The sequence below is a fragment of the Barbus barbus genome, assembly GCF_936440315.1.
Source record: "Barbus barbus genome assembly, chromosome: 28".
Lineage (NCBI taxonomy): Eukaryota > Metazoa > Chordata > Actinopteri > Cypriniformes > Cyprinidae > Barbus > Barbus barbus.
In genome coordinates, this window is record NC_136756.1 from 22,990,082 (window position 1) to 23,062,170 (window position 72,089).

General features: G+C 37.2%; 3 protein-coding genes across 8 annotated transcripts in view; all 3 read right to left on the bottom strand.

Moving 5' to 3' along the window:
• Nucleotides 1-15,006, bottom strand: part of LOC306847857 (formin-binding protein 1-like) — a 40,794-nt gene extending 25,788 nt beyond the window's left edge. For 2 of the 3 annotated variants that reach the window (XM_079382052.1, XM_079382050.1), the window contains exon 1: nucleotides 14,794-14,959. In XM_079382052.1, the coding sequence (XP_079238178.1) occupies nucleotides 14,794-14,817 (24 nt within the window). In that variant the 5' untranslated portion in view covers nucleotides 14,818-14,959. Of the gene's footprint in view, nucleotides 1-14,793 lie in introns of all 3 variants that reach the window. The other variant, XM_079382051.1, reaches the window with a different exon arrangement.
• Nucleotides 15,007-18,542: 3,536 nt separating this feature from the next.
• On the bottom strand, nucleotides 18,543-47,093 carry LOC306847789 (tyrosine-protein kinase ABL2-like; the record flags this gene model as incomplete). Of its 3 annotated transcripts, none has more annotated exons than XM_079381941.1 (11): nucleotides 46,421-47,093; nucleotides 26,636-26,800; nucleotides 24,302-24,597; nucleotides 23,936-24,208; nucleotides 23,633-23,717; nucleotides 23,170-23,347; nucleotides 22,873-23,057; nucleotides 22,568-22,720; nucleotides 21,948-22,037; nucleotides 21,501-21,662; nucleotides 18,543-20,245 (listed from the first exon to the last, which is right to left on the bottom strand). In XM_079381941.1, exons 1-11 carry the CDS (start codon nucleotides 46,653-46,655, stop codon nucleotides 18,543-18,545), a joined length of 3,525 nt encoding a protein of 1,174 aa, XP_079238067.1. In that variant the 5' UTR covers nucleotides 46,656-47,093. The 3 variants fall into 3 exon arrangements, with proteins under 3 accessions (XP_079238067.1, XP_079238066.1, XP_079238068.1); XM_079381940.1 differs by having other exon boundaries at nucleotides 18,543-20,254; XM_079381942.1 differs by lacking the exon at nucleotides 46,421-47,093 and adding an exon at nucleotides 27,728-27,911 and having other exon boundaries at nucleotides 18,543-20,254.
• Nucleotides 47,094-47,955: 862 nt separating this feature from the next.
• LOC306848152 (sterol O-acyltransferase 1-like) lies at nucleotides 47,956-59,301 on the bottom strand. Of its 2 annotated transcripts, XM_079382523.1 has the most exons (16): nucleotides 59,130-59,301; nucleotides 58,189-58,319; nucleotides 56,290-56,348; nucleotides 55,518-55,660; nucleotides 55,207-55,266; nucleotides 54,865-54,972; nucleotides 53,759-54,041; nucleotides 53,511-53,589; nucleotides 53,348-53,429; nucleotides 52,334-52,379; nucleotides 52,088-52,217; nucleotides 51,836-51,933; nucleotides 51,553-51,651; nucleotides 49,971-50,106; nucleotides 49,540-49,685; nucleotides 47,956-49,457 (listed from the first exon to the last, which is right to left on the bottom strand). In XM_079382523.1, the coding sequence occupies exons 2-16, from the start codon at nucleotides 58,310-58,312 to the stop codon at nucleotides 49,380-49,382; spliced, it is 1,671 nt and encodes a 556-aa protein (XP_079238649.1). In that variant the 5' UTR covers nucleotides 58,313-58,319; nucleotides 59,130-59,301; the 3' UTR covers nucleotides 47,956-49,379. The 2 variants fall into 2 exon arrangements, with proteins under 2 accessions (XP_079238649.1, XP_079238650.1); XM_079382524.1 differs by lacking the exons at nucleotides 56,290-56,348; nucleotides 58,189-58,319; nucleotides 59,130-59,301 and adding an exon at nucleotides 55,843-55,891 and having other exon boundaries at nucleotides 48,089-49,457.
• Between the last annotated feature and the right edge of the window lie 12,788 nt (nucleotides 59,302-72,089).

Here is a 72,089-nt window from a genome sequence, read left to right on the forward strand (position 1 = left end):
TTTTATGCATTTCCTTTTGTAACAGGAAGTTTGAGAGAGAGAACTACCAAAGGGCTTGTCTTTTGAAAAAGGGAGTACGAATTAGTTTTTTTTTGCAATTTTTTAATTTAGCCGAAAACTGAAACCGAATATAAAGTTTAGTTAATCAACTAACCGATCACATTTATTTAATAAACACTGAATTCATTTTCAGTTGAATATTTTTGGTGCCTCACAGCCACAAACTATGACTTCCTCAATTCTCATTCTAGAGAGCATTTAATCGGACAAATCTGACTGCCAACATTTAGAAGTATAGTAACATACACACATTCTGCAATATAGCTTCAAAATTAACACATGGAACAAAGCCGCAAAACTCATTTTGATTTCCCTTTCTAAAGTCAGGTCTGTAAAGATCATATTAGAGCTAATAAACATATTTATTAAATTAGCAAAAGTCTGCTTTAAAGAGACAGTGAGCACAGGATTATTCGTTTTAAAAAGATACAAGATATCTCCTATAAGCCCATAAATCAGATTTACTCACAGGAACCTAATTATATCACTAATCAAATGACATAGCTGACCCGGAGGCCATTAAATGCCCTACCCTGCTTAGCGAGGAACAAGTATGGTAATACAGATTACAGAAATAGAACATTCTGCTCCTTCATTACTGCAGTGACATGAGTAATTGTTGGCGTACAACTGCAGCAACAGAAGGAAATTTGGTGCGGTTATATTTTCAGACATAAAAACATTTCATTGGCAATGAAAAAGTAGCCAATAGCAGAGCGTGGATGACCTGTACACCATCTGGGCCCGAGTCGGTGAGGTCATCGCTGAGGCCAAGCCAGAGAGTGACATTTCCTGTCTCCCTAAGGAGAACTACAGAGAAGATGCGCAGACAGATGTTACATATGCACACGTTCAAATTCATAGCAGAATGCAACAACAAATAATCATATAAATGCAAAACAAACTACTTTTAAAAAGTTGCACACACAAACACAAAAGGAGTGCAACCCACAGTTGTCGCTGTCCTCAGTAGTGCTCACTAAGAAACCAGACCGGATGGACATGAGTTTCATAAACGTCTGAGTGAGTCTACGTTAAACCAGCCCAGAGGTGCCCAGCGCATGCTCACAGGGAGTGTCGTCACTAAATACTAAATGAACAATAGCGAAACATAATTGTATAAGACTTTGGTGGTTGTATCATTCTTCCACTCATAATTAAATAGTACACATTTATGCATGAGTAAACTATGATTAAATAAACAATTGAACGGTGCCTTATTATAGTAACTTCCTGAATAATTCATCAATGAACGTAATAAAATGCATTATACATGAGATCAATAGTTCTTGTATATTCCAATAAAAACATGACCAATACACTTTTATAATATATGTATATAGTTCTTTGGCATGTGATAGCATCACATTTTCCAGATATTTGATGAAACATTTTACAGAATACGGTACTAAATTACATTTCAAAAACAGGTTAAAAAAAATTAAACCCCACTGTGGTCCTCTGAATATTTTTTAAATAACAAAAAGACATTAAACATACAACTAAACAATTAAGTAAACAAATGCTTTAAACAGATTAAAGTGCAAAAGAACAACTATTGCAGCCAATAACTGACTGATGGAAAAGAAGCTAATGTGTATTCTAAAAAGTAAAACAATTTACATATGTTATCCAGAATTATTAATGTTTTCTTAAGTACCCCTGATAACAACACTGTGCAAAGTACAGTGCTTGTATTATCAGAAATACAGGCACATGTCTGGTTCCTGTAAACGGTGCCCTGAGAAATCTGAAATCTTAAAAATGTAAACAAACTCTTAGTTAAATACAGTCTAAGACAAATCTAGGGTCAGAGATTTGCAAGTAGACTGATCTGTGATTAGGTCCTCAGCACTGGGCAGTTTTTGTTACATAACAAACAAAAGCCTTAATAACACATGCAGGGTACAGGAGGGGGCTCTGGGTAATAACAACAGGAGATCTGTGTACCAATTATGACTTTGTATTCAGTACCGACCCCCTATGAAAAAAAAAAAAAGAGGCCGACAAGAACACCAAAACAAACAAGGCTCAAGTTTCTAAAGAAGAACCTGTCTGAGAAGAACCTGTGTCCTTCACATATGTAAAGCAATAGTTCACCCAAAAATACAAATGTAATTCAGCTTTGTGTGGTATTCACGAAATCAAAATTTAAGTAATCCATCTTTTCTGGTCTTCATGATATAAAAAGAACTTGAATACGAATAAGACCATGATACGAGAAAAAAAAATGAGGACAAGAAAAAGTGCACAAAATACAATTTAAAACATGATTTTTGAGTTGGTGGAAGGCAAGATTGCCATGCTGTGGGTTTCAGTGATATAAGGATTTAGAAGCTCTCTTTAAACGTAGATTAAATCTGCAGTTCATTCAAAAACCCTTTCAAGAATTAGAAACTTGCCTGGTGCTATACTCAGCTACTCGCAGGAGCACACTAAACACGGAGACTATGGTCTTGCACTTGACAGTGAATTAGCATTGTAACCACAGCTTTTGAAGTAATAGTTCACCCAAAAATGAAAATTTATTTTAACCATCTTTATAGGTGCCAAGATGTAGCCTAATTGAGTTTGTTTGTTCATCAGAACAGAAGTTAAGCATTAGATTGATCAATAAATTGATCAATCTAAAAATCACATTTGAGAATGACTACATCATTTGTATATGTTGTAACCTTTTTTAATCTTACATCTTAAATTTAATCTTATCACAACCACCAAGCAGTAGATAAAACAACTATAGTTTATTAAAAGGCGCACTCATATTTTTCACCAATGAGTCAAAGGGACTCGACAGAACGCAGTATAATTTCCACTCTGTGTCAGAAGTGTTTCAGAGCCACATGGTTTTTCTGGTCCGTTTCCCAAAGGAAATTGCCATGAATCAGTCCCAATAAAACTTCATGTAGTGCACATTTGTCCGAGCCATAATTTCAGCCAGACGTGTCTGTAAGCACCTGACATGGAATGCAGAACATTAGGACATCATTATGCTGTGGTGATGGAAATGTAGAGAGACGAAAATCCTGGAGGGGAAACAGTCTACAACTCATATGCCTGTCATATCTCATATTTCTCTACACTTCAGATTCACACTCTTCCCCTAGCTGTCAGCACCTCACATCACAGACAGTCTCTTTCATCTTGCTGCTTCTGAAGACTTGCTAAAATGTACCCACAACCACCTACATCCCTTCTAACATGGTCACATCCCTCTGTACCCCGAGGAGAAACTTCGTTAAGGTCTGGTGTTCAAGATTAAAGGACTTTAAAGGCATGCCAGTCTGTGTGTGTGTGTGTGTGTTAAGAGGGAGTTGGTTCACTGCCTTTTGACTTAAGGCTGACACACACTTTTAAGACCATTACAGCATGCTCTGACACTCATTATCCTTTGCACTGAGGGACACTTCATTTTCTGTCTCGCTACAAAACTGCCCACTGAGCAGTGAACAACTGCACAATCAATTCTCTACAACTAAATAGCACGAGAGAAAAAATGTTTCTCTGCTACAAGTTACAAGCTGCTGAGATAACATGATCTATTGTGCAACAACAGATCAACACTGACATTAAGGATGAAATTTAAACAGTTTTGATAACAGTTATATTATGAAATACTATTTAATATAATAATTTGTTATTTTAACATTTTAAAATATTTTAATATATTTTAAAACATTTAATTTATTTCTGTGAGAGGTGAGAGCAAAGCTGAATTTTTAGGAGCCTTTCAGATCATTCAGAAATCATTCTACTGTAATATGTTGTTTGGTGCACAAGCAACCAAGCTTTTCTTGTTATTATCAAAAGCTGCATACTTTAATGCATCTTTGCTAAGCAAAAAATAATTTCTTTCAAAAAAGTAAGCCACTGTAGGCTCATCTTGCTGAGAAGTTTGAAAACGTTTTTGAGCATCCCAAATAGCAACGTGGACTCAACCAATGGCATGAGATTGGGGTGAGACAACTTGTTTTTCTGACTAGTGACCAGGAGTATTTGGGAGTAGTACAAATAGCAATCAAATACATGTTCATTAATGTTTTGATGGCTTATAAAATATGGAATTCCTCAGACAAGTTTCCAACACATTCTGTATAATGACCACAAAACTTCATGCTTTTTTTATAGTACCAAGGTTTACATGTGGTTTGGAACAGAATGCACGTCACTGGATGTGCTAAAGAAGTGTGTTTGGAGAAGGCACTTCACACTCTCCATCCCACAGAGATGTGTCAGCCAAGGCATGTTATAACTGCCACACACAGCAGTCAACTCATAAGAGCTTAACTTAATTCTAAAAGTGACTGTTACAGATCCTCTTCCGTGAGCACCAAGAAATAAAAAAAAAGAGCTCCAAACATCCGCGATCAATTAAACCTTAAAAGCAAGGAATGGCTTGCTTCCGTCATTGGAGACAAGCAAGATATAAGGACACATAATGGACAACATAGAACACCACCACCATCACTTTATCTCGATTTAAAGGCGAAGTGTGTCATTTCTGTGATGCTAGATGCACCATCACCCACATGTCCTGTTCACCCCCACCGTCCATTGCTCAAATAAAAAGTCCAATACACATGCCACTGGTTATGACAGAAGCTCAAAAACCAGAGCATGGCGCTACCAACACCCAAGGTCATGGTTTTGATTATGGGAATGCATGAACTTTTCAAATACAATGCAAGTCACTTTGGATACAAGAGTTTGCCAAATGCATAAATGTTTCAACCAAATAGAACAATGTTTTAAAAGCATCACAGTGTTTACATCCCTCTGGGAAGTGAACGTATGAATAGTTTACTTATAGCTGTCCCTGGATATTAAACTTAACGTAACTATTTAGGCTAAATGCTGAAGATTACTTGCATCATCTTTAACAATACTTTAGCAGCCAATCCAAACCAACTGACTCGCACCACCAGCACTAATTTTATCTTCAACTATAAGTAAACTCATAAGCCAACAGTATTTGAATAGGTTGGTTCCCCTGAATATGTAAATTCTTCTGTAGAGGAACAGGATATAGCAGGCCACATAACACCACAGTCTGACCGCAATCACTAGGTTGAAGCAAGCAGAATGGATGCACCAGACTATGAGGGGCTTCACATGGAGGTTCGGGTTTGTCATGAAAAAGTGTTAAACCACCGAGGCCCCAATGATGTCTGAAACAGGACTTGGTTTTGCCCTTTGTTAGCTCTTTATACTGGATTTAAAGGACAAAAGAGAGGACAACATTTACCTATTCACTTGTTAGCACCTGCCAAATGAACTGTACTTGCATTGCAGAGAAGTTTTCAAAAGGATATGTTTTTCTGTAGTCATGTTTCAGCAAATCATGGATTCCTGTGCCCCACACAATTCTGTGTTGGACAGTTATAGCTGCAGGCTGCTTTAGCACTAGCGTGCTGCTAGCAAAGCAAGAGCACTCCAGGATATTCAGGCCTCCTGCCCAACTCATTTTAGCCTGTCCAAACATAATATGCAAAACTGTGAGGTGAATAAAGAAAGACTGGAAAAGGAATCCTTTTTTACCTCCAAATTACAAAATGATTAACAATACAACCAGCTTGACTCTAAGACAGTTGAAACATCAAACAACAATTCATAAACTGCAAAACTGAGCATACAAAGGGCTTAAATTTTGGTTAAATTCTTCAAATCAAGGGATTCAATAATATAGACTTTTAGCTGAAACTAAAAGCTGATAATTATTTGTACTATAGCTGGAATTATAAATATTTATTCCACAGCTCTCTGAAAAAACTTTGGAAGCCCATTTCCACCACTGAATAAAAAAATTATTGCATTTTCTCTCACAATTCTGACATTTTTTCTCAGAAGTGCATGACATAAACTCACAATTCTGAGAAATGAAGTCAAAACTGCAAGATATAAACTGGCAGTTCTGACTTTTTCTCTCAGTATTGTGTGATATAAACTCCCAAATGCAAGAGAAAATAACTCAGAATTGAGAGATATAAATGCAATTCCCAATAAATAAATGCAAGATATAAAATGTCTTCCATAAAAACCTGTTTCCGATATATGCGATTGAATAAATAAACAAATAAAAAATGACTAACAAATAAGTAAAATAAATAAATAGATGGTTCACAAAACGTGCAACATAGAAATGCTTTTCTTTTTTCCCCTCAAGTAAAATCTGACATCAAAAATTTGAATCTACACTTCCATCACATTCACATAAATATCAAACTGAACTTCTGATTGTTATTGTAGTTTACAACTGTTGAAACCGTCCTTAAAACAGGAACCTGTTAAATCAGATAAAAAATATCTGATAACATTTATCCATGTTGTTTTTGTTTTTTTGTGAATGTGAATATGAATACTGGCCAATACTGGTACAGTATCGCCATGTCTATTTATTTTATTTCTATTTCTCTTCAACCCCAATGCAAAAAGGAAAACATGAAAATGCCTCGTACAAAAAGATACCATCGTTAGTTTACGGTTATCGAAAAACATTTTCATTCCAGAAGTAAAAGTCAATTAGGCAACATACGAACAGCTATTTCAATAGAACTTGATGCGAATCAATTAAAAAATAGTGGGGTTCATTTTTTTTCAGTTACAGTGCAGGGCTGTCGCAGGGGGAGATCATTTGGAAATCATTAGAAGCCATGTTTGAGTGCATCATTATGATTTAGAAACTTCTGGAGGGTCTTCACAAAGTGCATGAATGCTATCATGTGCAAGCCTAAGAATTAAGACCCCATCCCCCAAACGTCTGTCTGTCTTCCTGTATGAAAATGACCCCGATTACACAGATAAAAGCACACCTACCACAGCTAAAACGCAAACATACACCCCTCCAGCTTAATAGAATGGCTTTATTCCAACACCCAGGAGATGTCTTGCTCTCTCGTCACTCTTCGAGGGATTCTGACTGAAATAAGTAGATTTGCATAACCCCGCATCTTTCTGCATCTTCCCACAGAACTGAAATGTCACTCTCAATGGGCACTGATAAAGTTCTACAAACTTCAAGCCGCATACATTTGTTTATCAAATATTTTAGCATCACAAATATCATGCTGTTCATGTGAAATCCACCGTAAACTGGCTAACACCACTATACTATAGGCATTAAATAAATACCACAAACATTTTGGATTATACTCCATTTTGACTTCCCATACCTTTCAATTTTAAATTATATATTTAATCAACATTCCTCTGGGATTGGCTTTTCTACAAACAATATATGAGCCAAAAGAATGCATCTTAATAGTAAACCTTTGCAACTGTGCTACGATGCTTTAAAATGCTGCCTACATGGGCAGCTCTGGAACAAAGTCTCCAAAATGATACAGGATGTGCTTTAATTGCGCTGTCAGTCATGCGAAACGCATTTGGCTTCATTTAGGTCTTTTCATATATCATGAATGACAGGATGACAGAATGCTATTTCATCATGAATAGCATGTAGCTAAAATCTATTATGCATATACGATGTCATATTTGATATTTAACATACATGTTCTCCTAAAGCTCCCAGCAAGCCCTAATGTTCACCTTGTATAATCTATAAGGGCAGGCCTTTAACTATTTGCTCATAGATCTCGTTTTAATGATTAACTTCAAGACAGCAGGCACTTCCATCATGCCACGTTTGTCCAGACTGTTTAACAGTGTGTGAGTTTAATCCAAGCTTCACACATGGAGCCAAGATGTTCAGTCAGGTTAAGACTCACGGATTAATGAGTTGCTACCTGACTTGCATAACTAGATTAAAAACAAAAGATGCTTGAGCTGTGCATTTCAGCACAGAGCCAACTTAGCGTACTGTGCTGGGAGACGCATAAATTGTATTGGATTACCCTGGAAACCGCTTCTCTCCTATGCAAATCCACAATTCACTAGTTAGAAACGAGAAACAATGTCAAGCTGTTTTGATACACCATGCCATCCCGTGTGAAAAAACCTGTTAAATTGTCCCTATTGTACAAATCTAAGTAAAAAAAATGCACATTTCCAGTGCATTCTGACAATTCCAAGCAACAGTCTCACGGCCCCAGAATCATTTCCACAGGCCATAAAAAAACGCAACGCATGTCATCCAACAAAAGGTGAGAGACGACAAAACGACCAGTCTGGTTCCCTGTGTTTTCTCTCTCTCTTTCTGTAAACAGGCCTGTGTGATTTGTCAGGGGACTGAGGGGCCCTGTAAATGTGAAAGAAGCTGTCTGTGAACAATGAACTCGGTTACCCTCAATACACAGTTTCTAGCCAATTCTCATCAAGCTTGCCTATGCAAAAGCTGAATTCATTTTCCATTCAAGAGCTGCAAACAATTAATTCCAAATGCTTAGGTCTTGAGTTTATGAATTATTAAAAAAGTATGTGCAGGGGTGGCATCTTGTTTTGAAGTGTCTCTTATGTAACAGAGCTATAATGTAATGGATTTGAGCTGAATTTATGACACCTTTTCCAAAGTAGCTCCTAGAATCATAAAAATCCTTTGAAAGTAGTGGATAAAGGCAAGAGAAGATCATTTGCTGCACGTAGCAGTACAGGATGAGGGTTTAATGCTTGTTTACTCTAATTTAACATACAGGTTTTCAAATCCAGGGTCCAGAGACCCTCAGGGGAAAAGTACAGGAAAAAAATGGCATTAAAACAAAAAAAAAATTGTCGTCAACATTTTACATTTACATAAGTGAGGATTCTTCAAGAAAGACCATTGTGTTCCATTTAAACAAGACCGCATACAGGTTTCGAATAACATAAGGGTGACTAAAATGACAGAATTTATTCCTCTAAAGGGAGTGAGTAAGAGGGTTTAAAAAGAGAATCCCCCACTTATGTAAATTTGATATTAATGGCTCAGACATCATGTGACAAGTGACTGCTGAAAACTCCTAGGACGAAATGATCCCTATAGCCATTTAGAAATGCTTCATGGTTCGGGCACAATGATTCAGGATCTGGGACCAAAAGTCGCCCTGTTTACCCAAAACAGTGGAGCCTAGTGGCACCACGTATTCAAGATTCAAGATTTTTATTCGTCACATACACAATTATTCAGAGTATAACCAGCAGTGAAATGTAAGTCAGGTCTGCTCCAAGGACAGTGAGCATAGCACGATGCTTTGTACTCGCTCATAACATGTAAGCGGCAGTGCGTGTGTTAACCGCAGCACGGATGGTAATGTCCACCCACGGTTTCTGGTTGGAGAATGTCCTTATCGTTATTGTTTCTGTAGCTTGCTCGGTTAGCGTGTTTACAAAGCTTAATGCTACATCCGTGAACTCGCTGACGTCGGAAGAACTCGCCCGGAACATGTCCCAGTCATCAAGAGCCGCCTACAACAAAGCCTCTGAGTGGCAGGACCAGCGTCAGTACTCTCTGCACCGGAGGATCCTGAACGAGCCTTTGTCTGTATTCCGGTGTGAGAAAAATGGCGGCATGGTCCGATTTGCCATGTTCAATGTAGCAAATTCAATGTAGGTTTACCGTACAACCTACATTGAGGCAAACCTACCTCAGTGTAGGTTTGACGTATTCAATGTAGGTTTACAACCTGGGCTAATTGCTTCTGATGAGGCCACCAATCTATGGCAAAGGACAAAGCAGAGCTTCAGAGTACAGTTATGTTTGGACTGCCATCATAAAGGAAGATCACAGGACGTTCTGCCGGTTTTTCAAACTCCGGTTTCCAGGCCAAGGAGCATAAAACTTGTTTGTGTGAGTCATGCTCCATAAATATTGGCTGTGTGAAAAAAAAATGGTTGTAGCCCAAAGTTTGATGTCCCAATTAGTTGACTCCTGCAGAAAAATAAGCTACGCACCCTTGGTTACGATAACATTGACCTCAAAACTAAATTAATCTTTGTTGTATGATTATGGATGGACATTTGCTCCCAGCTGTTGGTCTTTCAGAAAGCACCAGGGGCTGAAGAGAGAGCCAAGAGCGGGCTTCATTTACTACAAAGATCCGTTTGTGTGCGGATATTCACTCTGCAACCAAAAATGAACACTTGTGTTTAAGAAGGATACTGTGAAATGACTTTAAGAGATTTGATTACGGCAGGAACAACAGAAAATAAAACTGCATAAAACTCCAAAAATAATGTTGGGAAAAGGGGCCAATTACCAAACATTCAAAACATCAATGACACCGGACACAAAAACTGAATAAGGATCTTTATAAATCACACTATGAAAGGCAGTAAAACAGAAAGTTATCAATTCACGATCAGCATTCATTCTGTTAAAATTGGGTCAGTGACAACGAAAGCACAAACTGGTTCTCTCACCACAGACACATGTAATATGTAAGCAAAGCATTACTCACACATGCCAATAAACTTTGGAAAGCCCTGGCATGAAATACTAAATGTCGGGGTCAAAGGTTTAAGCAAATTGTTTCCTGACCTACTCTTTCCCACGACTATGTTCAGAGCATGTGTCTATGTCTATAGATCTCCTGGTATAATGGCAGCGACAGCAGTCTTGGCACTCGGTCATAATGACCTGGCAGAGTCTCATCTGACTGAACTCCAGGTATCCCAGCTTACCAGCTCCCAGCAATTCTGCACACCTCAACTGTGAAGCTGTGCATAGTGAAGAAAAACATCAGTAAACGACTTTGAAAAACACCTATACACCACTCTAAAAATACAATTTAAAGAACCAAGTAATAAAAGGAAATAGTTCAAGAAAGAGCTTACTGGTGGTCAAAGGATTTAATGTTAATCAAATTTATTGTCTATCCCACAGGGGTAGAAAAATCATCAGACTCTTTGTAGATGCATCTTTAATTATATAATAATGTCCATATATAATTCTGTCCACAATAAAGTGATACTTCTCAAATTCTTAAATGAATGAGTTAAAAATGAAAACCGTCAATTACTCACCCTCAAATCATTCCAAACTTGTATGATGTCATTTGTGGAATCAGTCGAACATGGTCAATAATCAGTACATAATTAAAGTTTGACCTGTACCAATAACAATTATATTGATTATACAAAAAAAAAGTAGACTACATTGCATTTTTATGGTGTCTTTTGATGCTTGACAGCCATGGTCACTTATGAACTGTCACGGAAAAAGCTGCATAAATATTAAATAAAACAGTAACAGCAGGTTTGGAACGGACATGTGGGTGAGTAAATACTGGCATTTTACTGGCTCAAATCACATAAGCTTACTTGAATGAGCCTGTTTTGAATGTACAATTGCCTGATTTCAGTGTTCAAATGCTGGAACTAACAGCGCTAATGTGGTTGTTTTGTAGCTATTTGTAAAAACACAAAGTCAGGTTGTCAAAAGCTTGACCAGTCAAAAACAGAAAGCAGCCTTCAAGTCCTACAGATAACCTTTAACTGAACCATCTTGACAGGAGCCTTTTGTCTTGGGTCACTGCAGGGGCTGAAGACAGAAGTTGCTTTTTAAGCTGATGTTTAACAAGATTCTCAGTCAAATCTTGACATGACAGTTTACAAGAAGTGTGTACGATCTTAGATCAGGGAGAAAGAACAAATTCTGTCAGCAGATTCCCTCATGATTTAAGTCCTTATATTTCAGTAAATAAATGCTTCCTTTGATAACTGTAAAAAAAATAGTGCAATTACATTCACAATCTTACATGGTTATGCTTCACAGCCAACAAAACGTTCTTTCTTACTGAAAGATTATAAATCTATCAGTTTATTCAAGACTAGAGAAAAAAATATCAAATGCATCATGCATATGCATCTTCATGAGCAAAACTTTTATAGTTATCAATATTTTATTACACATAGGCTACACTACTGTTCAAAAATTTGGGGTCAGAACTTTTTTTTATTCCGTTATCTTCAGCATGGATGCATCAAATTTATCAAAGTGACAATAAAGGCATTTATAATGTTACAAATTTTTTTTTTTTTTCAAATAAATGCTATTCTTCAGAGCTTTCTATTAATCAAATTATCATAAAAAAGGCATCACGGTCATATTAGAATAATTACTGAAGCATTGTGTAACACTGAACTGAAGACTGGCATAATGTCTGATGAAAATGTATAAATTACATTAAAATATATTAAAATGATGAGGCTACAGGCATCCTGGCGTTCAAAGAACAAGGAAGCCTTTTCATCTACTCACTTGCTGGCTGACATTGCCCAATTCAATTAATTTCCGAAACCCAAAACACTACAACACATAAAACGTGTGTTGGATTGAACAATTACTATCCAAGCCTTGCAAGCAATGTAACAGGTCTAACCAGTCTTCTCTACAAGACTGAATCACCACATCCAAGCCCTGTAAGCGAATTCATTTAACAGCACACACTAACAGTTCCATCCACACACTGACTACAAAACATTAGAACTCTGGACTGGCTCCTCTGAGACCATCATACAGACTTTAAACAAATAAATAACATTAGGAGATGCAACAATCTCAAGGAACCTTTTATAATAACAGTTTAAATGTCAGCTTTCCTTGCTCAGCTGAGCAATGTGTGATTAAGTTTCAATCAAGCTCTTTGTTCTTGATTTGATTAAAGTCCATGCAGCCCTCACAGCTCAAGTGCACTTTGCACGAATAACAGATCTGCAAAACAAAAATGTCACACTAATATCCTCTAGGACAGTACTTCCCAAACCTGTCCTGGAGGCCCCGCTGCCCTGCACCTTTTGTATGTCTCCCTTATCCAACACACCTGATTCCACTCATCAGCTCGTTAGTAGAGAGAGACTGCACATACAAAATGTGCAGGGCAGGGGGTCCTCCAGGACAGGTTTGGAAAGCACTGCTCTAGGACATTCATAACTAACAAGTTGTCTTGTGCATAAGGCGTTTTCTTGTTATGTGTTACAATTGGGTAATTCTGAAAGGTGTGAACCAATCACACCCCAGACGTTACACCACTAATTTTGAATCAAAATCAACACTTGACATAATGAGCGGCATTAAACATCTTAATTGAGTTTACATGACTCTTAATAGGGCACAAATGGATCTAACGCAGAGTGCATTTGAGGATAACCATGATGAAAAGTGCACATGCGTTTAAAGGATAGAATGGCATTTCATTCATCAGAGCCAAGGCTACGGATGGAAAATACTTCCACATTTTATGGTTAAAAAGACGTTCACCATGAGACAGGCAGACAAACATGATTATTCAGCATGTTCCATGCACAAAGGGATTTGCCACAGGATTACAGATGAATACAAGCTACAAAAGAGGATATGCCATATTTCACAGCAGGGATTTATGGTACAGGAAATTAAGACAGCCAATTCAAGCCAAACATACAGTATCGAATGTCCAACACCAAACATCCAGTCACACATAAAAGTTGGAATTTGTTCAATCTAACAAGCCACATGTTCAGTTGACAGTATAATTTTCTGGTAATTTAAAGTGCTGGAAAGTCTTTTTTTTCTTTTGTGTATTAATGTCTTAATTACAAGATTTAGGATTTATAAAATCCATAAATAATATGGATTTTCAAGCATAAGATGGTAGTTAGCCTACGTTTTGAAGAGTGTTGGGATTCTAGGTGGTCTTTAGATGGTCCAAGCAGACAGACCATCTTAGAGCAGCAACAAAACAGTTACCAGCTGGTCATAAGAGTTTAAGATGGTCAAGCCGGATCTTGAACCAGTTAGAAACCAGCTACTATGTTACCAACAGGAACCCTAACACTATTCAAATTAATAATAACAATAAAACAAACTTTACCCAATCTTAACAAAACCATTTAAAATCTGTATCATTATGAGTCAAGTTACAGTGTCATAAGAAACCAGAAACAAACTCACTCACAAAAAAGTAACTACAGTTATTAATATGCATGAGCAATCACAAAACTGGTAATTCCATGCATAGCAATTAAAGTTAAAGTAAAAATAATCATCTAGGTTTAAGATATAAACCTCAAAAAACAGAAGGATGCATGGGATATTTCAAGCAATGCCTCACACATCCTGTGCTTTTTGTCCAGTAGCCCAATCTGAAGGGCAACACCCCTGTAACAGACCCACACACACTCGACGGGCTTCATTGTCTCTCAATAGTTCATCTTATGCCGAAACGATGCATTTTTAATTATTTAAAATGCGAGTTTTTGTCAACAACATGGCAGACTCGAAGCCCAGACAATAAAAGATGTGAGATCAAACTACAGAAGCGTTGTCAATGGAACCCGTATATAAAAATAAATTAAATCTAGCCAACAAATATCCACATTAGAAGATTTGATCTCAGGTTACTCTTTTACAGCGCATCATCATCTGCATTGTCTCTGTCACCAAATAAGCAACAATAGAAACAGATTCTAGATACAGCTGGGACAAACTGTTGTTGGTCTTAAATTAATAATACATATACGATATTGTATCGGTTGTATGCTAGGAAACGAGATAATAAATGGTGATACTCTCCCCGCTTCTTAGTCATCGAAACTGGGTGTGAAACCTTTAGACTGTGTTTGATTTGGAATGTCAGTAGAATTAAACGAAACGTCTCGCGTGATACATTTAAAACTTGATACATTCTAAAAGCTAAACGTTGTAATGTATCAAACTCTGGCATTGTTTCTGGCGGTAAAGGTGTTTGTGTAAACCAGCAGGACAGACCGAGAATACACAGGCAGCCTGACTAGGACACCTTTCCTGAAGTCAAGCCAAAAACCGAGTTGTTTGTTAGTGAACAAAAGGCCACAAGGAGCAAGGAATGGGAAAAGTGCGCTTACCCAAAGATCCGTTCCCCAACTCATAGCGAAAAAACTAACGTCTCCGCTGCTTAAAATTCCAGGGTTGCTTGTTCTTCCCACTCTCTGCCGTCGTGTAACTCTCTACACTCCAGTGAAGCCAGCAGCGACAAACTCACGGCTCAGGGTTTTCCCATTTCCGACACACAATGCGCCTCTGCCGTGCCGCGGGGAAACGGAGGGATGCGTTTGTCCAATAGCGCCTCCTATTCACCAAAGCTTGTTAGTGGAGAGATTGAATAACTGCACAACCTGCTGGAGCACAGAAAAAAAATATTTTGCCATTTAGATTTTTTACATTACAATAGAGTGAAATATATGTAATCTGTATGCTAAGAAATATAATAATAATAAAATAAAATTGCTATATTAATTTAATTCTAAATATCTATTATTATATATCAAACATGAATGTTTTACCTTCACAATCAAGAATTTAGGTCACAATCTCTTAATATGTGGCCGTACGATCTGCATGTGAATATTACACTATTATTTTAGTATCAGTTATATATATTGTAGTATACTATATATTGTTTTTATATGTATACTTTTAAAATGTTTAGTTCTTGTGTTTTTAAATATATTGTCTACACAGATTTAGTTAATTTTTTATTTCAGTTTTAGTTTTAATTATTTCAATTCAAGTTAAACTAAATGAAAATGAGAAATATGGGTTTGGCAAGGTTTTACAAATATTTCAGTTAAGGTTCATTACTTGATAAAGTATAAGTTTGTCACACCACAGCAAGCTTTAGTAATAAAATAATGAAACGATTAAATAATAATAAAACTAGAAAATAAACTCTCAAACCAATGTTTCAACAGTTTCTTTATTCATTATTTACATCAAGTGTAACACTGAGGAAGGACTTCACAGTAATATAATATTAAAAGTGAGTTTTAAATTAGAATCACACAAAATATACTTTTTACAAAACAGAAAAAATACTGTTCATCTGTCAACCTCTGCCTTTTTAATCCCTGTTAAATTCACATATTCAAAATTAAGAGTGTGTTATTTTCATTGCACTTGACTAGAGAGGTGGCCTTTGGTATATAAATTCTTCAGCACTTAAAATCTGACCTTACAAAAAGACAGTCTCCAAAAAAAAAAAAGTGAGTTCCAGGATTCGACATAAGAAGATCAATAAATAAACCAAAAATAAATAAAAGAGACCAACATGTAAAAGGAAAAAAAAACTTGGATAATCGAAACTGAAAAGGACTGAAATCTATTGAGTCTGAGACAAACAGTACAACTTTGCACCTCAGAGGCCTTGTGTGGCTCATAAAGCATAAACTATAGGATTGTTCTCTCCGAATTGTTCCTCTATACATGATACAATCAAATATTATTTAATGCACAAACTTTCAGAGGAGGGTTACTAAAATGGACCGATTTTAACAAATTGCGGTGATAAGTGGCAATAAAAAATAAATAAAAAAAAACACTTTGCTGTTTACTAAAAGGTCTAAAAGGCAAAACACTCCCTGACAATCATGTAAAACTGACATACAAACCAGTCACTAACTCTTTTCCCCCTCGGTTGTTTGGTAATGAAACATTTTTAGACATAATAATAAATGGAATAGATGACCTGCATGTGTTTGAAAGAACAAACTGCTATATCACACATGAAAAATATTTTTTCTCTGTTAATGTGATTACAAGAGAGGTATTCCTGACAAAGCAAAACAAATTCATGAGCTCTTTCAGTCTTTTTCGAAGTAAAGGACAGATCATTGCACTTTTTCCTATTCAAGTTGGACACCTCACATACCCAGATGTCTGAACAGGGCAGCTTGAATGATAATAAAAGGCTTGAAAAATCCCATTTGCCACCTTAAAATTGATAATGAATATTTTAGCGCAAAACATATTTACATAAACAGATCTCTAACATGACCTTGCAGTGCACAAAACATTAAATCTCTCACAAAAGGCACCATGTAATATCAGAAAACACTGCCCATGGCAGAAAAGAATGGCAAAACAAGCTAACTTAGTGTAGGCAAATTATGCTATGATTTAGAGTACAAAAAACAGTTTTGAACAAACAACATGTATGATTTTCTGTTGCAGTGGAATTGAAATGTCATGGAGATGTATGGCAAAAACAATGTCTCCTTCCAAAATTTCCATACTACATACCCAAGAATAGTGAATTAAGGCAAGGCAATTAACATTTATGCTTTAAAAATGTGCTCCAGTGTAATCGGTACAAATCATCTTCATTACATTTTAATTATGACATTGCAGGGTACCCACAAAAATCTCATTTATGCAAATTCTAATAGAAATCTATCATTTTATGAATACAGACTCTGAAAACATTTGTAACTGTTTGTGTCCTGAAGAAAATGTTTCTTTTTAATAAAGTTTAAGCTGTGTGAGACTATGGGAAACATATACACGCACGCAAAAAAAAAACAAAAAAAAAACATTCCTGTTTTCAACAAATTAATACATTCATAATGTAGATGAACAGATGGAGACCCTCACACCACAAGGACACAAGTGAGCATGACTTTGCACGCCTGTCTGTGGGTATAAAATAATATGCAATATCTACAATATAATAAAAACGGCTGTGCTTTTAATCAAAATAATTTAAAATTCAAGTTTACAAATGGCGACATTTTAAAGTGAAATCAAAATAAAGTTACAAGTCAATGTGCTAAGGAAAATGCAGTTTGTGTTAAAAGCCTTGGCAATACTTGTATCTCTACTGTTGCTGCTTCTGTGTTGGCACCATGACGGTCATAAAATAAATTCAGACTCTCCACACATCACATAATTCTCCCATAGCAAATCAATAAAAGCTAGAAACATGTTTAGAATTCTTAAGTGTTGAGAACTTTAGAGTCAGACTGTAGATTTGTGCCATCTGGCTGATGGGGGCATTATCTAAAGGCCACGGATATAAAAGGCCAAATATGATCCATGTGGTGACAGACCCAACACCATTCCAACTATGCCACAGCAAATCACTGCTAGAAACAATAATGTCAAAATAAAGACTAATTACAGAAAGATCTACCAAATTATGAATGGTCATCAAATGCTGTATTGTTTAACAAATGTGGTCAAATAAAAAAAAAAATAAAATACGACAGTATGGGAAGTAGACAGAAATAGTTTTAGTGTGTAATATGAGACTGAACAAAGAACTATGTTTGCAATCCACAATCATTACTACTGCAGCTTCTGAACAAGCAATATTGTTTACGCTCAATTTATGCCATAAATGTTGGGCATTTTTATGCTTGCATTGACATTCTGATGCAATATGAATATGGAATATGGAAACAATGCAAATGAAATATCGAAAAAGCGAATGGAAATCTGTAACAAAAAACAAAATGCATAAGTGGACAAGTTCATTTGTAGTCGGCTCACATTAACCTGTGCAACCCCTGTCTATTTGTGAAAACTGATTCTGTCATACCAAGATAAAACTGTAAGTATTAATTTGTCAGAAACAAAACTGTGTATTTTGGTAGTGACAAAAAGCTTATATACAAAGAACTCTGTTCCCAACTGGCAATTTCAAGATGAAAGTCACCTGTAAACAATAAAAAGTTAGAGAGAGTGTTTGTAGTAATTTTCTGAGGTACTTCTTAGAGAATACTCTCTGTCCCCCAACACTTAAATTAAATAAAATTGATTCTGATGCAAAAAGTCTCAAGGGGTACAGGAGGAGGAGTTTTGGAGGTGGACACAGTGGCTACCTTTGCACAACGTCACTGATCTCTTTAATGCATGTGTGCAAGTTGTCAAGAGCCGGGCTGGTCCCAGGTCCAGCTCCCCCACCTGTAGAGGAAGCGCGCAGATCTTGTAGACTCAACTCCAGTTTCCCCACTGCCTCACGAAAGGCAAATTTATTACGTGTCTGGGGGATGCAATCGACATACCCCGAGCAGTAGTCCAAAAGTTGGTGTCCCACATCCAGGACCTGGCTGCTGGAGGAAAGCTCGGTGTTGCCTTGAAGAGCACCACTCAAGCATTCAGCACATTCCAAAAGAGCCTCCTTGCTGATCTTCTCCAGTGGGATCCGTTCTGTCTGCTGCCGAGTCCGTCTTAGGGTGGGTTTGGCGGAAGTAGGGCCAGGTCCGCCACTGGAAGCACCATTGGCCATCTTAGTTTGGGTGGTGTTGTTACTAGAGGGGGCTACAGGGGCTGGAGGCACTTGTGGTGGTGGTATTGATGGACGTGCTCCTCTGGCTTCTCTTCCTGACCTTTTGATGCCATCGCCATTGACCTCTATGTTTCCACTAACCGCTTCGTCAGCTGCATCGGCACTGTAGGCGTGTTGGAGGGAGCGGAGCATGGGCGGTGGAGGAGGTGCACATTTGGGCTTCACCAGTCGCGGTCGGTCACGATCGCCACTGTCGGACAGAAGTTTAAAGCGGTTGCCCTGAGAGTCCACACCAACTAGGTGTACATCAGCCGAGCTGTGCTTTAGGGTTGGGGAGATCAGCACTGGAACTTTGTGGTTGTGCAGATTGACCAAACCAAGGGTGGAGGTTTTCGTTGGAGACGACCAACCTTGCCTGTCATCTTGCCCATCTTTTCCTCGTGTGTTGGAGTCTGAATCTGCCTCTCCCCCTACACCTGGTGCCCTAACTCCACCTGCGACCCCTCGTGGCAAGAGTTTGGCTTTGGGACGATCTCGTATCTGAGCCGTACCTTCGTCAAGCTTCCTCAGAATTGCATCTGAAGGTCGTGCTGCCCCATTCTCTGGCTGTGAGGTGGTGGAAGCTGTACGCTCTAATGGGGGTTTGCTTCGGTTTCTTGGTAATGTCAGTGCCATGCGCTCTAAGTCCGGCAACCCGGCAGACATTGAGGAAGTTGAATTGGAACGAGGGAATGGCTTGGTTCCACTTCCTTCGTCTATTCCAGAAGCCTTACCAGTCCGCAATCCCAGGGTCTTTTTGATAAGGCGAGGGGTAAAGAAGCCTGCAAGGCTTCCCCAACTACTGCTGCTTCCAACTTGACCAGAAGTTGCTCCAGAGTTTGAACTTGAGGGTTTCTGTCCAAATGTGGCCCCACAACAGCGGGACTGCACGTGGTTCCCCTCTCCATGAGATGGAGAAAAATTCAACCCATCAGTTTGGGGCAAAGGAGGAGGAGGGCCTGCAAACCCAGCCGTGGGCTCATACTTTTTATGGGGCTGGGTCTCCATCTCCCGGAAAGAACTGCTCCTCTTGGGAGGCATAGGGAGATTCTGTTGCTGCTGAGGTGAGGTTGAAGTAGAAGAGGAAGACATGGACTTCTTCTTCATGAAAGAGCTGAAGAATCCAGCCTTGCGGTCACGGGTGAAGGTAGTGTCCTGGGAGTCCTCCAGCAGGCTAGAGGGAGACTTATCCCTCTGTTTACGTGGTAGGGCAGGAGAGCTGCTGGAGCGTCCATCACCCACAAAAAGGGATGCTGCAAGACCTGAACACAATAGGACAACAGAACCAAAAGTCAAAAAACAGCTAAATAAGTGGTAGCAGTAGACATGCAAACAAACATGTCAGTGCTCTCATATTTAAATAGCTGAAACACTTGCTTTCATCATTTATTCAGAACACAAATAGCATATTGTGTGAGAATGAATATTTAATTTATAGCATTGTTACCAATAGTGGGGTCTCAAGCAAAGGTCTTCAAAATAAGCATATAGAAGTAGACGCATGGTGAAGCCTGGTGTAAATGAAGGCTGTAGGGTGGTTTTTGATAACACTGCTGCTAACCCTGACTGTAATTTATAAGATATAGCCTAGTATACGCTTTTATACAAGAAACTGTGTAGGGTCTCTATTAACTACCGCTACTGCTTGCTGTCATAATTTAAACATGAAAGGACATGACACTAGGTCAGGGCTCTTTAATTCATGGGGCATTTTTTTTTTATGAGTGGGCCAAGATATTTTTTTTATGTTTTTTTTTCAGGTCCTGTGGTAAACATTTGTCTAGATATTTGAATTATATAGAGAGTATCACTTGATATGTGGGGAAAAGTAGGATTGTCAGGACAATCAAAGGCAGGACAATAATTAAAGATACAGGAATACAAAACAATAAATATATAAATGTTAAAAAATAAACTTTTTGCATGCTTGAAAGGTTTAATAACATGACAAATAGATGCATCTCAACCAAAAAATAAATATAAACATTTCCACCCTAAAAGTTTATTTTATATAAACTTTACGTAATTTCAATAAATACCATATAAATAGTTTAAGTAGAAAAACAATATTGCACAACACATGAAAATATGTTTATAAAAATTTTAATCAAAATATAGATACACATGCAGTTGGGTGAAGTGCTTGTGTGCACACTTGTGGATTAGTGACATGCAGCAAATGGGAGAAATAGAATTAAATCAGATGTATTTACAAAAAGCAAAAAGGTAATTAAAACATGAGAGGGAATATCTGTTATGAACATTCATGAACATGTCAGTTTTCTGATCACGATACATTTTAAACATTACACACATAAACATGAGAACAAAAGAAAGGGATTATATATATATATATATAAAATACACAGAATTTTCTTAATCATGCTTTATTTCTGTATGTATAGGTAGCATTATATACTATGTAGCTCTGTTAATCGATAATGAACACCACTCCCATTCTCTTGAGTTTCTGTCTGAGCCGACTGAGCCGGAGTTGAGCCTGTATACCTGCAGGGCCGTGGGGTCCTGCCTCCTCCATATTCTCTTTGTTCTCAGAGTGTTTCTTCTGCCCACGAGACTTTGAGGGCAAGAGTGGCATATCGTGGCCAAAGGTGTGTGCGAGCCCACCTTGCCCACCAGATGAGGTTTTACACAGCTCTTCGGCTACCTCTGGAGAGGAGTTACCAGAAAGAAGGCACATGTTAATACTATGTTTTACATCCAAGTACTGTGGGTCACAACTTCATTAAATATTAACTTATTAATATTATTAAATAATATTAAATTCAATACACATTGCAATAAAAAAAAAATAACAATATATGTTATTAATTAATTTTAAGCCTGTTTTAAGACTATTTATTGTACAAGTTTTCTCTGCTTAATCATTAAGCATAAAAAGTCAGCTTGGTTTACAGCTTCCTTTGTCACTCGAAACAGATGATGCAGTAATACCTTCAGAGATGCTTGAGTCATGGAACATGGTCTCAAAGGCCTGGTGAATCTCAGCAAATGAGGGTCTATCCAGTGGACTCCACTGCCAACCTACCAACACACAAACAAAATATGGCTTTTCTTAAATGACCAAAACCTACACTACAGTTCAAAATTTTATTGGCGTGTAAGATTTTTTTGAACAGAAGCAATGATATGCTGAATTGCTCAGAAGTGACAGTAAAAGTCACAAAATTAATGTTACAATAGATTTCTATTTCAAACTAATGCTGTTCTTTTAAAATGTCTTTTTATCAAAGACTCCTGAAAAATTTGTCCATGGTTTCCACAAAATATTAAGCGGCATATCAGAATGATTTCTGAAGGATTATATGACACTAAAGACTAAAGTAATGGCTGCTGAAAATTCAGTTTTGCCATCAGAGGAATAAATTACATTTTAAATATATTAAAATAGAAATAATAATAATAATAATTCACAACATTATACAATGCTTATAGAATATGTACGAAAATATATGAATGACGCTTGACATTATTTGAACATACACTAATGAGATTATAATTTTTGTGTTATGTAAAAGCTATAAAATATTATCAAAGTCACTGCTGATACTCACAGGCTCTCATGAGCTCGTAGACCTTAGGTGGACAGCCCTCAGGCTGCTCCATGCGGTATCCCTTCTCCAGCAGATCGTACACCTGAGACAGGTCGATTCCTGGGTATGGAGACATGCCATATGTGGCAATCTCCCAAAGCAAAACTCCAAATGCTGGAAAATTGGGAAAAATAAGTGAATCACTTATTTATATAAGTAAATAGTCTGTCAAATCGTCATCACTTCAGTCTGTAACACATAACTCTTTATGTGGTATCAGAACTTCCAAAAAAAATCCTTATGAAAAAACTGAATTACTAACTGACCCCAAACATCTGATTTGATGGAGAAGGTGTTATAGGCCAGACTCTCTGGTGCTGTCCATTTGATGGGGAATTTGGCCCCAGCATGAGCGGTGTAGGTGTCGCCTGTCATCAGCCGGCTCAGTCCGAAATCAGCCACCTTGACCACGTGATTCTCTCCAACCAGACAATTACGAGCTGCCAAGTCCCTGAGAAAGAAATTGAGAAGCTGGAGTGAGATCTCTCATTGGGATATAAAAGTAAATTATGCAACCCATGAGAACTCCTGAAGTCTACTGACGTTTAAAGAGCTATGCTCACCTGTGGATGAAATTCTTCTTCTCCAGATACTCCATGGCAGAGGAGATCTGAGTGGCCATGTAGAGCAGCACCACAGCGTTCACCTGCTCCCTTTCACACTCACGCAGGTAGTCCAGCAGGTTCCCATGTGGCATGTACTCAGTCACTATGTAGAATGGAGGCTCCAATGTACACACACCTAGAAAGTGGCAACAAAACAAATTACCAATTTGGGACAAATCTAGAAACAATTTAATCAAAACAAATAATAATAGTTTTTTTTATGTGAACAAATCCCTGGATTTCTATAGTGGAATCATGAGAGTAGTGCATACTTTCTAATGCCAGTGCAAACTCTAATGGTTGATTAATGTAGTCGACAAGTTACTTGAGACTTTTTTTTAACTGAATGGAAACCAGTTTTGGGGCGTTTTGACTAGTTGTTCAGGCAATTTGTTAACTAGCGTCAACTAGTTGAGCTCACCCAGTAATTGTACCAAATTGGGATGTTTGACCTCCTTCATGACTGCAGCTTCCTTCAGAAACTCCTCAACCTCCATGGTGTCCTCCTTTGAAATAAAGCAATACAACATAAATGTGGATGGAATATGGAATATAAATGCATAACAGATCTAGCAAAACAACTACAAAAACAGAAATCCATGGGTGCAATATAATGACCAGCCACTTGGTGGCACATAATGCCACATAAACAGTTCAATGTGACAAAAACCAATGAAATAGGAGGAAAATATTGAAATGGGGGCATATGCACGAAAACACGAACCTTTAGTGTTTTTACAGCTACAGTGAGGTTGTACTTTTTCCAAACTCCGACGTACACCTCTCCGTACTGGCCTCCGCCTAACTTGTGCTTCATGGTGATGTCGGTGCGCTCCATCTCCCACTTGTCGTGGATGGGGGAGACGCCGTAGACGGTTGGCTTGTTGCATTTTGGAGCGGGATAGTGTAATGTGGTTACCAGACCATCCGCCACTGTGGAATGATGATGAACCAGCTCAGCTAATGTGCTGAAACGACTTTCAGCTGTTACGTAGACCTGAGGCAGAAGAGGAGACCAATTTTAAAATCAAAGGAAAAGGTAGCTTTACTTTCAAAGTAAAGTGAAAGCAGCCGTTGTCTTCAGCCCAACCTTTCCGTCAGAGGCGGTGTTGATCCGATAATGATAGACCCGTCCCTCATAGCGAAGCGAGATTGAGAGCTGGCCAGGGCTGCTCTCACTCTCCCTCACTAGGAAGCTGCCGTTGATCAGGCTGCTGAGCAGGTACTCGGCGGCGCTGCGGGATACGGGCCCATGATACCAGCTGTGCTTTTCCAGACTGTTCACGGGGGTGATGTAGTTACTGGGTACCCAACCCTGGCCATTCTTCGAACGGACTTCACTCCACTCGCCATTCTGGTTGTACCCCAACACTCGCAGCTTTTCTCCTGAAATGCAAAAAAGAACGGTACATTGTACACAGCAATCACTTGATATTCATATTTTTGTGCATAATGTTTTCCTAATTATTCAGCAATGCAATCCCTTGTTATTCATCCCACTGTATCTCCCTTGAATGGAATGGAATGAGAGATTAGAAATGCAAGCCCCAACAAGTCCATCGTTCAGCCATGAAAGCACATCAGGTCTTTCACAAAGGCAAAGTGCAAGTTTATGTCAGTAACTACAGTATTAATTCATAAATAAGATAAGTTATGTTTTTGTACCATAAGCTCAGACTGAAAAGAAGCTAGTCTTATATAAAAGTTCTGAGATCTGAACAAATACTGAAGGCACCTGAGAGTGGAAAAAGAAAAGTGACAATCATGACATTCAAACATATCATTCGATGCAATGAGCTGTTCTTTCATTTCTGCAAATACATGTGTCAGACGGACATCTCTGGCAGCTGCATCACGCTCCATGAACATCACATTTTTAAGACGCCATGGAAGTTAAAAATAGTATTTTTTTTTTTACAAGATATGCCTCCAAAAAGCACTTTTGAAAACATCCCAAGAGTCCTGTGTTCTGTTCCATTAAGCAGTGCTCCATCAAACTGTTGGAAAAAAGAATGCTCCAAACCCTCAGCAGCGTGTTAAATCTGTGTGTACACTGTGGGCAGTCAAAAACAATGATGTAATCAATTACCAAATTAAAAATAAGGCCCCTTTTTGGCATGTTTGTGTATTTCATTAGCTGAATTTTGATTGAATTTATTTTTTAAATAAAATGCATGAAAATGTATTTGTATTCATATACGCTACTGTTCAAAAGTTGTGGTTTGTAAGATTTTTTAAATTTTTTTGAAAAAAGTATCTTATGCTCACCAAGGTTGCATTTACTTGATCATAAAACAAAATCTCTATTTTAATATATTTTAAAAATGTAATTCATTTCTGTGATGCAAAGCTGAATTTTTGTGGAAACTGTGATGCATTTTTCAGGATTCTTTGATAAATCACAAGTTCAAAATCATTTATTTTAAATAGAAATCTTTTGTGACATTATAAATGTCTTTCACTGTCACTTTTGATCATTTTAATGTATCCTTCCTGAAAATAATAACTGCTTTAAAAAATCTTACTGCCTAAACTTTTGAATGGTAGTTTGAATGATACATGGTTTAATTTCCTCCTCTTCCTTCGTCTTGCTTTGATCAAGCAAAGGTCCAGCAGAGGGTGCTCTACTCCTGCCATGGAAACATAATTCAGGCCTGTTAGCTTTCAGACACCAAGTGCTTTTTTACCAATCCTAAATCAACACTGGCGCGGCAACAAGGCCCTCGCGACAAGACAAAAAGAGGCTGGCGCATCAGTGCCAACCAGACGACATTACATTACCGGCCATTAGCGGTTACTTCAGAGGGAAAGAGTAGACTGCTAACTCCCTCTCTCTGAACTCTCTTCTCTTGGGCTAGTCTGTGTTTACCCACCTGCTTTTCACCCAGCTGATGGGATTACGCTTCAAAATGGGTATTAGCGTTAGCGGTAGCTGTTCAGCATGGAGCATCTGAGCACAGACTGTGCTCAAGTCCCAAAGTCTATGGAAAGAGCTGTGGGCATTAGCACATATGGCTCAGATTGGTGCCCATGTGTTTATGTTCCTCATCTGAATAAAATTCAAAGTTTAGCATCCGCTTTCATTTTTAGCTTGGTTCTTTGATCCTACAAACTGCTGCTGGGAAGAGAAACAAGTAGTTCTGAAGTATAGAAAAGAGGAAGGAGAGTGATAGAAGGAAAAGGAAAGATGCATGGTGTCCTTGTTATAAAGAAAGAGGAAGTTATCCATAACAGTTGTGAAAATATTCTCCAGCTTTGTTTTTTCCAGGTATTAAAATTGGTCTTGGGTTTCACTTGAGTTTACACTATCAATGCAATGTGGTTTGTCATCTGTGTACAGAGGTGGAGATCAAACTGTTAAAGTGTTCAGCGAAACTAAGCACCGCATGTTGCGCAACCATTCATCTCCTTTCGACGATCATACCTTTTGTGATGCTCAGTGTGTTGTCACCACTGGCAACAAAGTCGTAAAGCGCCACGAAGAGGTTGGGGTCACTCTCCGCAGCACCCAGCAGATTCTCCTTCGAGCTCCAGCGCACCGCCTCAGTCAGCGACGTTGAGTCCAGTCCAAACGGCCTGTGCAGGGCCTCTGTCAGGAAGAAAGAGAGACAAATAACATGCTATATGAGTAACAGAAGACATAAGCAGTTGTTGTTGGAGCATATGACTTCTCAAACGAGACAAGGCTTCTGGGAAGGGCAAAATGAGTCAGTTTATGAGGGGAGGGGTTTCAGGAGTTGACGAACACATTAACGTCAAGGTGGGGAGGGAGACGAGAAGTGAAGAAACTGCAACCATCTGACGGAAAATGAAAACAAGGAGGGTGATTTAAAATTAAACCACTTTGCTCCTTACACCATGCCTAACTTAATGATCTTTTTTTTTTTGCAAGTCATTTTTGCAAACAATATTACGAAGGCTACACAAAACTGCAATAAATCATTATTTAAAAAAACAAAGCTGTACTAGATGCTAGTGACATTAATGATAAACTGACAGTCAATTAATTTAATTAATAAATTAACATAATATTAATTTGATCAATAATGCAGTCAATAATTATTGAAATATTTTACAAATCCACAAAGAAATATGGGGATTTTTTTTTTTTAACATTTACATAAATAATATTAATAAATATTATTATATTAAATATTATTATTATAATTCTATGCGAACGCAATAAATGCAGCAGACTGAAATGTATTAATATTTTCTGAATACTTATATAAGTAGAACATGTATATATTTTACTATACATTACAACTACATTCATATACATTTAGTATTGTAATTTTTGTAAATAGTATCTATTTTTTTTTTTTTTTAAGAATTCCAAAGAATTTCCAAACTCTTCATCGGTGAAAAGCCGATGATGACCACTGGACACAGCACAGCTTCCACATTGACCACACAAAAAAATAACAAATACACATCCCTCGACCTGAAATCCACCGTGCAAAAAAAAAAAACACAAAATCACTGGCACTCAGGGCACCGTTACAGCACTGTCTACCTGCAAAGCAATAGCGGTCCACATCCTGTGGGTTGGACAGGTTGGTCAGCCTGACCCTTTCTTCCTCAAAACTGCTGCTGGATGGCAGAGTCCTCAATGGCATAATCTAACCGTGCTAGATTACTCTCCGATCTCACATGTAATAAAACACAGACCTGAAGTGTTAAGGTTTCTGCTTCTGTCTGAGAGGGTTTGATTCTTAAGGAACTTCTTAAGGAGAGGAGGAGCATGAAACAGCTTTGAGGTCGGAAAAATGGTGTGGGAGAGTCCCCACGCCTTGAGCATGCCTGCGTCTGCTGGCCTTCCTCTACAGCTGTCAACCAGCCACAAACACACACACCAAGCATGTCTGGGCAGCTGCCCCTTTCCTTAGGGAAAAGTGTGGCAGAACAAAACATCGGATGAGTTAGAAATGAAAAGGCATCAGAAAACTCCCTTTACTGATCATTATGAAACAAATTCTGGCTCTGAGATTAGGCTACCATAGGTTTACCTTTACAAAACTACTGTATAGTAGAGGGGCTGAATCAAATAGCAATACCATGGAATTGATGTATGATTAACACATTCACATCCCAAGATACATTAAAGAATAGCCAAATTATTCACAAAATCAACAAAAAGCCTATCATGACACAAAATATCGACAATAGATGAGTTACAATGGTTGACTAGCTGTTCAACAAAGAACTAGATGAACTAAAATTAAAAAATCAATAATTTTACACTAAGTTCTATTTCAAGTTCATGTAAATGCGTTTCTTTTAAACTTTCTATTCAAAGAAAACAGATACTTCATTATAATAATATTTCACAATATAAGTTCTCATGTATTTTGATCAAATAAATGCAGCCTTTATAAGCATAAGAGACTTCCTTTTCAAATATAAAAAAAAAACATTATAATTGAAAGCATTATATTACCAAGCAAATATTCATTTACAGATTACCATTAACAGTGTTACTGAATTATTAGTGTACAACAGTAATAAAAATATCGTCAATAACCAATAGTCTCAATTTTAAAAACACATCTGTGTTTTATACCATCTGTTGTTGAATAAAAGATTGTCTTTTGTAAACGCCAACTAAGAAACGCATTCAATCAGGTCAAGTAAACCCAAAGCTACTAGTTAAGATGGATTATTAAATTAGTTGTTTGAGCAACCCATCAACTAGTTGATTTTTAATATATATTAGTGTTGTCAAAAATATCGATATTTCGATAAATATCGATACTGAAATATCTGAACGGTACCAATATTAATTTCCCGAAGTATCGATACACCGATACTAGCCGAGCTGTCACTTTCACTTCTCTCCAAAGGCGCGTGGACAAGCACCACACGTGACCGCACTCGTCTCCTTCGCTCTGGTTAAATAGCAAAAGTGAAGTGAATAGAAAGATGACTGCTCTGGTTGTTAAAGAACACAGCAGGAGCGCTATCTGTAGGGATCTATGATCTCCGCGATGCAGAGAACGCGCACGGAATCCAGTCATAAAAACGGAATTGACAGTTTAACAGGGAATGTCACGGAATTTGTCAAAGTTTGGATGAATTAATCAAAAGTAGGTCATTACACTTAAATAAAATCGCGATATGGACTAGTATCTGTAAATATTAAGCTGCAAAAGTGGATTTAAATATGAATCCTGCATGTTCTGCGCGTCTCTGTGTGAATGTGCTGCACGTGCGGTTGTGTTTACTAATGTGGCGCTCGCGGTGATTTCAGCGTCTGCCGTCTCAATGAGGACATAAATACATCAACAATATCTCCAGAACTGATCTGAAAGACACTTTACGAGCATTTTACCATTTAATTTGAGTAAAACTAGCATCATATCATACACACACACAGAACTTTAAAGGTATTCACGGCAACCCGTCAAAATAAAAGTTCGGTTTAACAGCCTATTAAAGACTGTGTGCCAGAAATAGGCTATATTACTATTATTTAGTAGAATGCACATAATACTACTACTGTTAGTTTTTTTTAAATAAATAATCACAAAATATTTTAATTTTAATAGTAAATCCCCTTCATTTGCCAAAAATGTAAATGTTTAATTTTCATTAATTCAAATATAAATTAATTAAAATTGTTTTATGCCTTCATCTGATATCCAGTCAAATTTAAATACACAACACAGAATTTCTGAGGGGGAAACACATTTCATAAGGCTACTGTAAGAATAAATAAAAATAGTTTGTATGCATTCAAATAATAGACATGCTAAAACACAGAATTTGGTAACAATAAAACATAAGGTGAGAAAAAATAAAACATTTCATACGACCCTAAACGTGTCATTTTTGTTACACTTTTAATGAATTAAATGTTAAATTGTATAATTTTCATTATTTTAATGAATTAGACATGTTTTTAGATTAATAGCATTTAATTTGACCATTAAAGAAAAAGAGTCCAGAAAAATTAAAACGAAAAAAAAACGGAATCCAGAAAAATTAAAATGAATGTAGAAAAAAATAAAACGGAATTTGGAGAAAAATAAAGCGTATTTCATAGGGCCCTATATCTGGAAATATTTTGGTTATGAAGCAAATGAGAATATCAACAAATAGAACTTTGGATTTTAATTAGTACATGTATTAGTAAACGTTAGTTTCAATTAACATTTAACTAAGATTAATAAAAGATTAATAAATAAATCAACAAATGCAGTACCTCAAGACATTTTTTTGTTCATGTAAAATATACCGCATGTTCTCGACTTGTTATATTTATCTTTAAATAAAAAAAAAAATACCCCCTTAATATTGTGGCAGTTTTTTTCACCGTGGTATCGAAAATGGTATCGAGTATCGATATTTTTCAAGGTATCGTATCGAAGTTAGAAATTCCAGTATCGTGACAACACTAATATATATAGTTTTGAACATCCCTAAAAAAACACAAAACTCCTAGTGTTGACATGAAAATTATCCACAGAAATAACAACATAGTGGATTATTAGACTTCACTAAATAAATAGCCCTAAAAAATTATATTAGGGCAAAATGTCACAAATGGTTCAACAAGTCTAAAAATGTCCCTATAAATGAAACACGAAACAATCATTATGAATAAAAGACACAACATAGCCAAGATAAAACAAAGACTGGTCTTACTCCACTTAATAAACCTGCAAGAACACACAGCTTAAGCCTGTGTGGCAAACCTGCCTTTGCCACACACACACACACACACACACACACACACACGCATACAGACAGCCCTACCTTCATTCCTGAGCAGCATGCAGTGCTTCCCAGTCCTAGTCAGCTGATTGATCCACAGCTCCCAGTACATGATCCCAGTTCCAATACAAGGGCTAATGGGGAAACCACTCTAGCCCCTAATCCTCAGACTATGGGTTTAATACACACTAAAACACTCAATCGAAAATCTGCAACGCTCCTCTTGGTTGAATCATTTCAGAATCTCTGGTGCAGCTCAGAGCTCAGAGTTTCCAACCCCGCAGCCGGAATGGACTTGATTGTGGGCCTCCATGCCAACTGCCCTGAGTAAGAAATGTCCACATGTGCTTGTGTGAGATATGGGAAGAGTGGCGTTCTGAGGGTGATTTTATTGGATGTCTTGTGAGGGGAGGCGTGTGGGGAGCCCATTGGTTTTAGAAGGGGGTAGGAACGAGCAGATGGTTCCATTTCTACACCATGTGTGCTGCCTACCCAACATCCTCTTGGGAGAGGCTGGAAAAGCATGGAGGTGTGGAAACTCTAGTGCAAAATGCCTGTGCCACATTAAACGTACCCCTGAGTTTCAGAGCAACATGCAAAATGTATTAAGATGGGACGCTCAGTTATTCAGTTACACCCAAAACCTCTCAAAAATAATCAAAGACATCAGCAGCACACAATACCTCAACAGACTAGATGACATGAAATAAAAGGATTATGTGAACATTAAAGAATAAAAGAAAAAGAGATTCAAGTCTTAATTCTAGTCTACATAGGCCAGACAGACAGAAAGACAGAGAGACAGCTAGAACAACAACATAATGACAGAGAAATAGATAGTCAGAGTGAACAATAGATAAAATGACAGAGACAGACAGACTTATAGAAGAACAGATAAAACAAGAATAACAGATAGACAGAACAGATACACAGAATGACTGACAGACAGATAGACACAGATAGATAGAGACAGATAGAATGACAAAAAGAGAACCGAAAGAGCGAAAAATAGAAAGAATGATAGAAGAGACAGACAGACAGAATGACAGAGGGACAAAGAGATAAAAGGCAGAACGACAGACAGATCAATAGATTATAATGTGAAGTTCTGTTCTAGTTTATTCCTCACTCTCTCATGCAACACTTCTGACTGATGCAGCAGTTGAGCAGCGTTGGGCACGTCGCGTGGCCGCATGTGTTTGTCCTGTGTGTGCTCCTCAGCACACGTGTGCTTACTGTGTGTGTCTTTGTGTGCAGGAGCTTCGCTGTGAGACAGCTGAGGGAGAACTGTGTGTGCGGTGTGAATGGCCATACTGAATAGACTGACCTGCACGGCCTTATCCTGATGGGAGTCTAGCGCAGCTGTTGTGCTGGGCTTAGGCCAGGCTTAAGGCAGCTGCACCAGCACCTCTGTACTTTGGGGCAGCTCTCAACTAACATGGCTTATGAACAGAACATCCTGATCTGCAAGGCCATTAAACATCTATTCCTTCATGATCAACAAAACTTCAAACTGCACATTGAGTTTCAGAACCAAGTCCAGGTTAACAAGCAATAGGCCCAATATTCAAATTATAGTATTTTTCCTAAATAAATTAGCTATAAATAAAACACTAGAAACTTCAATCAGTTGTTTAAAATACTAAAAGGTGACTTTAGGAATCACAATGTAAAAATGTAATTTTTAAAGGGGTCACCGGATGCCCATTTTCCACAAATTGATATGATTCATTAGGGTCTTAATGAAAAGTCTATAACATACTTTAGTTAAAATTTCTCAATGGTAGTGTATAACAACAACCTTTTTACCATGTCAAAATTAGCTCTGCAGACATCAACCCGTTTTGTTGCATGTTGCTTTAAATGCTAATGAGCTCTACTCACCCCGCCCCTCTCTTCTGTGGGGTGACGAGCCATGCTCTGAGAGACTATTTACTTTAGCCGCAAAACTTGCTAACTAGCACATTATTATGAAAGGAGATTGCAAAGATTCATAAAAACCCCTTATACTCACTTCTGCTGTAAGTGAAGCTGGATCATGAATGATTCGCGCGAACAAAAAGACATTTAGGTAGATCGGGAGGCACATTCCCTTCACAAACAAAAGTAATCCAACTGTGTCTTCAGCGGCTCAGATGTCGGGAGTAAATGACGACTATGTTCATTATTACATCCTATAACAAAACGCCTCAATCGCTTAGGAGCCTTTCTCTGTAGGGCTGGGCGATATGGCCAGAAAAATCACCACGATAATTTTTTTCATATCAGTCGATATCGATAATTATCACGGTTAATGTCAAATCTTTATTTCTTTCAAGTTTAAAGCCAGAGTTTTGCTCCATTTGTTAATTTTCCTTAAAATAAATATCTAAATAAAAAAAAATAATTCTTAGTTTCTGCATGTTCTAATGAGTTATATTGTTTCAAATCAAGAAACAGGTGTGGGTTGCCTGATAATGAGAATATTAATAATAATAATATCACTTTTTTGTCTCTTAGAAATGCACATTTGATAGTACCTTGAGTTAGGATGCAGAGGTACATTTTTGTTCATTTTTAAAATCAGTAACATCTGTAAAAATTGTACCAACCTCAGTTTTATGTGGTTAATTTTTTTTATTAAGCTTATGATCTCCCATAGTAGCACACATTTAAATCATGATAAATCAATTAAAACCACACATATACCAACACACATACACATTGCATCAATACCATGGTAAAAAATATAACTATGGTTTTTAGGTACTCATTTCACACAAAAATCTCATCATTCACAGGATGTTTTGTAAAGTTTGTCTGAGTAAGGAGGATTAAACAAGAGTGGGCAGGGTATAGCGATGGGTCAACAGTCTCAACTCCTCTGTGAAATCCAATAAACCAGACACCTCACCAGCTCTGGAATTCCCAAGGTACAGAACAGCCCCCCTAAGATTACACTGGAATGAGACAAGTACATCTGTCATGCAGGAAATTATGACCAACATTCTCATGTGCAACAGCAGCTCACAGGAGACGGCTCTGATCAAGTACAACCACGTTTCCTTATACTGCAGGAGTTTTCTCTAGACTGAAGAACTTTTCATGCCAGAAGACAGAGAGCTGATAAAATGTAAAAACTGTAACTTGAATGCAATGTAAGTCGCTTTGGATAAAAGTGTCTGCTAAATGCATAAATGTAGAAATGTAGAGATAAGCAGAGTTGAGCATATGCAAGTCGGCAGGTAGACAAATGTTGCCAGGTCTCCCGTCAGGGTGCTAATTGCCTGCTTATGGATAGATAGACAGTTATTTCCACGAAACAAACTAATGAACTCATTTAGGAGTCACCAAAAAGAATAAATAATGCAAAACTGACCGTTTTTGAACAGGATTCACCAAACTCTTACTTTCTGCCAGATAGTCCCATTCCTAACTCATGCAGTTAGTTGAGCTAATAGTGCTATTGTTGGGCAAACAGTCACATTCTGATAGCACCACAGCATTTAAACTTTTTAGTGGGAAACAATCTATGACTAGACAAACTTTACATATCGAGGTGAACTACTCCATTAACTGGGACAGAAGAAAGTAAAGCTCGACCGATAGTGGATTTTACCGATACCGATAACTAGGTTGGTCCACACTGGCTGATACGGATTAATTAACCGATAGTTTTTAAAATGGATACTGAACAAAACCCAAAGTAGTGCTTTGCTACTGCTATAGTTTGTGAATGAATAAAAATATTATGAATTATTATATTGATTATTAAAGTTAGTTCATAATTTATTAATGATGACAAACTTTAAAATTTAAAAATGTATTAGTAATAGTACGTTGAAATTAACACACTCTAACAAGGAACAATACTTATACAGCTTTCATTAATCTTAATGTTAAAAATGGTTACTATTTCATTTCAATAGTCATGCTTAAAGATGGCCATCATTAAATATCTACACAAAGGACATAGCATTGAAATTACATGCATAATATGGGTATTGTATGTGTACTGTCACACTTTACTTGCTTCGGTTTAAGAACACTTGATGATTATCTAATTAAAATAACAAAATATGTGAACATACCACACTTCAGCTTTCAGAGGTGTGAGGCAAGAACCTCCATTACCCCCCAGATTTCTGGTGAAGTGTTGCACTAGGTAATGACAGCACATGCTCACCTGTTTATCTGAAGCGCTCAGCACATCACAGCAGAAGCCATGTGGTGCAGGACGAGGCCTATTTTTAGATCCAGCACAAAACAAAACAATCTGGCCATAAAAACCCCCAGAATAATTCAATTATGTACATGCACAGAGGAACCACCGAACAATGATTCCTCAAACAATGGGCCCACATAAACAGGACAGACCCAGTTCATTCACAATAATGAGGATCCAACAAGTACTCAGCAACAACAATTGCACAGTTGTCTCCCCTCTCAGTCAGTCTCTTCCTCTTTTCCAGTAAATGGCTCTCCAGTTGAAAAGACTAGTGCTGTATTACAGGCCAACAGACAATCTGATGAAGACAAACTACAACAGAAAGAGAGATCTTGCGAAATTACCATTTGCAATTAACTGAATGTGTCAACAACAGAGATTAGAAATTAATTTAACAATTCCCATTCCAGTTCTTAACAGCCAATAAATTATTCTTTTAGTTTCTTCGAGGAAGAAATAGCTGGAAAAGAATGCAATTCTGTTTACACACTATTAGAGGTAACCTAAATGCAATTCAATAATGGTTTATATTAAACAAATAATCAAATTTACTAAACGCTATAATATTTTAAATAATCAAATATTTAATATTTAACAAACTACAAAAAAAACTACATTTTTCATTCATTCATGTATTTTTATAAAATACTACTGACAATACTTAAAGGGCTCATATAATGCGATTTCTTGTTTTCCTTTTCTTTAGTGTGTTATGTAGCTGTTTGTGCATACACGATCTGCAGAGTTCAAAGCCTCCCACAAAAGGATTTATTCGATCTAAAAGAAGGCTGATGCAGACTGGGCTAAAACGCCTCATTAAAACATGCCCCCACATGTCACGATGTGGAAATATTTGCGTAATGCCGCCCAAGTGTTCATGCAAAGAAAGAAGGCATGGTTTAACCGCAGTAGTGTTGATGTAGCCATGTCAGGGAGACGCTGTGTTTCTATGCGAAAGCAAAAGCACTTTGGCCTTCCAAAAGTAGATGCAATTAGAAATCAATGATTAAGATTTGTTTACAACAGAAAAGCACAACCCAAATGTTCGAATTTGTGCAACACATTTTAAGGATGACCGTTTTGTGAACCTAGGAGAGTACAAGGCTGGCTGTGCACAAAGGCTATTTCTAAAAAAATGCTATTGACTGTTCAAATGCGGAGTTATGCGCAGTGTGGAGTAATGCGTTATGTGTGTGTGCGCGTGTGAGAGAGAGAGAGCGGCAGGGTCACATCACAGTGATTTCAGCGGTCTTAAGCGCGGCTTGTGTAATGCAAATACATACTAGCATCATCACTGTGTCTGTCACGCGACTTTGTTCCCCTTTCGGGCTTGAACTGATGGTAAAATTAAGGACATTATTAACTGTCTTTATATTTACTTTGAAAGCTGAAGCTCACGATTATGGTAAGGAGCGTTACATTTCCGACACGTGCTTGTGGTGTTCGGCCAATCACAATGCACTGTGTCAGCTGGCCAATCAGAGCGGTCTGCGCTTGTCGGAAGGTGGGGCTTTGTAGAAAATGACACGTTTGAGAGAGGCGGGGCATAGAGGAACTACAATAATGTACAGTATTTGAAAAATAATGTGTTTTTTGAACATTAAAGCATGTCAACATATTCTGCTACACCAAATAATGATCTTTAAAGAAGCATCATATGACCCCTTTAAGTTATTTGTATTTGACTACCTCCAAATGTGACAAGTCAGATTTCAAAAGAAACAAAAAAAGCCAAAGGTGATTAGATCACAAAAAATTTTTACACCTACATTTACAATAGTTCTGCTGCCAAGTTTTCGTAAAGAGTTGTAGAGTTTGCTGAAATTTCCAACTAAAGGTTACAAAAGTTGCTGACAGGCTGCGCGACAGACAGTACAGTAGTATTACATCATTTACATCCTCACTTACCACAGCAATTTCAGTTTAAACCTTATTCATCCACATGTAAGGACATGAGTTTGTGTGATCTTGTTAAAACTTACAGACCCTTTATGTCAAAAATTTGGGGTTGGTAAGATTTTTTTTAATGTTTTTAAAAGAAGTCTCTTATGCAAAATACAATGAAAGCAGCAATATTGTATATGTAAAATGTTATTTATTCCTGATGGCAAAGTTAAATATTCAACAGCCATTACTCCAGTCTTCAGTGTCACATGATCCTTCAGAAATCATTCTAATATGCTGATTTGAAGCTCAAGAAATATTTATTCTTATTATTATTAATGTTGAAAGCAGGATTGTTGGTTGATATTATGCTATAATACAATTTTTTAATTCTTTGATCAATTGAAAGTTCAAAAGATCTGTATTTATTTTAAATATTTTGTGTTATTACAATTTACATTACGGTCACTTGATTATTTAATGCATCCTTGTTGAATAGTTACTGAACAGTTACTGAAGCTTTGAGAAAATCTCAACCACATCTCTCAGAAATTCCCCAGATATGTCCTTTTACCTGTGCTGAGTGAACTTTCAAATGGTCTCTATTCCTGTGGCCATCAATCTGACAGGCTGGTCTGAATAACAACGCCCTTGGGATTACAGGAAATTGCCCAGTACCATTCACTCAGGCCTACATTTGACGTCTTGCACAGCAGTTAGAACCCTGGCTACTGTAATTTACCTGTCCATTGGAGGTGCTAATGGGCCCTTCACGCAGTACACCCACACCTGCAAAGCATTGTGGGACTGCTTAACGCTTCTCCCGGGGACCCTCTTTTCCTTTATGCTGGATCAGAAGACTAGAACACCAAGCTTGACAGATCAGCGCAAACATAATGACCTAAAGGAAAGAGGTTTTCTGAAGGAACAGTTTTGACACCTGATCAATATTTTCACCCTGTGGTGTCATCGTTGTCTTTATTGACCTGACACAAGCTCCCTTTAATCATACTCTTACTCTTTTGAAACAAAAGTTTGATGGAACGTGGGCAAACTCTAGTTTACAATTGCTCTTTACAATGGTACGGATCTTATGCAAATTTTCTACGAGCATGTACAGGCATAAAAAAAAAAAAAAAAAAAAAAAAAAAAATCACACACGCCCTACAGCTTAAAGGTACTTTTAAAGAGCTTATGCAACAAAACGCCACCTCAAGACACTTACAAGTCCTATCAGGATGAAACTCTATCAAATTACATGTTCTTTTCACTAGAGCAATGTGATATTTGCATTATTTTGCATCATCTTTTCTCTGCTGCAGTCAACAATAACAGTGACAACTGCTAAAGTGTTAGATTATATAAGCGCATGAGGTTTTAGTTAACACTGCAATGTAACCAAAAGATGTGACATCAATGAAAAAGACTTTACACAAATTTACATATTTACACACTTAATCAGACAATCCTTAATCTCCTTCTGCCCTCTATCTCTCAGTCTTTGCTTGGAGTAATTTTTTGTGCAGATAGCATCCAGACCTGCGGCTGCTCCCTCTGAATAACATCCACCTCAGGTTACACACATCTGATGCACCGATGATCTGGTTGCCACAACAGAGTGGGTAGCACAGAATGCGTCAGAATGCTCATATCCTCCATATCTGATGAAATTTTCACAGCAGCCTCATCCTCTAGTTCTTAACAGCTAACTTGCTCATTCCATATAGGCACTGATGAAATAGAATTATATAATGAAAGTGTGTGTTATTTATGCAATACCATTGCATTTGGGGTCAGCAAGGTTTTTGTTTAAAGAAATTCATGCTTTTATTTAGCAGGGATGCATTAAATTAATTAAAAGTGTAATTTTAATTTCAAATAAGTGCTGTTCTTTTGAATTCTCTATTTATCAAAGAATCCTGAAAAAACTGTATCACATTAAGCAGCACAACTGTTTTCAACATTGATAATAAGAAATGTTTTCTTAGCACCAAATCAGCATATTAGAATGATTTCTGAAGGATCATGTGACGCCGAAGACTGGAGTAATGGCTGCTCAAAAATTCAGCTTTGACGTCACAGAAATAAATTACATTTTAAAATGTTTTAAAGTAGGAAATAGTTATTTTAAGTTGTAATAATATTTCACAAATAATAATATTTATTCAAATAAATGCATCCTTGGTGAGAATTTGAGTTTATTTCAAAAACATGGGGGGGGGGGGGGGGGGGGGGGGGGGATTAACAGGCCCCAAATTTTTAATAGTGTTATGTCTAACCAGTCTTATAATAAATATGAATTATTAGTGTTAGACAAATCTCTATGAACACAAACATAACACCTCTTTGTGCAGGTCTAAAAAGAGCCTGCTTAACCAAGCAACACCTACAGGGACTGCATTGCATATAGGATATGAGAAGCACATTTTTAAAAGCGAAAGCTTTAAAATACACATTCTCAAAGGAAATTAAACCGTAGTGGTTAAGCCAACCACGTCACCAGGTGAGGGTGACTGCATTAATTCAGGCTCATAGATAAGACAGCTTAAGCCTTCAGTATTTAATGAGCCTGGTGGGCTAAACCCATTACGGTTTATGGAGAGTAAATGAGACGGATGGATTTAATCAGCCAAGTGGTCTTGCAGTCAGGAAGTGTTGGGCAGTCTGTGAAGATCCTGTCTGAACATGCATCATGACCTCAATAGCACCAAGGAGGCGTCGTCCATTTAACTACCATGGTTGTTGGGTGTTGACAAACCTGCCAGTGGATTTAATTATGCCGTACTTCACAGATCATAACACGTTTGATTCAAACGTCCATTATCAATACCAAATGAGCTGTACTACAGCTTGAGGGTATGATAAATTTGTGATATAACACAGTGAATCTATGCTATTAGCGAAATGGAACACTCCGTTTCAGAAACTTCCCGTGGAGTGAACATGACGCACGAAAAATAAACAAAAACAACATTCACGATCACAACATAAAAATGCACAAAGGCTGGGAAAGGGAATGGCGATGACACTAAGCAGATGCCAGGACACGTCTCTCTCTCTCTGATGATAATGCCGGTCTCCTGAATTTAACCCTAATCTCCCCTCTGTCCCTTTGGAGTTCACTACTGAATTGTGGGATTACTCACTCTGCGTTCCAAGACATATCGTAGCACTCAGGCTACAGACGCTTTGCTGATGGGATTCAACTGGGATTCATTAGTGACTACTTTGATGTGTATGTGACCAAGAATGAAAGGCCAAACAGGGTTTTTTTCAGTGCCTAGATAAATAAATAAAAAAGCAACAAAAATTTAATTTTCTCCACAGTGAAGTGCAGAAAACTGCTTTTAATTTCCATGAATCAGTTCTTTCAAATTGCCTGTTTCAATTAATCAGTTCCAATCACTGATTCACGTGCATCATCACACATCAGAACAGGGCCTAAAGAGCTGAAAATGGTTAACCAGCTATGACTGGTCAAGAGAGAAAAACATTGAAAACCCCTGATCTGCAAAGGAGAAAGACACTGAATTGAAGAGATCCTTATCTCAATCACTGCCTCAACATACAAGAATTACTCCAGTGTGTCATCTAATCAAGACCTTAATAAGAACGCAAGGAGAGGATGGAACTGGATAAGGCTGTTAAAAATGAAGCATTATTAGAGGGTGGCGAGGAGAGCACAGGCACCCACTTTCACACCAAGATGACTATCCAAATCACAACTAGACATGTTAACTATGAAACTATGAATCAAAAAAACTATGAAATGAACATTGATACTCTGTTTGAGCCTAGTGCCAAAAAAAGTGTTCTAATGACCTCTAGTGGTGCAACAACAACCCAATCGAACCGTGGGCCAAGAGAGTCCCATCAGGTCTTCACAACGAGTCAGAAAGAAGTCTGAGACTACTTTATAAATCTTCTCCTCAGCTGTTTTGCTTCAATCTCTCTCACATATCAAAAAATGGATTGTTTAATCTAATTTAGTCCCTAATTCCTATCATCTTACATCCTGGGAATTTCACACGTGTTATAGTGCTGTCCATTCAAAGATAAAAGATAAAACAGAGATTTATGTAACACAATTACAAGTCAATTACAGCAGCACTATGCCTGCTTACCAGAAACAAAATGATGATGTACATACAGCCCAAAAGCCATAACTTCACTCAAAACCATCCATGCTGTTCTCTCATATTTCCTTAACAGTCAATCTGGACTGAATTCTCATTGAACGAGTCTCACTTAAAGCCACTGCAAAATATCAACATTTTATTAAATGTGTCTAACTGTGGTCAAACAGGGTTGTTGTGGCTTGGAAATGCATAGATATAAAATGATGGAACAGCTTTAGACAAATTTTCTATACTTTTTGCATTCTGAAAATGTCCCAACTGAAGGTCCACACTGTTCTGAGCTCTAAAAATCAACAGGGAGACGCAGACAGGACTGCTCATTTATTCATTTATCCCTCCGTCTGACCACGCAGGTCAATTAAGAACTATTCGTCACAGTCGTTTCCAGTGGAATTCCACTAGTTAGAAAACAGATGAATATTCTCCTGGATCTGACGGAATTTCACTCCGAGCTTAAAATGACTCATCTGTCAATGTCCTGAATGCCCTATTGGGCCGAAATGATTTGGGAAATCGAGTAGTCCACCTCCCCCTATGCCTCTGCATAGTCATCAGACTCTGAGTGATGACCGCACTGCAGAGTTTCAAAATCAAACAGTGAGAAAGCTTCCTGTTGATGTTGTAACAGAATGTTAATGAGAGTACTAACAGTGATTCTGCAACACTCAGCAATTTCACATTTCATCTGAAACAAAAAAATTGTCAGATTTACTCACACTAATTCCAAAAAAATCCAAAAACTTTTTAAGGGCCGATGCTGCTATATTACAGATGAGGGTGGCAGATGGCCGATTTAAATATGACATCACACATCACCTTTAAAGATTTAACATAATATTTACTATATTAGAAATAAAAAAGTTGAAAAATCAATGTAATAGAATAGACTTGAAAAAAAAACTTGAAAAAGTGTATACTTAAAATAACTTATTGATTCTGTAATCCTATCATAGTATTCTTCACAAATAAAGAACTATACAAAAATAAATACCATTTCTGACACTCCGTGGCCAAACTGCTAATTTAAAAAATGCCAATTATCAGACAATATTACATTTTATTGATATATTGGTCACCCACCATACAGTTGCAAGCGAAAGTTTGGAAACCCCTTGCAGAAACTGTGAATAATTTTGACAAAATAAGAGAGATCATACATAATGCATGCTATTTTTTTTAATTAGTACTGTCCTTAGTAAAATATTTTACATAAAATATGTTGACATATAGATAAATAAATAGCTGAAATTATTAAAATAACCCCCCCTTCAAAAGTTTGGGAACCCTTGGTTCTTAATACTGTTTGTGGGTTACGTGGATGATCTACGGCTGTTTTTTTGTTTTGTGATGGTTGTTCATGAGTCACTTGTTTGTTCTGAACAGTTAAACTGAACACTGTTCTTCAGAAAATCCTCCATGTCCTGCAGATTCTTCAGTTTTCCAACATCTTTTGCATATTTGAACCCTTTCCAGCAGTGACTGTATGATTTTGAGATCCATCTTTTCACACTGAGGACAATTGAGGGACTCAAACACAACTATTAAAAAAGCTTCAAACATTCAAACACTGAAGAACAGTGCTCGGTTTAACTGTTCAGAACAAACAAGTGACTCATGAACAACCATCACAAAACAAAAAAACAGCCGTAGATCATCCACGTAACCCACAAACAGTATTAAGAACCAAGGGTTCCCAAACTTTTGAAGGGGGGGTTATTTTAATAATTTCAGCTATTTATTTATCTATATGTCAACATATTTTATGTAAAATATTTTACTAAGGACAGTACTAATTAAAAATAGCATGCATTATGTATGATCTCTCTTATTTTGTTAAAATTATTCAGTTTCTGCAAGGGGTTCCCAAACTTTCGCATGCCACTGTACATGACATCGATATTTTGTGTCCTTAGAAAAATGCAATAACGTTTTACATGTTGACATTAGTTAATGTATTAGCCAAAAAGAACTGACAATGAGCAATGTGTTTTCATAGCATTTATTAGCGACCGATATATCGATTTACCGATATTTGTCCATAATTGGATATCGGTTTTGTAATATCGGATTCACCGATAAATGCCGCCATCTTGTGGTTGTTTTGAGAATTGCGTGCAGGATCGCCATTGTAGCGTGTCTGAGGGGAGACGAGACAACAACAACGGCATGTACTTGATTTGCTGTAGTTAGTAAAAGGTTATTTAACATAACAGGCATTAATGCACAAATTAGATGTATTACACAAATGCCTGATATGCAGTTTATGCAGCTTGGCTCTAAGAAATAGAGACAAACTCACGGAGTCACGTAAGATAATCCGATATGTCCTCTCCCAATAAAGAAGTAACTTTGCCGGAATTAAATAATACAGCCATGAATGAGCGCATGTTGGAAATAAAAGCACTGAATTTAATTATCTCGTGTGTTATAGCCTATTTCAATATTCAAGAGAATATTATTCAGTGAAGTAACATTATCCAGTGAATTATTCTTCACTCTTTAGCCTATTAAACAGCTTATAAACCTAAAACTGTAGTTTAAAATGAAGTTGATATGACTCCTGTCCTTTATTTTCTCCATTTGAAAACATTTTACATTATTTTGCTCATTGTTAATATCAGTGTTGCTGATGATGCTTTTTATATATAAAATGTTTTTTTGTTGTAATATGAAAATTTAATTTAACATGAAAGACTGCTAATTTTCGAGTTTTTTTGTTGTTGTTAAGATGACTGAAAGGAGGAAAACCCTAAGTGAAGTATGGACTTATTTTATAACAGTATATAAATATCGGTTCTGCATATCGGTTATCGGGCACCTAAACATGCAAATATTTGGTATATGTAATAAAAAAAAAAAAATCAATAATGGCCGATCACTAGCATTTATTAATCTTTGTTAATATGAGTTAATAAAAACAATTATTCATTGTGTTTTTATTAGCTCATATTAACAAAGATTAATAAATGCTATGAAAACACATTAATAAATGATGCTGAAGTATTGCTTATTGTTAGTTCATATTAACTAATGTACTTAACTAATGTTAACAAATCAGGTCTTATTGTAGTATTATAGGAGAAAAGCATACAGGTTTTAAACAATGTGTAAACAACAACACATTTTTATTTTAAGGTGAATTATCTCTTTAACCTTTTAAGTTCAGATCTTTCCTCTAGAGTCTAGACAGACATTCTAGATGCTCTAAAACAGTGGTTCCCAACCACAATCCTGGAGGCCCCCCACCACTGCATGCTTTCCATGTCTCCTTAATCAAACACACCTGATTCAGATCATTAGTAGAGACTCCAAGATCTGAAATGGGTGAGTCAGACAAAGGAGAGATGCAAAATGTGTTGGGGGAACCACTGTTCTAAAAGGTGTCCTAGTCTCCCTCTAACACAGTGGTTTTCAAACCTGTCCTGCAAGCACCCCTGCCCTGCACATTTTGTATGTCTCCCTTACCAGACACACCCAATTCAGGTCTTGCAGTCTCTACTAACGAGCTGATGAGTTGAATCAGGTGTGTCTGATAAGGGAGACATACAAAATGTGCAGAGCAGGGGTGCTTGCAGGACAGGGTTGAAAACCACTGCTCTAACAGACTTCAGTGTCAGATATGTATCCGATTACGTTGATTAAGTTTAGTCAGGCCTGTAACCCTACCATTATTATCCTGATTATTCAGATGACTTTCAGCCACAGCTATACATCTGGCTATAAGCAATGAGAGTAAAAATAGCTCCTCTGCAGCCCTCACAAGTCAGTGTTTCCAGCCGAAGGGTTTCGCTGTCAAGATGTGACAAGCTGCTCTTTGGCTTTGATCAAGCCACCCCGTGGAGAAGAGACCAACACTGAGCACAACGCTTCAAGAGGAGACTTAATGCAGCTCCTGGGTAATGGACAACAGACAACACTGTTCATCTAAAACCATCCAAGATTATGTCTCGACAGTTAATGTAATCCCAGCCACAGTCACAATAATCCCAACAACAGCTGGAATATAAGATTTATGAAAAGATAAATCTGTGTGACACGTTATTGCCAGACAAACAGTATTACGATCAAATGTTTTGTGTTACTGCCTGAAACAAATGAGTCAGTGAAATCACTCACAAGCGAAATCTGAGAAAGCAGTGGCTTCCCCAGCAGCTTTCCCACCAGCAAGTGCTTTATAAGAGACAATAAATGCCGGTCCCTATCAAATAACAGCCATCAGATAGCATTTCTACAGTTAGGATAGTATTGTGTCTGAACTTCCCCTTCTCAATTCAGTTACCGCCCTTAAAACAACCACTATCGTCTACATCAAATGGCAAATTTTCACTGCAAAGGTGGCGCAGAGAAACGCTTCTGAAGTGGAAATTATGTCTTTACACATGCTGTTTAATGCTGCTTAGAGGTGGTATAAATGCAGTTACGCAGCATTTTTAAATATACATTTACACTAGGGGCTAAGGTGGTCAAGTGGAATTTTCTCATATTCAAATCATATAAATATATTTAAAAATACATTTCCACAGGAATATTTCTATAGCTTTAACAAGATCATCTTAAAGAGAAGATGTAAATATTGTCAGTACTGCCGATACATCTCAGAAGCATATTTTGGATAGTTTTAAGTGACAGCACTAATTTGTCATTTTGACGATGCTTTTTCGGTGACAATCAATCTTGGAATAGGTACAATGTTGTTATTAAATGGATCACATACTGGGTTCGAACCTAAAAATGACAGCAACACACCGTTATACTCTACAATGAAAGGTCCCAATGGAAGGTGAGCGCACACTGACCATTTACAAGTCCCATGTTAAATTCACAAACTGCTTCTACCAGAGCCGTAAACAACACAGACATTCCCCAAAAAAATCAGATGTTGTCTTGATGTTGCTCTGCTGTGCGTGTTGTTAGGATGAAACAAGTTTAATGTGTTACATTGTTAGGATGGTCTGCCTCAATTGGTCTAACAGTGATCGTCCATGTCAAAATCCAAAAGAAATTTGGAAAACTGTCTACCTAGAGGGCAAGTTTAGGGATTAAATAAGTGTTTGAACTCATTCGCGATGTCAAAATAGCACTGTCTAGATAGGTAGCACACTAGATTTTGCAGCACAGCCTGAGAGTCATGGAGTATTTCCGCCGATCCTGACGGATCCATCTAAACCGGAGAGCAGCTCCATGCTTCACAGACAATGATAAGCAAGTTGGCAGTGACTCAAAGCAATAAACATGCACAACGAAGACCTGAATGTGTTCATACCTGAATGTAGAGCGAAAACATTGATTCCTGGGTCCAGCATGATGTTCGCTGCAGCGGCGGTAGTTCTGCCCGGTGGAGTCCCGGTGATGTTGATGTTGCTGCCGCCGCCGCCGTCTCGGGGTCTCCTCCCGGAGTTGCTGGCCCGGTTCGATCTGCCCTGCTGCTGTTGCCCCTGCGGTGGGGTCTGGATCCCCGCGGAAGCCCCTTCTCCCACGCGGCCTACCTGTTGTCCCATCCTGCGAGTGTTCTGGGTGGGAAAATAACACAGATCCGTGGAAAGACCCGCCGTCCGTTTGGACCGCTCACATCCCCCAAAGAACAACCCGCGGGACGACGGCCTGTTCTGTTCGGGATGATAGTCTACCCCTTCTTGGTCACCCCTCCTCTACTGGACCGGACCAAGCTCCGTTAGCTTAGCTTAGCAATCTGTGTATGTGTGTGTGTGTGTATGAGAGAGAGTGAGAGAACCCACCCACCACCTAACAGCTAACAACGCACAGTCTAATCGTTAAATTCTACCAAACGGCACTGGATAAGCGGCTCTGTTAAACGGGAATGTACGATCCTTCTGCCCCCAGCGCTGTTTCTCTTAAAGTGGACCCGTCTGGGGTCGTTCCGTTCTCCAGCCGCTGCGCGCCCCCTCCGCCGCCGCCATCTTTACCGCAGAATCAGTGGCGTGCGCTGCACGAGCCAATGACGGAGAGCGCAGCACACCATCATCACGGTGATGCCAAAGATCAAGACCCTCTCTTTTTAATACATGAATATTAACATAAGCAAAATTAAGAGAATTGTTCATTTATAATATATAGTGAATAACATCTTCAGGACAATAACTTAGTAATGTAAACAGTACAATAATAATAAAAAAAGTTGTTATTGAAGTGTTAAAGCAATATAAAGCATAGAATGCTATATACTTATATCAATATCATATTCAATAATATGCTTTGATAGCAGGGTTATATAATAAACTAAAACCATTGAAAAAACATTTATTATATAGACACACACACACACACACGTTTCTTACCGTTGTTTAGTTTAACTTAATGTCCTAAAATAACTAAAAATAAAATAAACATCATGGAGACATAAAAAAATTACAAAATGAATACAACTTACAACTAAAAAGTGGAAAATATAGAATTAAAAATATAAATAAAACCCATATGTAGTAGGGTAATCCTAATGTAGCATAATCTATGTTTTGCTCCTAATTTAATAAATGTTTAGCTTTAGCCAACAGCAATGGCCAAATATACCAAGGCCCGGTTTCACAAACAGGGTTTAGCTTAAGCCAGGACTAGGCCTTAGTTAAATTTAGATATTTAAGCAACTTCTACAAAAATACCTTAGGAGAAAACATTAAGGTGTGCATCTGGACACAGAACAATGACACTGACCAGATATTTTCAGTTGAGACAGCTCAAACATGCATTTTAGTCTGGGATTACCTTAAACCTTGTCTGTGAAACTGAGGGTAATAGTCTTAAATATTAAAATAATAATCTTTAATTTCTGCAAAATTATTTCATCTGTAAATAAATATTTTAATTCACTTTTCATGTTTCATTTTATGTGGTTAATTCACACGAAACATATTTTATACTGATATCTCATCAATGCACAACATGGTACATAGTTCATATACAAGCAAACCACTATAGTCAGTTAAACTGTTTATTTGTCCATTACAGAGCATGTTGGTACAGGCTACGCACTGAACATTTCATAGTTTAAAAATATGGCATCGGTTTAGATTATTCCAAAATATCGATCACTTTTTTTGTGATGAGAATTACAGTCATCAGCTATTCTAGAAATTACAACGGAACATTTACATGCCAGGTGCCATAAAGAAACAATTTGAAATGCTGTGTGCAGATATACAGTAGTCCTAACATTCAACTCTCCTTCACCACCTGCTGGTCATCACAGTTATTGCAGGTATGTTTTTAAAATATAATACAATCTCAAACATCTTCTGGAATTGGAGTGAATTCACAAATTTTTTTTTTTTGACTAATAAATGCCATTCAAAATTTCCTAGACATTATTATTACTATTTTTAAATAAATCCCCTGCATGAGTGTCATAATTTATAACAAAGGGATTGTGCTTAAACCAGTAGTAATAATGATTATGAGTGCAGCCAGCTGCAAAACCTCAACACTTCCAAAAATTTGATACCCTATTTTGTAATAAGTCCTAAAGCATTGCTTTTAAATTAGTATCTAATTAGTTTAGCTCTAGGGCAAGGGAAAAAAAAAAAACCAAGTCCAAATTTCCAAAGTCCAGACTATCAGTCCAACTCTTCAAACAGTAACTAAAGTAAATAAAACTGGCAGAACAGAGAATTTCCCCCAAATCAAAGTCATTTTAATTAAAACTCTAGTAAAATGTAAGAAGTAAACTATTTTTGTGTTTCACAGCAATATGGCACATAAATTAAATCCACTGGGGTTTTAGAATTCGCAACCCCGCTTGTAAACGTTCTACAATTTTGTATAGTCCAGGCAAATTGGTTAAAATGTACCACATGTATAATGTTCCATGGCCTCTCCGGTACTGGAATACCACCACAATAGCAAACACTATGTAAACCAAACACATTTACTGTATAATCTGATCTCAACATCACAGAGGCTTCTAAAAATAGAATCTCTTTAGCCAGATCAGACATAACCTAAAATAGATTGTCAAATGATAACTAGGAATTTGAAAGGAAACAAAGAAATATTCATAATGCACATTATAGACATTCTACATTCTATTATGGGTATTATAATAAATATTAAATATCTAAGGCCTCTTCATAAAACATTGTCCTCATGATTATAGAGTAAGATTGTCACTTTTCACTTTGTTTGGGCAGAGTGCAATACCTAGAATGCTAAAAAAGTTCCAGAATATATTAAGAACAAATCTGATTCATCTGGAGGCTGGTGGTGTGGCTTTAGTGAGCATCTACAGCAGTGTTAGTCTGTGGAGTACAAGTCCAGGATCGAGGCTTCAGCAAGTCTAGGAAAGACGGCTGAGGAAACAAAAAGAAACCACGAATATATAAATAAATTCACAAACTAGATGAACCTACCAAGAACAAGCACTTTGTTTACCTCGTGAATGGGACAGAAGCGCTGCGCGTACCACTCCTGAGAGTACAGGCAGATGAGAACGCCCTGACCCAAGAACAGTGCAGTCCACATGATCACGTTCCAGATCGGCCCTTTTCTCCGGTCGTCAAGAACGAAGTTAAACACCACTAAGAGAAACATGAGTGCATTAGAGACTTTCATATTCAGGCTATGTTATGTCATATAAAACAGAGTCACTTTAACCAAAGCTTAAACCAATGTCTAGGTGGTTATCTGGCATCGCAGCCTGCCCAAGCTGGTTAAATTGGTCTGTTTGGATGGTTTTTGGTAGACCAGCTGCTGAGCGGCTAAACCCCAGCATGGTCAGCAGTAAAACCAGCTTAAGCCAGCTAAGACTGTTTTTTTTTTTTTTTCCAGCAGGGACATGCTCTTGTAATAAATGAGATTCTTACTTCCAAAGCACATGAAGAGGCAGAACAAGACGGGATAGAAGAAGCCAAAGCAGATGGCCAGAACGTACTCGTGCACCACAGCAGACACAGTAAAAACAACCAACATGGCCGCTGCACGGAATCGCTTCTGTGTCATCTGTAGATGTGGATGATCACACTTGGTTTAGCTTGATGCACATTTGGACACAAATTCACAAAAATTCCAGAGTCCACTCAAAGAAACCAAAAATTGATTGTTTATTGAAATACAGCACAACATAGGGCCATCATCAAGGTCTAATCTGAAACACTGTTTACACCAATGAATTTCAGTGATTCTTGGATGATTTTTGTAAAGAGTGCACTCAAAGTGATTCTATAAATAGGCAATTAAATTCAATTGTAATATATATATATATATATGCACACACACACACTATATTGCCAAAAGTATTGGGTCACCCCCTTCTAATGAATGAATGAATGATGCATTTATATAGCGCATTTATTGTGTATTGCCGTACACCCAAAGCGCTTTACAATCATGTGGGGGTCTCTCCTCAACCACCACCAGTGTGCAGCATCCACTTGGATGATGCGACGGCAGCCACAGTACTAATGAACTAATGAACATGTTTGACTACTTTAGTAATTTCTATGAGTACAAATCTTAATGTTAAAGCATATAATTATATTTTGAGGAATTGTGCGCTTCTAATTTTATAGCAACAGTTTGGACAGGACCCTTTTCTATTCTAACATGACAGTGCCTCTGTGTATAAGGCATGGTTCAAAAAAACGTGATTGATTCAGTCAGTGTGGAAGAACTTGACTGGTCTGCAGAAAGCCAAGTCCTGATCCCAGCTGAACTCCTCTGGTGTGACTTTAAATGCAGACCTTGAGCCAAAAACTCATCACCAAACACCAGTGACTTGTACATAAGGGTATGTCATTTTAGACACGTCCAAAACTGTTGCAACAGAGATAGAAATACAATTTTTAAATACATGAATTATGTTTCCATCTTTGTTACCACAGTTTTGTTAGTGCCTTTTTCTGTTGTAAAGAAGGGGGTGTCCCAACACTTTTGTCTTTATAGTGTCTATACAAGTCATTGGTGTTTGGTGATGAGTTTTTGGCTCAAGGTCTGCATTTAAAGTCACACCAGAGGAGTTCAGCTGGGATCAGGACCTGGCTTTCTGCAGACCAGTCAAGTTCTTCCACACTGACTGAATCAATCATGTCTTTTTGAACTGTGCCTTATACACAGAGGCACTGTCATGTTAGAATAGAGAAGGGTCCTGTCCAAACTGTTGCTATAAAATTAGAAGCACACAATTCCTTAGAATATCATTATATGCTTTATACTAAAGTAGTCAAACATGTTCATTAGAAGGGGTGACCCAATACTTTTGGCAATATAGTGTGTGTATGTGTATATATAATAAAAACACAACTGTATAACTTTTTTTAAATAAATTACAGTAATTACATAGAATATAAATAATCAAGCAGTCAAATTTTATCTCATATTATATATCAAATATGTATCATTTATCTCATATTCTGTGCTCATTTTCAACATTTTCAACTGATGACTTACCCACAGGAAGTCCCTGTAGACATAGTAATAAAGCCAATCATGTACTACAACATTCCATGTGCGGTAATAGTTAGCAAATGAAGTGGAGTTCCACCAGTCCTAGAGAAAAAGCATAGTATTGTATAGCAATTGTATAATGGCAACATAATTTGGCATTAATCTTTTTTATTTCAATACAACAAATTTGATCATGCGGAACATGAAAAATAACGCTGCAATATAAGATCGAAGGGTCTATGTTTGTAAAATTAAATACAGGGCACATTTTGGTGCTGTTTGTTACCTTATAAAACATTCTGTCTCCAAACCGTAGCATTTCAGCAAATGCATTAAGCCAGCAATGCAGAAAGGCAAAAAATGCCAAGAAAAGCACCAACACTCCTACGGATATAAGACAACACCATTACACAAGCTGCATTTATTTGTGCACTTTTTCATTATATCTGTGTCTTCCTCAGTGTGTAGACATCTTATCAGTATAAAGGTATCTAAAGATGTGCTACATTAAAAAGTGTCTGTCCTGTCGGCATTCTACCTGGCAGTATAGAGTTGAAGACACACAACACCATGGCCCTCAGGTCAAAGAGCTGCATACTGATACTGCGGAACTGAGGGATACACAGCCGCACAAATATGTAATATGCATAAAACAAACAGCCGAGCACCTGGAATGACACAGAAAAAAAAACATATTCAAGATTTCAACATAACATTTACCAAGTCTTGACATAACTGTTTATAAAAATCACAACTTAAACATGTACTCTTTTAAAGAGCCCACCTGCAAAAACTTTGTAGCCACATAACCCCACCGAATACATGGATTTCTACAAGGACAAAGTGACATAAGTGAAATCAAAACTGAATAAAAATATATGTATCTTTTTTATTTACTACTTGTATACATGCTATTTCTATGAAAACAGATGCAAATGCACTGCAAAAACTTTTAGATTAATGTTAAATAAATAAATAGTGCTGCTTGAAAGTTTGTGAACCCTTTAGAATTTCCTATATTTCTGCATAAATATGACCCAAGTCATGAAAGTAGACAAAGTGAACCAAATCAAACAAGTGAGAGAAAAAGATTTTCTTTTTCATTTATTTATTGAGAAAAATGATCCAGTGTTACATATCTGTGCGTTGCAAAAGTATGTCAATCTCTTGGATTAGCAGTTAAACATCAGGAAATGTCAATCTCTTAGATTAGGAAAACATCAGGACATCTGTTTAAGAACAGAGTCTCAAGAGAATGTGGGTCATGCAGCAAGACAACAACCCCAAGCACACAAGTCATTCTACCATAGAATGGTTAAAGAAGAACAAAGTTAATGTTTTGGAATGCCTCAGTCAATGTCCAGACCTTAATACAATTAAAATGTTGTGTAAGCACCCAAGCAAGCAGTTCATAGGAGGAAACCCAGCAACACCACAGAGTTTAAGTGGTTCTGCACTAAGGAATGGGCTAAAACTCCTACATGTTATTGTGCAGGACTGATCAGCATTTACAAGAAGCTTTACCTTCAATTACTGCAGTAAAAGGGGGTCACACCAGACACTGAAAACAAAGATTCACATACTTTTGCAATGCACAGATATGTAACACTGGGTCATTTTTCTCAATAAATAAATAACAAAGAAAATATTTTTCTCTCACTTGTTTGATTCAGTTCTCTTTGTCTACTTTCAGGACTTATATGAAAATCTGATGATGTTTTGGGTCATATTTATGCAGAAATATAGAAAATTCTAAATATGTGTGTGTGTGTGTGTACATACAAGTATATTTTCTTACCTTGGATAATTGTCTCTGTATATCAGGGTGGGTGCAAAGAGAAAGTAAATGTACTGGGTGAATTGAGGTACAGCTAACGAATCTGAAAAAAAAAAGACAAAATAAAAATGTAAGGTTTTGTCAGTTTATTTTTGTGAAGTTACTAACATCTAAGTATCCTTACTTGCTTTGTTTCGCTCTAAGGATCGCACTCTTGGCACATTTTCCCTGATGAAAGAGTGAGCCTTCATTATCAGCCGTACCTGTTTAAAACAAACAACAGCAACAACTAGATTGAGCAGTGAAATAAACACCTTCAAATATTATTAGACTTAGTATCAATTCAAAGAAACACATTAAAGCAGAAAACAGAGCATCCAATGATCAACAGTGTGATATAAAAAAAATCCTGTTGCTATGGTTACTGAGTACCTGTTCTAGAATAAGTATGAAGCATGAAGCAGGGGGAAGGCCGTTCTTCAGCACCACATATGTGGGCAGGAATCCCAAGCACAGTCCCTGGTACAGCAGCAAGAGAGACCCGGCCAGCACTGTCCATAAGGCCTGATGGTTTGACGTGGGGTAAACACTAGCCCAGACACTGAGCAACACATACGGAACCACAAGCGTGGACAGGAACATACACATCCATGTGACAACCACTAGGGGGAACTGGCCAAACGCGTACACCAACAAATCAAACTCAAGCACCAGTCTAGAGAGGGCAAGAAAGAAAGATTGCAGCTTACACAATTTAGTAAATCTCCTTTTATTGTCTTACTTTACTCCAAGTAACAATGAAGGTACATGATAAACTAATGAGAAAACACTTTTTGCATGTATTTTTGAGCGGGTTTTGATATTACTATATGAAGTATGAGACATTAATATTAATTAGCTTGTGCTGATATTGCTAAATAATTTTCCTAGGCTGTCCAATCACATTACATAAACTAAATTTGTTTACCATTAAATTACATTACTAAAAATAAAATATATCAAATCATTTTAACAAAAAAGTTAAGAGCATATTACTTTCTCAATTTTCAAAACATTATATTTCAGTCTGGTAAAATCACTGATCTGTTCATTCTTTTTTCACGCAAGCACAAATGAACATGTCATTTTATTTCATAACTTTATCCTTACACCAGCTAGAATACATTAACTATAAACATGTTACATGTGTGAATATGTTTTTAGTTTAGTTTTCTTTTAATGTGGAGTAAATCCAATTTAAATAACATAAGGAGCTATTCAAAATTCTAACACATATCAGTAATGTACTTTTAACACAAGCCAGAAGTAGTATGTATTGAATAGTTTCAGAGCTCCTTTTCATTCATTTAGGAGACCTTGCAAACATTGTGCTTGCGAAGACAAAATATATCTCCTCATATTTTGGCTAAAAAAAAACATTATGCATTTATGAAACCACACTGTTGGTGAGGTCAGAACTTCAACATTTAAATTAAGGTTGCAGCTTACAAAACTGAAGCAAAACAGATTTTAAAAGTGTTTATGAACTGTGCTCTAACCTGCCCTCATCGATGAAATCCACGACAAGCGTGCTGAAGATGAAGAGGATGAGGAGGGCGATGAACATGTGATAGATGGTGCGAATGTGGTTCACCTCAAACAGATCACTGCAGAAAAAATGTAATAAGCACTATTACTTTACAAATATTCATAAGAAGTACAACCATGTTTTTCGTCCTCCTAATTAAACACTAAATTAACACACAAAAAAACAGCATTTCAAAAAACAGTTTACATTTCATAAACTGTGCTATAATAAGATCATCTGGTCAGCTAATCTGACCACAGACAGAAACAAATCTCAGATTTTACACATATCAGCAAGTTCATCCATGACGTACTCTAACAGGGATCGACGGATCACGAACTGCTTGCTTTGGCCTTGGGAAGGTCGTGTATGCCTACAGGAGCAGAGAGGAAGATAAAAAGCTTTAGACAACAGAAGAAAAGAGAAAAAGGCTTATAGAATATGAGATAAAAGCACTAAGCTGGTAGACCGGCATGCTAGTGATGTGATAAAATCAGACAAAAAAAAATAATCACAAATGCAGTGAATTCAAGCAGATTTGAATGGCAGTAAAATAGAAGTAAATGAAGTGTACTAGCCAGCTGTGGCACACATTGCGATCCGGTTTGTGCATGCTTTCAGTACCTGAGTTTGCTTTTCTCCTTATCTGAGAGAGGAAAGACTGTGCTCACATGGGACGAACCCATACTGGCAGACTCATCTATCAAACGGTCCATGAATTCATTGACTTGAGTGTCGAACTGCCTCATCAGGTCTGCCTTCAAATGCTGAAAAAAACGGATACTAAATTCGGTCAAAGACTGAACTGAAACTGAACTGATGATGCAATACAATTGAGGTCTGTAATTCGATTAAATTCTAAAGTTCAATCATTTGACAAAATGTCTTTTTTAGGGAAGTCTTTAGAAGATATATGTGTTACAAACAAGGACATTGTATTTTCTCAAACCTCACGGCCCCTGGCTGACAACTACATCCTTCCCTATTCTGCTTACACTTCCTGTAACCTTTACAAGCACTTACGTCAAGCAGCGCAAAACAATCTAAAGCATGAAACTGTGTTTGATCCCTAACATTCAGAGATGCTAAAGAAAACAAAAGCCCTGTCTGTTTTACACAGATCAAAATTACAACAATAAGCATTGCATTTAAATCATCGAAAGGATTTTGTCAAACCAAAGATCACGCTTGAACGTTTAGGATCTGTTCATCTGTGACATAGTATGTGATAATACAGCTAATCAGTGATAATACTGATAATCTGTTACAATACAACGATAAAGAACAAGATTTGCACACATATGACATTTAAAACTCTGTTGCATTCATTATTTTGATCTTTGATTTCCTTTAAGACAAGAAAAAAACAGTACTGAAAGCCTCTGAGCCATCCTACCTCAGCTTTCTTCTTCAGCTGTAGTTTTGTGCTGATAATGTGCTCCACTTCCACTGTTCCTGAAACGATACATCAGTACAGTACCCTCATAAATGCTCACAACTATAAACAGATGGAGCAGGTCATTCTAGACACGTATCCTGGTTACCATGCCACTACTCTTTAACTAATCTAACATAATGCAAACAGAATACCTGCATCCGTTAGAGTGCAAACAGAAGAGATGGCGATTCATACATTACTGTACATTAACATAAACTGACATCACAAAAATGGACACTGACATCACAAAAATGCTCTAAAAAGCACTGAAAACTCATTTCATAATGATAAAATGGCATCAAAAAAAGTCATCACATGTATACAATCAAAAAAACTATAATCATTATTTCATTAGTCTGTAGGCCGCAGGTTTTCACCAAATGAAGATACAAATTTACTATTCAGTATAAATATTTCATCGCTATTTGTGACCCTGGAGACCCACAAAACCAGTCTTAAGTCGCTGGGGTATATTTGTAGCAATAGCCAAAAATACACAGTTTGGGTCAAAATTATCGATTTTTCTTTTATGCCAAAATTCATACGGATATCAAGTAAAGATCATGTTCCATGAAAATATTTTGTAAATTTCTTACTGTAAATATATCAAAACTTCCTTTTTGATTAGTAATATGCATTGCTAAGAACTTCATTTGGACAACTTTAAAGGCGATTTTTTTTCCACCCTCAGATTCCAGATCTTCAAATAGTTGTATCTCGGCCAAATATTGTCAGATCCTAACAAACCATACATCAATGGAAAGCTCATTTATTCAGTATTATGTATAAATTGACACTTGAGACTGGTTTTGTGGTCCAGGGTCACATATTATTAAAGTCTAAAAATGAGTCACTTTCATTTAGGAAAGAGAGACTTCACATTAGGATACATACTGTACATACAGTATGTCAAAGCCAATAGTCGATGAATGGACTAGACTTAAATATATTACAAATCATAGTTTTAAAATGCAGTAAAAAGAAAGACAGAACGGAATGCAATGTCTTCATTTCAATCTATAGGAAAGTATTCTAAGAGGTAATGATTTAATATTAAGTGTAGAACTTGATGACTTTTGACAAAAAGCACTACAGGGTATCCTACAGAATGTCCCCCAAAAAGTACTACAGAATAAGAAAACCCTAAAATTATATATGATATATAATTTTAAAAATCACTAATATTAACTCAAATGCTACACTGTGAATCATTAACCTGAATCTATTTGACAGTGAGGTTGCACAATGAAACACTACTAATGGTTTATGGGAATGACTGCATCATTGATAACAGTACTGGGCAGGACATGGCAATTTCTCAATCAGGTCACATGGCAAATCACATGGCAGTCTGTTCATCCCAGAATTAACCTTAATGGTTTCACTAACGTAACATGAATATGTCATGGCCATTGTTTCCTCATTCTGCTTTAATGCATATATGATTACACAGCTCAATTAAGACCTCAATACAAGTAAGGCTATTATTGCAAATTAAAAACCTTTTATTTTAAGAAAAATGAACATTTAATTAATAATATACCTATTTTCTACCACATAAAAATCTATTATATTATTTTCCTCACTCCTAAACAGAAAGGGCAAAAACAGAAAAATTAATAATATCAAAGGTATGTACTCTTTTATATGACAGAGTCATACAAATGATGGGTTGTACAAGTTGTAAAAGCAACGTAAATAGTAAAGACACATGTTGTGAAACATGTTGCAACTGATTCCAGTGGGTCAGAGTTGAATGACCTACATTAGACCTAACAAAAGATAAACTCTTCATTAGAATCTTAAAGTGCCTCAGGTCTTTTTTTTTGTTTGTTTTGTTTAGTGATTCAGTCTCACCATTACTGGGGCAGGGCACTTCTCCTGTGGCTCTTTCTGCTCCTGTGCCATCCTGGTCTGATGAAGGAACCACCTTATGAGACCCCCTGCGACTGCGAGGGGCGCCAGCACCCTCATTCACCATCCTGCTGCTGGAAACCCAACACCAAGAACAAATGTGATCCTTCTTCAACACGTACATAATTGAATTCATCACCATTTAAATCACATAATTCTAAGATTGTTAGAATAATAACCTTGATTGCATCAATTAGATCATTTTAAACTTACTAGTAAGATTTTAATTGAATTTAAAAGTAGTCATTCTGGCTAGTCACTGAATATGACAAAGAAAAAAAATACTGTAATTAGCGGGAAGTTTATTCTTAGTAACTAAGAAATAAGCAAGATTATCTGAGATGATCTATTCATGTGAAATTGCAACTGGTATCAGAATAACTTGCATACAGTACTAGTCAGAATAAGTGAGCAGTTGAAATGTGAACCACAGATTCCATAAAAATTAATAAACAAAAATGTTTATTACTATTATGATAGTTACAAGTAGCAAAGTACTGTGACTGAAAAACCTAACAAATACTAGTCAATATTTAATTACTTACTGAAAATAAGTATTAGTACACTACTAAGATAAAAAAAGACCCTAGTTAGTTAATAGAATAAACGTTAAAATGGCTTACCACAAAAATGCAAATGATTCAAGCTTTAACCCTAAAACGGAGTTATACATTACACTAAATTAGCTAACTGTTTTGACGCTTGTCTGTCATTTTTGAGGGGGTTCAACTAGAACTAGCTTTAAACGACACTAACTATTCGCACGAAACTCTATACGTTTATTGTACACAAAATATATTACCAGGAAATGTTTCGGATAAAATAGTGTCTGTTTTACAGGCTCCGTTTAAGAAAGACAAAAAACAACGGTTTAGATCACTTACTTGTGCTTCTTCCTCGATACTCACGCGTGTAATACTCAATTGAGCTTTCTGAAGACAGACTCTGTGAATGTTGTCGACGCCGTATGATTGAAGAAGATCAGTGTGTGACAGCAGCAGCAGCATCAGGCCTGCTGAAATCAACTGAAACAACAGGCGCTCGTTCTCTACCGGGGGCGGAGTCTGCTTCGAAACGACATCTGATTGGACGAGCGGCTTCCACCGTGAACGTACAGTCACAGTATCAATGCCTTACAGCGTTGCCTGGTTTATGTAATGACTAGTTATCTCTCTTTTCTCAAAGATCATGTAATGTGTGGAATAAATATATAAATCTCAAAATCCTTCCAGGATATATGCTCTGCAGGTCATATTTCACCTCAAATACAAATGTGTCAATTGATGTGGTTATAGTTCTGTTTAGTTTTAATTATGTGTTTTACGTTAAATAACAAAATAGTTTAAGTCACCTTTGTGAAGATTACATATGATATTGAAGTAAAGTGAGGATGTATAACTGTAAAAGGACGACATTGTACTACCAACTTGTGGAGAATGAAGACATTATATAGTTAGATCCTGATCTAGTCACTATTGCTCATTGATGCCCCAAATTAGGCTATATATATTAAACACATTCAAATTCACTAATGTATGTGGAATGATGCTTAGTTTCAAAGGCAGTAAAAAAAGCAGTACTTATCCAGGGGTTGTTTATTGCATCATTTAGGAAGATTGCAAAAATACGGAGAATTTCATGACATTTCTCATGAAGAAAGAACATTTTTGCAATCTATAAACTACAAATGCCCTATAGGGTTTAATTTAATTTAATTTTTTTTTAAATCAGTTAATAAAAAAAATTAAGGCATAGTGTAAAGGTTTAATAAATGCACTTTTTTTTCGTAACAACCTTACATAAATAAATCATTGCATAAATACTCACAACCCACTGACACACAAGTCTAAATACATTTCCATGCTCTCTCTCTCTCTCACACACAGTTTTTGCACCACTTTCAGTCTACAAGAAATCTGAATACCCAGAGAACAAATTTACTTATAATCTACCTTTATATTATTATACAATATTCAAAGCCTGATTGTAACGTATGTCCTGGGAACTATGCACTCCTCCTCCCTCCTTGTGTGAATGGAATCTATTTTTGGAAAGATGCTATATAAAGCACAAATGTCCAAGGACGATGCTTGCATCTCCTTCCCAGGTTTCTCTTCCACCCTGCAAAAGAACATCTCTTATGGGAAGGAGTTGTATGTCTCCTCCATGGAGCTCTGAATTCCCCAGAACCCTCACCTGTGCTGTTACCTGAAAAGATAAGGCAGGGAAAATGCCCGGTGATGTTACGTGGTTTGGATGTGTGCCATTTTTGTAAACTTCTCATTTAGAAAAGCTGTTGTCAAGTGTCCTACACTGATTACATGCCCAGAGATTGCTTCTAACCTCACAACCCTGTTGTGATATGATGACATGGGATGGATGGATTTCTTCATTGGAGTCTCCCCATAAGTGTATCACCCTCTTGGTGGTGTCCTGGTGTTTACCAGTGAGGTTGTGTTTTTTAGAACATGTCAGGCTGATGCTTTGTGTGGCAGAGGTACTGTGTAACCGTAAGAATCGCAGTTGGACAACATCGAGATCTCTGTATTCAAACTGTAGAGAGCAATTATCAAAAAATTACATTCATTAAGATGCCTGCTATTCTTAATAAAAATGATGATATTCACAGCACTGTTTCCACAGAAACAAAAAACCCACGCTGTTAGTAAATTAACAAGGAATTACATCAGTTCATGAAATTCAGCAAGTTCAGTCATTTACCTTGAAGCCTCTGTGAAGCTTGCTAAACCACTTTTTAGATCTGTCCGCTGATGGCCACATCCCTGAAATCTGACAAAATCACCACAAATAAAAACACAAATATTGTATTATATTCAATATAACAGTACAGTATATCAACACAAAACAACTGTAAATGTTATTCGGTGTTATACTGGCACATTTCTTAAAAAGGTTCTTTATTGCCATATGGTTTGATGAAGAACCTTACACATACAAGGAAGTTTTCCATTCCACAGAAGATTCTTTATATTAAAAAAAAAGGGTTCTTTAGATTATTAAAATGTTCTTTACACTAAAGGGAAAAAAAAGGTTCTTTGGGAAACCGAAAGTGGTTCTTATGTGGCATCACTTTGAAAATCCCTTTCTGGAGTGTAATAATAATGGGCAATAAATGTCTTTGAGATTTTGAGTCTATAATATCTTCCAGTTTTTAAAATCCCACTTTTGGCCATCTCAGAGTAAAGAAAAACATCAGTTTACATGTCTTAGAATCACCAAAGGAGACTGACTGTGAAAATCCTCTTACTTTAGACAGGACAGGAGACACACAAGTTAGACCACCAGCAGTAAAATTACAGAACACACGGAGAGCATCAAATGGACATCCGTGGTTTGGATCAACATAGTAGTGCCCTATAAACAGGACAAGAGTAAATTAAAAATGTCCTCTTTATGATTTTATTTTTTTTATTATACATTTTTTGGGTCTGACGTTCTGCTCACCATCTCTGAGGTGAGGCTGGATGAGACTCAGCTCTCTGCAGGTGGTTGCTGGGTTGTCTTTGGTGCCTTGTGAGCAGCTATTTTCCTCAGTCTCTTCTTCAGGGTCATCAAATCTATACTTTCTGGATAACTTTGCTCCCTGAAAAGAATGTGCAAAGAATCAATCAATATATTAAAACCTTCATCTTAGGTCTTTCTGCTACCCAGCCCCACCTTTCCATCTTATTTGACAATAAAAAGTGTGTTTCAGTGCTCAACAAACCAAGGCTGACTGCTTGAGTTTGTACCAACATTTTGTGATCCTCTTTTCTGAGCATGAGGTGGAGTATGATGCCCTGGTGTCTGCTGGATGGGAACCCCTGGTTTTCCCTTGTGTATAATATAAACAGATTAAGACACATGATCTCTTAAAAAGGAATCAAATATGTATGATATTAAAATTAAATTTAAAGTGTGAAATTAAAGTCACATGCAGGAAAACTATTCCACTTACAGGAGGTCCTCTCCGACCTTTCACACCTTTCTGTCCTGATATTCCCTGAACTCCTTTCATACCCTATTGATATAATCAATACTTAAGAAAGCACATTTAACTCTATTAAACTTAAAATATACTTGAGGTCTAAATCATATTTTAAATCCCATATTTTCAATGTTTCAGTGTGACACTACTGTACATTGCCATTTGAATACTGCATGCCAGGGCACTGCTGGTCAGTTTGACTCTAATAAGATCTGTATCTATACTGTACCTACCTGGTTCAGGTACAGGGCAAAGATAAGCAGAGCTATATAAATTACAATCACACCTGCAATTTTAGTACGCACCTTCCTTCCAGCTGGACCCTGTAGAGGAAAACATGAAACTAGTCATCTATGTCATTGTTCTAAAGCAGATAAAGCTGGTCAATGAGTGTACAAAGAGACATACAGGTGAACCAGGGAATCCTTTGCCACCAGGAGGCCCACGAGCACCAGCTTCACCCTGAAACAAACACCATATTTATGAATAAAGAATCAAAAAAGTTCACAGTAAACATCCACAATATACAGCAAGCAGTTATATACCTGTATGCCTTTCGGCCCAGGCCATCCCTTGTACCCTGGAGCACCTTGCTTTCTCTGAAAGATGAAGGAAAACATTCCTAATATCTGAAAAAAAAAGCAACTGGTTGTTATTTGATGTGCTTTCTGTTTCATTTGAACTTACCTTTTCTCCTGGTGGTCCACTGGGTCCTTCCAATCCTCTAATACCAACATGGCCCTGTAAATTACATTAATGAGCAATGAGCAAGGCCTTGAAATGACCAATATGATCAAAACTTTGGTGAAAAACCTGCTGTACACAATCTACTATGTGCTTTCGGTCTTCTGATTGACAGCTCATACTTTTAGTATAATTTCAATTAGCCTACATCTAACATTTTGGCCATAGAAATACCAGCTACTGCAACAAATTGCATATTTTTGCTCAGTTTGGGCCTCTGAATAAAACTGGGATGATTATTCTTATTATTATTTCATATGTCAGAAGCTAAAACAATTGTCTATAGTCAGTTGCTACAGTGATACCTTTGGTCCCTTTTGTCCAACATCTCCTTTTTTACCTTGAAGTCCCAGAATCCCCTAAGTTTTAACAAAAAAATAACTTTAAAAAATTTAAATCCTTGTGGATTGTAGAAGGCAAAACAATGACTTTGGTATGATTACCTTTGGTCCTATCAGCCCGGTGGGTCCTGGTTTCCCTTTGGGTCCTACAGTGCCCTGTGATGAAAAGGCTGGTAAATTGACTTCAAGTAGGAACCATTTATTTAAGAGGTAAATTACCTTTGGTCCAGGTAGTCCTTGACTCCCTTGCAAACCCGGTTTTCCAGGGGAACCCTTTGAATTTGTTTTTGAAACCATGCCACAAGTCATGACAATAAAATAAAACCAACATGCTTTATAATAAATTATTCAGATAGTCTGTATAAAACAAACATACTTACAGCACTACCTGGAGGACCTGGTTTCCCTGGAGGTCCTCGGAAACCAATGTCACCCTGTAAGTTGTACAGTAAGGTAGTAAATGCTCATGTTCATGCTAAATCTGCCATGTTTAACATAAAGCAATTAGGGCCTAGATCATTTACATTCACCCTAGTAACTACATAGCAAATATTCAGAACACCCTAGCAACTGCATAATAACAACCCACAACACCCTAGCTGTAACGTGGCTGCTTCAGAATGAGGGAAAGCAGGACCCAGGTGCAAACATAAATATAAATCCAGGGAAGATAAATCCAAACGCTGGCAAGGAAAATAGAACTGACAACAAACACACAATTCGTTGATGAAGAACAAAACCAGACAATGAACAAAGGAAACACAGGGGTATAAATACACAAGGTGTGACAAGCCTAACAAGAAAACAAGACACACCTGGGGAAACTAGTCAAGGAGGAACCATCAAACAACCAAACTACAAACTGACTACAAAACACACAGGAAACAGGAAATGACATAAAAGTCCAAACAAGTCATGTAAGACTAGCATTGAGTTTTTGCCTTGGTAAGCACTACTATAAAATGTAAATAAAAGGAAGCTACTCACTGGGTCGCCCTCAGTGCCTATAACTCCCAGCAGTCCATCTGTACCTCTGCGTCCCTTAAACAGAGTTAATGTAAAAGTCAATCATGTTTGGCACAATCATAAAATAATCAGAAGGTTTAGACATATGTATTAGGGATACTTGCTGGCTTTCCAGGTAGACCAGGATTGCCATTTTTCCCTTTTGGTCCTTGAGGTCCCTAGACAATGATACATCATATGCATGAACTTCTTATTTGTTTGTGTAGGCAAAATATGAATTCATGCCAGTAAAGCTGATTGATTGATCTTTTATTTGACATGGACATACAATGACATAGGACAAACCATATGTATTAGTATGAGTGTTATAGCACACATGCTAATTTTCAACACCTGTCCACGGGAGGCTTTTAACAAAAGAATACAATATCAAATATACAATACAAGAGAAAGAAAGAAGAAGAGAGAGAAAAAAAAAAATAAAAAAAAATAAATAAACATCAGAATCAAAGACTATTAATAGTAGGCAATTCATGTGAGCACTGTTGCTTTACTTTTAGCCATTGCTTAAGTCCTCTTTTAAAAAGCTGCAGATTATAAAGACAATAAAAGCCTAAAAAATGCATGAACTCACTGGCTTTCCTGCAACACCTTTACTTCCTCTCCTTCCAGGAGAGCCGCTCATTCCCTGTGTGAAAAACAACTGGTGAAGACATTAAAATATAATAACGCACAACATACTCTAGTCATAAAACATACAGTAATTTATGTCCAGATTAAATGATACGTCTATAAAATATTGAGCCACTGACTTTTGGCCCTGGTTGACCCTTGACTCCTTTTCCCCCTGAAGGCCCAGAAGAACCTGGTTTTCCCTTTAGTCCGCGAGGACCCAAAGCTCCTGGCTGACCCACTGGCCCCTAGACAGAAGCATAGATCATTCAGATATGTTTAACACTGTCCATTTGAACATAATGTGTGCCAGTGTGAAATGTCTTTGTCACGTTTTTAATAGCAAATGCTTCATATTCATATGTTCTTTAAATTGGAAACCAATCAGGTTGTAAAGTGTTATCTTACCATTTTGCCTCTTGTTCCAGGCTCTCCTTTCTTCCCACTTGGGGCTAAAACACCCTGTAAACAACATGCACATTTCAACAAATTCAGGTCAGTAAGACCAGACAACATTTTCTAAATAATGCATGCATCTTCAAAGTTAAAATCCTACCATTGATCCAATCTTCCCAGGGCTGCCTGGATTCCCTTTAACTCCAGGCTCTCCCTGCAGGGGACAAAAACAACAGATGCACTTACTCATATGATGGTGTAACAGAGCATACCAGACATCAGTAAAAAAAAAAAAAGATAATAATAATAATATTAATAAAAACTTACTTTTGGTCCAAGTTTTCCACTTTGTCCAAAAAATCCTTTTTTTCCTGGCAAACCCTAAATTTGATTGAAATAAATCAATGTCAAATGTATATCCAAAAATATACAATAAACCAAATATATCAAACCTAACTTACCAGTAATCCAGTTGCACCATTTGGACCTGGTGGCCCTTTTGTTCCTGCCTCGCCCTATGATACCCATAGAACATTAAAATAAACAAAATAAATATATTCCTTCATAGGCTTCATTTGCTGTAAAAGAGGAAGTGGTACCCACAGCAAGTCCACGTAGACCTTTGTCGCCTTTTTCACCAGATTCTCCCATGTTCCCTCCAGGACCGTACTTTCCTACCAACCCGGAGTGACCTCTCACACCTGTCTGACCCTGAGCAAAAACAAAAACACACAGAAAACATCTCAACAATAACAATATTTCAATGCATTTGACTATTTCACTCAAACACCTGTGCAAACTTCATAAAAAACTCACTTTTTCCCCAGGGGTTCCAGGATCTCCCTTCTGCCCTGAAGCACCACTCAACCCCTGACAAAAAAACAAACACATAATATTTTTTCCTTCATAATGTCTTCATAAAGAAATAATCAAAAATCAGAACAGTATTCTCACTTCTCGTCCTTTTTGTCCTTTGACTCCAGCTGGTCCTCGATTTCCACTCTCTCCTTGGATTCCCTTTGGGCCATGATCACCAAAAGATCCTTCATTACCCTTCTCACCCTACAACCGACAGTTCTGTCCTGTGTATCATTTACATAAAACACCATAACACAATGTACTTGTATGAAATGGAGATGGCAAACATATAGCATCAGAGGATTTTTTTACTCACAGACAAGCCTTTGCTTCCTGCTGGTCCGACTGGTCCAGTTTCACCCACTGAGCCCTAAAAAAACGGTTACCCATTTTATTTAATACAATTTCTCTACCGCTAAAAATCTGAAGTCAGTAGGTTTTTTTTTTTAAAGAAGCCTCTTATGCTCACCAAGGCTGCATTTATTTGCTCAAATATACAGTAAAAACTTTAATATTGTGAAATATAATTACAACTGTTTATAATAATAGTAATATTGTGAAATATAATTAAAACTGTATATAATAACAGTTTTTTTATTTTAACATATTTTAAATGTAATTTATTCCTTTGATGGCAAAGCTGAATTTTCAGCATCATTACTCCAGTCTTCAATGTCACATGATCCTTCAGCAGGGCTGGCGCGGGCTGTGCCCCCCCAAACGAGTTACTGTGCCCCCCACTTTCCATCCTCTCCCCTCCCCCCACACACACAAAACGCGATTTGTGCCCCCCTAGAAATTTAAATGCCCCCCTGATGGAGGTACCCGGCGCCGGCTCTGTCCTTCAGAAATCATGCTGATTTGGTGCTCAAGAAATGCTCCTTAATGTGAACAATGTTGAAAACAGTTGTTACGCTTAATAATTTAGTGGAACCCATGATGGAAACATTTTTTTGATTCATAGAAAGTAAAAAAACAAACAAGCAAAAAAACACTTTTGATCAATTTAATGCAGCTGTGCTGAATAAAAGAAAAACTTATTGACCCAAACTTTTAAAAGGTAATGTAGTTCTCAAACCAACTATTTAGGACATTCAACGCAATTATCTTTGCATTATATGTATTAATATTAATAAAAGCTAAATTTCATATTGATAACATAATCAAGATTTATAAGTGATCTACCTCCTCACCATCGATACCGGCAACTCCCTTCAGTCCACTGGCTCCTCTCAGTCCCTTTGTCCAATACATTTATAAACAAAAGGTCTCATACAAGGCCACGGTGAAAGAACCAATACATTTTACATGATAATAATGAATATAAAACTTTTTTAAAAAGCCCACCTTATCACCTTTATCTCCTGGAGGTCCGAGGGGTCCAGGTGGTCCATCTTTACCCTGAAAGACATAGAATACAATACAGGATTAGAGCTGAAACCTTCCCTCAGTCCTCACAACAATAAACCAATTAAACCAAAAACACATACTGGGTACCCAGCCACTCCATGCAGCCCCGGTGGCCCTCTAGGCCCTTGATTTCCTACCGGCCCCTGCAGACCTCTCTCACCCCACTGGCCTATGTCTCCTTGTGGGCCCTTTAGAAGATTACATTTACAAATGTTTCATCATTACTAACTGGATGAACACATAGTAATATTCCTGCTATTGCATCATGGCAAGAAGACTGCAAATGTGTGTTAAATGTATGCTTTACAGCAGGTCCTCTGTAGCCCTTCTCTCCTGGTAGGCCTCGAGGTCCCTATACAGAGAAATTGATAGATTAATAAAGTTTTCGAACCTACAGTTTCATGTTAATGAATGAGGAAAAAAATTTAATATATACAACCTATAAGGCACTTACTGGCTGACCAGGCTTTCCTTTGGGCCCCTCAGGACCATTTTTCCCCTAATATCAAATGTAAAATGCGTTTGGATATAAATTATAAGAAGAGAACAGACAGTAGAACATATGGCTTGTGAATGAAAGGTTTTATTTAAATGCAAAAATGAAAGGAAACTTTTGCTTCTGCAGCTGATTACTGTTAAACGTAGCTAATAATGTTTTCAGCTTTTTATTGCATTACATTTTGTCATCATATGGTTTGTCACATGACTTGACTGGTACATTTTACAAAACCACTAACCTTCTCTCCAGGACTGCCGTGAAGCCCTTCTGAACCTTCTCTGCCCTTGACACCCTGAGGAAAACAGACCACAACACAATATCTTAAAAAAAAACTATTAAGACTGAACTAGCCATATAAAATGCATTGCCAGTTGCAATAAAAGAACACAGAAAAAAAACAAATATCCAAATTTGGTCAAAATAACTGGGTGTCTTGTAATATAAAAAATTGGTCTGAATTTTATGAAATCATTACTTACTCTGATTCCAGGCTTTTCAGGTTTGCCAGCGAGACCCAGGCTCCCTGGTTCCCCCTTTAAAAAGTATTTAATAGCATTGTGCTGTAGGTCATATTCTTACACAGTAATGTCAGAATTGGCAAACTATAACATTTTTAACAGCTAAATATACCACAAGATGGAGAGTTACATAACTAAGACACTGAAGGGTTCGGGAATCTTGTCAATCAGGAAAGGAAAATAAAACTCACACTTTTTCCAACGGGACCTTGGATTCCTGCTGCACCAGGCCTTCCCTGTAAACCCTGTTCAGACATCAGATTTAATCAATTGCTTTGTCCATGTCAGTATAAAGATCATCTAACAAAGCATGAAAAAATAAGAGGAGGTCTTACCCGGGGACCCTGAGGTCCTCTATCTCCATCTAATCCTGGTGGTCCAATCGATCCCTGTAATACTTTTACTTTTAGTGGCTAATGAAGCAAACTAATAGGGCATTCTGTATAAAATTGTGTATGTGTGGCTCTTACAGTTGCACCGTGATTTCCGTCCTGTCCTCTGCTCCCTGAAACACCCTGCAGTCCCTTAATGATCATAAACATCATGACTTTCTTAAGATGGATGCTAATCCACCATAGTCTATGCTGTAGTTAATCAATGCTATGCTAAGTTTGTTGTGACATTCAATGTTATAGTATTAGACTAATCGTTAGGGAACTCAGTTTACCTTTTGACCTTTAAATCCGGTTCCTCCAGGGACTCCTGGTCTACCCTGTCCCATTTAAAAATGGAAAATGTAAGTAACCTGATATATGGTTAATTAGGCCATGAGCATGAATGAGATTTTCTGTTGTAACTGAAATAATGCTGACCAAAGGAACAAAGAAAATATGATCAAACCTTACTTATAAAACTAGTTGTTTTATATTTAAAAAGTAATGATTTGGTGTACAAGGGAACCTTAATACCGGGCTCTCCTTCAGGTCCTGGTTCTCCTGATTTTCCCATCTCTCCCTGTAAAACAATCATTTGGAAATATGGTTTCTCTTTTTAGTCCAAGGTACATAGGCATCTATTTTCTTATCTTTTAGTTTTCTTATAATTGTCCCAAGTCTACAGGCCCTAGAGTTGATTTAATGAATGAATGAATGACCTTTGATGAAGTTTATTATTGCCACAGTGGTTTGTGAATACCATGTAAATGTGTTTGCAGTGCCACCTACTGGTCAAACGTAATAGTAGGTTTAAGTAGTCATAGGTAATGGTAAATCTATTGAACTAAAACTAAAAACTATATATTTAAAAAAAATGATAAAAATGACAAAAACTATAATAATAAAAATATAATTGCATTTAAAATATAATATGCTACTCTATATCAATGATGTTAAAAAACACTGAATCTATGGAATCTACTGAATCTTTTTCTAAAATTACCACTAGGGTGCTATGATAAAACAAATCTTCTCAAAATGAGCTCATTTTAACAATTGGTGTCCTTGCTTTCGTAATTAGGACTTGCAGCTTTATTTAAGAAATCATACTTACCAAAGGTCCTGGAAAACCAACGAATCCCCCTTGGCCAGTCCGACCCTTTTGAAGTAAAATAATGTTGTTGTCTTATTGAAATAAATTGCTTATGTAAGTGAAATCTAATGTATGACTTTAGTCAAAAAGCAATCACCTTGTCTCCTTGTGGTCCAGAAGCACCTTGGATACCAGTGTGGCCTCTATCTCCCTAAAGATGCCATTTAAATTGTAAAAGGTAACTGATTTATGGAATAACACATATTAGATTCCTTTGACAAATAGAGAATTACAGTTCTGTACCTTAGGCCCATCATTTCCCTGTCTCCCCGGCTCTCCAACAGATCCATCATAGCCCTGAAGTAAAACCAATGTAATGACTAAGTGGCTGGATTTCAGTGAGTCAGGTTTTAACCAGTTAAAAGTAGCCACCGCCGCTCACCATGGGCCCTGGTAAACCAGCAGGTCCAGTAGGGCCAATCTCTCCCTGTACACCAGACTGCCCTCCTCTGCCTCTGAATCCCTGTTTACCTGGCAGCCCCGGAGGACCCTGACAAAGAGAAACCACAGATAAGAAATGATAGATTAGTCCTTTCAACATTTACTCCCTCGATTTCTAGTTCTCAGGGTTTTTTTTTTTTTTAGTCTGAGAACAATATACATCTGGCTCTCAATATAAAGTGTTGTTTACTTGGCCAGAGCTTTTGTAAATATTTTAGTGAACTCACTAGATCTCCCTTTTGGCCAGAGTCTCCTTTCATTCCACGCTGTGCTTTCAAACCCTGTTTACAAACAGACAAAGACAACAAATATAATTATCCCAAAACTATTATATTATTTTCTCTTGTGTCATATAAATAATCAATATCACTATATTACAATTTGACCTGTTATATGAAAATATTCAACATCTCATGCTGCTGCTTATATGTCAAAAATAAAGAACAAAAACAGCATTAAAATACAATAAAAGGTCTCCTTTCACAACACACTGAAAGTGTTGATTGTATATTTAAATTATTTAAATTTAAATTGAATATTGAAATTAAAGCCTTAATAATTAATAGTGTAACCTCACAAACTAAACACTGAAATAAATATATTGCTTTACCAGCAGCTTCTACAAAAGAAAACTCAGTCTGAAACATATCAAAAGTGCCTCACAACAACTAGACATTTAAAATATTAAGGAGCTGTTTGAAATAATCTTACTGGATCACCCGAGGGTCCATGTTTTCCTGGTTTTCCATTGGCACCCTGAAACAAGAATGTGGCTTAATGTATATTGCTTCATTACCATAGAAGTGCACTGGGGTATCAAAAAAATATAAGAGATATCTAAAGAGACTATTCATGAAGAGTGAACTGCAGGTTTACTTTTAGACCCGGTGGTCCTGGACTCCCAATGTCTCCCTCAATTCCCACATCTCCCTGTTTGAATAAGAAATACATGTGCCTCGGGTAAATGTAGGAAAATCACAATGAGATTTCAAATGTGACTGTAATTTCAAAGCTTTTATAAAATGAGATGAGATGCACATACAGGGTCTCCTTTTTGGCCTGGTGGTCCATTGCCCCCTGGGTTTCCCTGAATAGATTGTTTGATAATGAGTTTAGTTAGACATAGTAGTTTGAGAGAGGAGAGGAAAGAGACAAGAACAGACTCAATGACTACACTGACATGCAAATACATATCCAGATTAATATAAGAATTGGGTAATATTCCACATTTTCCAGCATGAGTACAATATTACGATATGGATTACAAATGACTATGATTGAATGACTATGATACAAATGACTTAATTTCAGTATAATGGCTTAACCAGAATATGGATCCTAACTGTAAAATACTATGCATGTAATCATGTGACCAAGAGCACACAAATACATTATGTAAAGTAGAAAGGTAAAATGCACAGTTTACAGCACCTGGGGTCCAGGAACACCAGGAATACCGATAATACCATCAGGCCCTTCCTCTC

Coding starts and splice junctions, on each gene's coding strand:
- LOC306848152 (XM_079382523.1), bottom strand. CDS start 58,312: ATGGTGAATGAGGGTGCTGGCGCCCCTCGCAGTCGCAGGGGGTCTCAT. Junction 53,590..53,758: donor TCATACTTATTCTAGAACAG/GTACTCAGTAAC, acceptor TGTTTTAAACAG/GTACGGCTGATAATGAAGGC. Junction 49,686..49,970: donor CCTCTTCATGTGCTTTGGAA/GTAAGAATCTCA, acceptor TGTTTCTCTTAG/TGGTGTTTAACTTCGTTCTT.